The 72,089-nt window shown below is 27.5% G+C and overlaps 3 protein-coding genes and 1 long non-coding RNA gene across 7 annotated transcripts in view; 2 read left to right on the top strand and 2 right to left on the bottom strand.

The window, feature by feature from the left end:
* LOC100198112 (CAP-Gly domain-containing linker protein 1) overlaps positions 1 to 15,098 on the bottom strand; it is an 18,055-nt gene extending 2,957 nt beyond the window's left edge. The window contains exons 1-6 of one of the 4 annotated variants that reach the window (XM_065813891.1): positions 14,651 to 15,098; positions 11,238 to 12,444; positions 2,118 to 2,605; positions 1,808 to 1,937; positions 1,036 to 1,194; positions 698 to 753 (exon numbers count right to left, since the gene is read on the bottom strand). In XM_065813891.1, coding sequence (XP_065669963.1) covers positions 698 to 753; positions 1,036 to 1,194; positions 1,808 to 1,937; positions 2,118 to 2,605; positions 11,238 to 12,444; positions 14,651 to 14,713 — 2,103 coding nt within the window. In that variant the 5' untranslated portion in view covers positions 14,714 to 15,098. Of the gene's footprint in view, positions 1 to 697; positions 754 to 1,035; positions 1,195 to 1,807; positions 1,938 to 2,117; positions 2,606 to 11,237; positions 12,445 to 12,733; positions 12,932 to 13,686; positions 14,124 to 14,470 lie in introns of those variants that run through there. The other 3 variants (XM_065813894.1, XM_065813893.1, XM_065813892.1) reach the window with 3 other exon arrangements.
* A 2,619-nt stretch (positions 15,099 to 17,717) lies between these two features.
* Positions 17,718 to 51,160, bottom strand: LOC100201682 (dolichyl-phosphate beta-glucosyltransferase). The gene is made up of 10 exons (XM_065813887.1): positions 50,846 to 51,160; positions 41,386 to 41,563; positions 32,481 to 32,527; positions 32,328 to 32,396; positions 32,124 to 32,216; positions 27,581 to 27,754; positions 27,419 to 27,502; positions 27,224 to 27,291; positions 26,931 to 27,016; positions 17,718 to 17,880 (listed from the first exon to the last, which is right to left on the bottom strand). The coding sequence occupies exons 1-10, from the start codon at positions 50,924 to 50,926 to the stop codon at positions 17,753 to 17,755; spliced, it is 1,008 nt and encodes a 335-aa protein (XP_065669959.1). The 5' UTR covers positions 50,927 to 51,160; the 3' UTR covers positions 17,718 to 17,752.
* Positions 51,161 to 55,582: 4,422 nt separating this feature from the next.
* On the top strand, positions 55,583 to 60,100 carry LOC136088875 (uncharacterized). Its single transcript, XR_010642582.1, has 3 exons — positions 55,583 to 55,924; positions 59,586 to 59,632; positions 59,918 to 60,100. It is a non-coding gene; the product is annotated as an uncharacterized LOC136088875 (long non-coding RNA).
* A 3,879-nt stretch (positions 60,101 to 63,979) lies between these two features.
* On the top strand, positions 63,980 to 67,395 carry LOC100202980 (small ribosomal subunit protein eS12). Its single transcript, XM_065813886.1, has 5 exons — positions 63,980 to 64,092; positions 64,182 to 64,218; positions 66,586 to 66,835; positions 67,105 to 67,206; positions 67,286 to 67,395. The coding sequence occupies exons 2-5, from the start codon at positions 64,202 to 64,204 to the stop codon at positions 67,358 to 67,360; spliced, it is 444 nt and encodes a 147-aa protein (XP_065669958.1). The 5' UTR covers positions 63,980 to 64,092; positions 64,182 to 64,201; the 3' UTR covers positions 67,361 to 67,395.
* The last annotated feature ends 4,694 nt before the right edge of the window (positions 67,396 to 72,089 follow it).

Raw genomic sequence — 72,089 nt, 5'->3', positions numbered from 1 at the left:
AATTTCCTTAGGAGAAAAATTTAATCAATCTCACTGATAGACCATCAGAAAATGAGGTGGGTGAAATGCTGTCCTAATTGGTTATTGATAATTGGCAAAAAACATGAACATTACTACTAAAAAAAATCTTTTAATCTATTTTTACTAAATTTTTCACCTACTTCAATCAATAAGATGGAAATAGATGAAAAATTTGCAGATGAAAATCAGATAAACTTAAATTTTCAGATTTGTACAAGTAAAATAAATGCTACCACAGATCAAAAAAGTCTGGATTCCATTCCAACTCTGGCAAAGGAGGACACAAACAAATAGTAAAAAAAAACAGGTGTATGATATCTTAAAAGCAGGTGTATGATATCTTAAAAGCAGGTATACGATATCTGGTAAGAATAAAACACCTCAAACAACAATATTACTCTTATATTTTAGATAATAACTGCAGTTAAGTATGTCTTACTTATTCAAAAATTGATTGTTTAACTAAAAAACTATACTAATTAACTATTTAAAAATTTTAATAAGTAAATAACCAATAAAAATTCAGTATTGAAAAGTAGCAGTAATATAAAAGATATCAAATCAACTATATATCATATGAAAAAAATAAAAATATCTTATATTTTTATAACTTTTATAGTTTTCATTTAATATAATTTTTTTTATGTATGATTGATTTAAAATATAACAAGTTTACCTTTTCATCATTATTCTGTTGCAACTTTTCTATTTGCATGTGGAACTCATTGCTCACTAAAATAAATGAACTAAACATTTAAAATCTATAATAAACCAATCATGATAATCAAAATAATAGAACAGTTCCTATGCAAGTATTTTGTGTATATACATAGTAAATTGCAGTTTAAATATTTTTCTAAATACATAGAAATTTTGTACATAAAAAAAATCTACATTTACAATATACTATAATATACAGTATGCAATAAACAAAAGTAAGTAATATACAATATATAATAAACAAAAAAAAAAAAAAAATACAAACACTTACAAAGTAAATTACTGAACATATACCTGCTATAACTTTTTTATCTATTTTTTCTTGGTACACTGTTTTTAAATCAGATATTTTATCATTGTATTTATTGTGCAAATTAAGTATTTCAGTTTCATGATCAGCTTCTAATGTTAGAAAAGAATTTTGAAACTTTTCTGCTTTAACTTTTTCATTTGCTAAATAAAAAACATAAAATTATAAAAGTATACAAAATATTATAAAAAATTTAAAAAATCTTATGCTAAAGATAAACCTTAGTGTAAAATTATCAGAGTTGGTAATAAGATGTATTTTTCTGATCACATTTAACTGATCCTATATTGGGGCAGATAATGCTTTTTGAGCCTTGGTAGACTTACCTAAGAGAACAGAAACTATAATATAAAACCCCCAATTTAATAGCAAATAAAGTTATGAGTTGCTCATAGATCTTGGATAGTAATCTTCTTAGTGGCAATATCTCAATAAAGATACTAAGTCTTGGTATGTAAAACAGATTAACAGAATAACACATAAAGATATATATATATTTTACACTTTGCGCAGAGAAACAAGTTGAGCGTAATACTACCAAGGACATGGTGGGGATCAAACTTGAAACTTCTCACTTATGAAGCAAGCGCTCTACTACTACACCACTACTACTACTACACACACACACACACACACACACACACACACACACACACACACACACACACACACACATATTTATATTTATATATATATATATATATATATATATATATATATATATATACACACACATAAAAAAATTTAAAAATTTACCTAAAATATTTTTTAAATCATTAATTTTTTCATCTTGTTCTTTTTTATGGTTTTCGTATTCCTTGCTACTTTTTTGAAAAGAATGAATTTCGGCTACAGATTCATTTAAACTCTTTTTTATGTGCTCATTCTAGAAACAAAATGATAAATTATGAAAAAATGTATAGAAAGAGTTTACTTATATTATATAACTATCATATTATTATATAGTTATACCACGCTCTTTTCTATATCTTTTTTTTCAAATTACTCTCTTTTCTATAATTTTTTTTTTTTTGTAACACCCTTATTTACTCTGTAAATATCATACCTGATTAAGATAGTACTGCAACACAATACTCAGTCCAATAAAACTGAGATTTGCTTTATCAGTGAGCGATTTATAACTATCAATTTTATCACGTAATCCTGCAATAATATCATTTTTTGTTACAACTTGTGCACTGACATCGCTTTCATTGCCTTCTTGTTTTAAGTGTTGATATTTGTTTAAAGAAACTTCAAGTTGAATAATTCTTTCATTGCGCTCTTTTAATTGGTTCTGTAAGTTGTTGATCAATTCTTCAACATTTTTTTCTTTTTTATCTGGTGATTTTTTTTTAATAGCAATCTTAGATTTGGGTATTTTCTCTTTTTTATCACTGATTTTATCGCTTGTTTTTTCTTTTTTTTCACTAACTTTATCATTTTTAAAATCTGTAGATTGGCGAGCAGAACTATTGCATTTTAAAGGTGATTCTTTTTCTCCTTGTAGTTGAACGTTTCCATTACTAACAATGACTGCATTATCATTTTCTCCTAGAAAAAAATTAAGGGCTTATAAAAAATATGTTTAAAATGAAAAAACCAAACAAAATGTAAGGCGAAACCCCAACCAGATACTCTCCCTTTTTGTACTTTCATGCATTTCAGGATAGACAAATATCATAACAATATTCAGTAATTGCTGCACTTTACTTCATAAATTACCTAACTGCTTGATAAGTAAAGCTTCTACTTCTGCTTTTTAAAAACTTAAAACAACACAAGAATAATTCAATGTTAATTCAACACACACTTCATCTTTCAAACTCATAAAAATCAAAATTAATTAATATTATCTATTATTCATTGTAATTATAATTTAGATGAAAGAATAAAAAGTGAATACAGTAAATATTTAAATTATTTTCTTTTTTTTTTATAGACTGCATGTTTTTTAAGAAATTCTGATAGATTATGAAAATAACAATAGTATAAATATAAGTTATGTTTTGATGAAAAATGTTTAACAAAAATATAATTTTTATTGGAAAACTCATTTAAGGGAGATGTGATAAAATAACCAATCCTAGTCTGCTTATTTAGTGTGTGGTAAAAAATAAACTTGTACAAATAATATACAAATGAAATTTAAAGACAAATTTTATGAATTTTTGATTTGACGGTTTCAATTATTTTCAAATAACTTAAATGTTATGCATATGAAATGTAACAAAACCATAATTTTTACCAAGTTGCAAATATATGCCATGAAACCAGTAAATACAAATCTATGCCATGAAACCAGTAAAGCAAGCAGTGTGGTCTGCAATAAATGTTAATAGTAAAAAGGAGCATATAATGAATAAAAAATATAAAAACATTAAAATTCCAACTTTACAATCTACATCAAAGGTTACAAACTATGGAGATGATAGTGCTCCAAATGGTTTAGTGTATCAGGGTTGCATTATGATTGCATATCTTTGGTGGTATAGTTATCACCTAGCACACACCAACTAAATTGCATCCATGAAAGTATTTTTTTTAAAGATTTTTTAACTAATTTGTTAAATTTGTTGCATGTCATTATTTAAGGGGATTTTTTATTAAAGGCATGATTTAAATATACAGTTCCTTATCCTTCTTTTTGTGTCATATAATTCTGATATTTTGATATCCAAAAAGACTAGCTAAGCACATTTATTTATAGTTTTGTGACATGACAGAGGTTTAAGTTTCATTAAACCCTCATAAAAGAATTTTATTTATAAACACCTAAAAACAGAACTGAAATTATATATAAGAGAATTAATAGTAGAATTATAATTAAAATTATCATCTAATAAAAAGAAAAAATTGAATAAAAGGTGCAAGTAGGTTTTTAATTAATTTATAGATTCACATAAATTTATTTCTCTTAATTGTTTCTCATTAACAAATTTGCAATCAAAAAATAACGGATGGATGTCTCTTGATATCTTTTAAGTTGAATTCTGAAAAAAAAAGTTATGAGTAGCATTAATGTAAAAAAAAAATACACATTAATTGGATAGGAACTAATATAAACTAGGTAGCACTTATTTATTTTAGTCATAATTATTGTTATTTGTCACAAATATTGGATATAAACAAAACAGGTTAGTAAATATGATCTTTACGGCTTGCTTAATGCCCTTGCTTAATTTACTAAAATGCTTACAATCTTAAGTTCCAAACAACAATTTTTATTGAATATGGTAACAATCTATCAATAATTTTGGAAATTACAGTTTATGATGCATTTCATATTGTAGTGTGTTTCAAAATATTTTTATATCAATGATAGAAATCACTCTTTTCTCAGGGAATAAGAGTGAAAGCTCCATCTTGAAGAGATTAGTTTTAAATCAGAGGCCACTGCAGTTAAGGAAACTACTAATTTTTTTAATTTTAATCATATATACTTATTTTATTTGCAATGGTCAATGCATGGAAAGCAGGTTGTTATAGTCATGCGTATGCTATAAAATAGCGTGTTTAGCATAATGAGAAAATATTCTCAAGGCCGACTGTTGTGAGAAAATTTTCTGTGTATGCATGCAATATGCCAACAACATTAAAAAAAATTCATTTGTCCAACATTTAAATAGAATTTAAATTTAGATAAATTTCTTTTATCCATAATGTTCTAGGATAACAAGGTTTAGCATGTTCTTGTATGCCTAGTTCTACAAACCAAGTTGAGTTGAATTCTCTAAAAAACCTGCCAAATATATCTCAAACACAACTTTAATGCCTCAAAGAGAACTATACAATCTAAAACTGCTACCATTAAAATCTTGTGTGAGTAGGAACAAGGTGTGAAGAGAAACTTAAGAGAACTAGGTAAGTTTTGCGATTTGATTTTCTTTTTACTTTGTTCCTGTCTTTATCTCAGAATAAAGATGCAATTATGAATTAAGTCACAAAAACCTTAGAATATTCAAATATAGCACATGCCCAGTTTATTATTAGATAAGCAATTTGTAAATATGGCACAGTAAAATGGAAAGTAAAAAGCAAAAAACCTGTGTTAGCATAAAATGTTTAAATACAGAGAATAATTTTAACATTGATTGGGTGCAATATTATGAAATTATTGGTGATTATGAAGTGTTTAAATTGATATAGAGAAGCATGACTGTTGAATCAGAGTGGAGATACAGAAAGTCATCTTTATTTTTAAAATATTGTTTTTATATGTTTTTATATATTGCAAGGCAAAGTTTTAGATGTTGGGTGTAATAAATTGCAAATAAAGTGCTTGAGAGTAACTTGAAAAAAAAAATTTTTTTTGAACAATTTTTGACAAATTTTGCCTATGCTTTTGATAATGGTGGTGGTAATAGTGGTGATAAAGGTGGTGGGGGATAAAATCCTGAAAGATATTGAGAAAACATTGAAATACTCATTAGATTGGTGGAACATAAAAGAACAGAGAAACATTTTTAAGCAAACTCTGAAGAAAACATGATGAGTAAACATGAAACAAAATGATTTACTTTGTAAAAGTATTCACCGTGGTTAAGAAAAAAACTTTTTTTTTTAAATGTTTAAAAATTAGATAATTTTTGATTTATTAAATATGACATTTTTGCAGAAACATCACAATAATTATTTTAGAATCTATTTAAAAAAATATATGTGTAAAAATATATGTGTAAAAATATATATGTAAAGTGATTTTAAATGAGTTAAAAGAATAAAAATGTTTTTTCAACCCCCTATATATGATACTATATTTATATAAACAGTTTGACCATAGTTTATAGACTTAACTGGTTTGAAAACTGGTTTGAGTTTTACACAACAAAAAACTAAATCAAGATAAAACTGTGATCATGTGACATTGACTGCGCACAACAAAGTATATAGAAGAAATAAACTGTGTTTAGTTTTGTAATAATGAGTTTACAAAGCTTTTACAAGGTTTTAAAAAGATGCCGAACTTGAAAACTGTTCTGAATTTATGGTAAAAAATGAGTACTTCTAAAAAACAAATATCTTAATTATCCATTTTTAAAAGACCTCCACACCTGTGTAGGTCAGTTTACACTAGCAAAATAAAGCCCACACAAAATATAAACTTTATGGTAAAAAAATATGTTAAATATGTCAATGTTATTTATTTAGTTGTTCTTTAAAAACTTCTCACATATGTAATTTTAACAAGGACGGCAAAATTTAAATTTAAAAAAGTTTCTTTTTTTAATTAAAAAAAGGAAAAAAAAACAACTTGATTATTATCTAATAATAATATAATGTAAAAAATAAAAAACAAAATTAAACAGTACAACTGAATAAAGTTCACTTGATAGTAAAGAAGCAAATTGAAACTAAAACAGAAAAAAAAATTAAAAAAAAAATACACCAAGTGAAATGCTTACAAATGGCTCCGAGCAAAAAAAAAAAAAAAAGTACAGTGTAACTTTAAAAGACTATCATCTTAATTTTGCAAGTATCCAACTCATTTATTCAAGGTTTAATTACAGGAGTCTTTTTAAATGATTTTTCACTTTTACATTTGTTACTATAGTTTGATCATCAAAATTTTCATATTTAATGACACTTTTATTCACCAAGAAAAAGAGAAATTAATGACCTTATCATTATTTTTTATATAAGTTGTTAAATAATTACACAAATAATACGAAAAACTAATTTAAAAAAAATTTTGAATGAAATAAATTTTTTTTTTGAAATGCAAGCCTGTTTTTCTGCCTTTTTATGGTAAAAAAAACAAACAAACAAATATTTTGACTATGCCTGGAATAAAGAAAGAACAAAACAAAAGTTCAATGGAAATATAAAAAACTATCATTAAAACATACTAAACTTAGTCTTTCGAAAATGCCTGCCAAGTCAATTTCAGATGAGCTATTTGTAGCTCTTGCATTCATTAACATTATTACAATACAATAAAGATTAATTTTATTATATTTCTTTATATTAACATTGTATTTCATTATAGTAACATTTCTTTATATAAACATTAGTGAACTACCTGTTTAAATATGATCTGACATAAAGCACTTTTCTGGAGTATCAAGAAGTTTATAACACATGTTCCGTTATTCAATTGGCTTATTCAGATTAATTTTAAATAGCAAACTAAATAAATGAACTTTTAATTTTATTTACTCTAATACAGATCATGATCTGCAATATTAGAGTTTAACTAACATCAGATGAGCATGTTAGTTAAAATTTAAATGATATTAGTGTTTGCTTTTGTTCTACAAAAAATTAATATTATATTATCTACAAACATAGTTAAATATTAAATTATCTCCAAGCATAGTAAATGTATAAAGAATGAGTACAGAAGCCATGCCAATTTTTATTACTTTAGTTTTTTACTAAACTTTATCGCAAAAACTCCAAATATTATGAGGATTATATAACGTTGAAAATTTTGTGTGCAAGCTTGATTTATTATTCTATTTTTTTTGTCAATAGGCCACGCAATATATAGATTGATAAGTCTATAATTATGAATTGATGTTAGCATGATTATTCAAAAATAAGTGAAAACAAGGGGTAATATTATGGAAAGCAACGCAACTTAATTTGTCTTATTGTTTTTAAACAATTATAAAAAAAAACGTCAAAATAAGCCAGCTTAAAAAATTTTAACAATTTTAAAAGAAGACGTGACAAAGTAAACAAACTTAAACAATTTTTAAAATAGCTGCATGAGATTTTTAATTAAATAAACTTTGTCAAAACCATTTTTTGGCGAATAGTTCCTCTATTACTAAGATCTTTAATATATAACTTAAATTTTATTTTAGCATTTAGTAGGGCTTTGCTTTGAAGCAACATGCGGAAAATACGATCTACTTTCAATCACAAAATATATTCAAAAGTAAAATTTACGTTATATCGCTGCGGTAAAAAAAGAAGCCACTGTTAGCTATTTACGAAATAAGACACAAATATATTTATAAATAAGACACAAATATATTACGAAGTAAGACACAAATATATTAAACTTTATTACCGAATCAATTTAGAATATATTTATATATATATATATATATATATATATATATATATATATATATATATATATATATATATATATATATATATATATATATATATATATATATATATATATATATATATAGAGAGCATCTCTGGGTTTAAAACAACTGCAATTTCCTTAATGTTTATATATTTTTTTTCATTTTCATTTCAGTTATTTCTAATCAAAGAGCCCCGAACATTTTTCTGTAACTATTTTATAAAACTTCTTTACAGAATAAGACTTAGATGTAGCCCTGCCTTTAACAAAGTATTTTTAATACTATATATAATTTCAATGCATACGCAATTTAAATTAATAAAGAAAAATGTTAGTTCAGCTCGAGTGCTGATATACTTGAAACAAACGAAATAATAGTTTTCACTAAATCATTTGCAATTATGAAGTTTAAAATAAGCATTAATAGCAGAAAAAAATATAATTCTTCATTTTTACAACAACTTTTAATACATTTTTCCTCTTTTTTTTTAATAAAAATAACTTACTCTCATATTTTAGAAAATAAAATTTTATTAAAAGATTTTAAATATTTATTTTTTTTTAACTTCAAAAAAACACGATAAAAATATTACCGATAAAAACTCTATTCTTTATCTCAAATTCTTCTTCAAATGATTTAATTTTTTTAATATTTTGGTTCTTCCTCTCTTTTTTATCGTAAAATGTTTGATAACAACATAATTTCCCGAAAAGCTTGCGACTCATACTGTTTAACGAATAATGTTTTTAAATTAACAGCTGCTTATCTGTTTTAAACAAATTAATTTTAATTAAGGCAAAAATTTTAAATATTTTAAAGATAAAATAGAGATTAAAGCATTTTTTTTAGATTCCTAAGAAAAAAGTCATCGATTTGTTTTTTTGATTCTCATTTTTTAAACGCATATCTGCATAAAATGCCATTTGCCAGCCAATCAACCTGAATAACGGCCTTTTAAAAAATCAATCAATTCTGATTTCAGTCAAAACTGTTACCGGGATTACGTAAAGTTACCACATATATAAAACATTTTCATACATTTCTTTTTTTATACATACAGTTTGAGATTATTATATATATGTATATATCAGGGCCGTAGGAACAAAAATAATATTGGGAGTGCAGTACTACCCCAAAATAGTTTTAAGAACCTTTTTTTTTTTAAGTCATTTTTCAGTCTATTTCTTCAAAATTATTTATTTGAAAAATTATTAGGGGAAGGGGGGGGGGGGGGGCAAATGCCTGCTGCACCCCCCCCCCCCCCCCCGGTTGCTACGGGCCTATATATATATATATATATATATATATATATATATATATATATATATATATATATATATATATATATATATATATATATATATTATATATATTGAAACGAAAAAACTCAGAACATAGCAAATTTTTTGGAAAAAATAACTGAATGTCAATGTCTTATATAACAGTTGATGTTTAATGGTGTCTAATTTACCATCAATAAAACCAAAGTCGAAATCTTCTCGCCTTCACTTTTTTGCAGCAACTGTCGGCCAAAAATAATGAAGTTGCATTTTGTCACTACTATTGACAAATACAACAATGTCGCAAAATACATTTTTACAAAATAGACAAAATACAAAATACACGAAAAATAATAATAAAAATTTGTTTTGAATATGAAACTTCTGATTTATTTAAGAGTGCTATTAAAAAAAAAAAAAAAACGAAGACAAAAGCATTATTCTCTATAAATACTCAAAGTTTTCCAAAAATTAATAAGAGTCAATCTTTAAACTTTGTTATTTTAGAAACATTTTTGTTCTTTCTAACTGCGGGAGGCAAACATTCCAAATTTAATTGGCGGCAGCTACCGCTTGGAAGACAGAGCTTCTAAGACGGCCTCTAAATAATCTTGTTTTCAAAATATTTTCTAGCTACATTTATTAATGATTTCCATCTCCCGATTGACGGCGGCTTCAGAAACATTCTGTCTTTGGCGGCCGTCAATTGGGAGGTATTGGAAACTGCAGGCGACGCCAAAATATAAAATTTACATTAAAAAACAGCAACTATATGGGGAGAGATCACAGTATATTAAGTGTACGTTACTAAAGATATAGTCGCAATAAAGATATAAAAGCGGTTCGCTATTTTCAATAAATAAAAACTTAATGACATTTTGTTAAGTTTTTATTCACGTAATACTGAACAATTACTGAGTAAATTGCATAGCTTCACATGGATAAAAATTTCAGTAAAACTCCTAAAGTTTTATTCACGTAAAGCTGGCCAATTACTAAGTAAAAGCAATTGCTCATTTTTATTCACCCGGCCTTATATCTTCTAAATTTCAGAGCGATAAAATTGCTTATAAAATTTATGAAATGACGGACGAGCGAAGTTAAATAAAACATATAAAAATAGTTTTGTAGCTCTAATAACAACAAACTTTTTATGTTGTCGTAGAATAAAGTGTCGTAGATTAAAGTGTTGTAGAACAAAGTGTTGTAGAATAATGTGTCGTAGAATAAAGTGTTGTAGAATAAAGTGTTGTAGAATAAAGTGTTGTAGAATAAAGTGTTGTAGAATAAAGTGTTGTAGAATAAAGTGTTGTAGAATAATGTGTCGTAGAACAAAGTGTTGTAGAATAAAGTGTTGTAGAATAATGTGTCGTAGAATAAAGTGTTGTAGAATAAAGTGTTGTAGAATAAAGTGTTGTAGAATAAAGTGTTGTAGAATAAAAAAAATGGCTATATAAAAAAAATATTTACCAATAAAAAATCCATTTTTTATCCCGAATGCTATTCCAAACGATCTAACTTTTTTAATATTTCGGCTTTTTATTCGATCAAAAAAATGAACTCTACCACTCATTCTTTGTGAGTCCTTTTTTTTCCCCCAAATACCTGTAAGTACTAAGGTATGTACTTTCAAATACCCCTATGTACTGAGTTTCAAACACATGTAAAATTTAACAATTTGATAAATTTAAAATAAAAATTATGGCAGGTGCACTTCGTATTAAAAGTCATATGATTGCCATGATTTCGAAAGCATTCAGTCGTAAGAAGCGTCAATTTTTTCTTGAATAAATTTTAAACTAATTGTTTACTTTTAAGTTTTCAGTAACTAACGATTAAAAAATATAAAATGGTTACCTTCATTTTTTTGTAGTTTTCCTACTTTTGGTTTCTTCACTACGGGCTTTGAAAATGGTTTGTAAAAACATGATTTTGCTGAAAGAATACTTCCCTTTTCAGGTTTTTGGTTGCTTTTAACAGCTGTTGTAGGGTTTGGTTCTTTAGAAGATATTGACTTTTGGTCTTTGGGAAAAGAATTATCATTCGAATTTATTGATTTTTCACTATTAGAAAGATTTAGATCAATCGTAGATTTGGAATCCATTTCATCGTTTTTCGGAGTAGAAACCTTGATAGGTATTTTTGACGTAATTGAATCACACCTTTGTTTTACATAACTGTTTTTCTTATTTAAATGATTATCGTCGTTTACAACAGAAAACTTTCTTTCAATAAATCTCTCCAACTTTTCTTTATCAAAGCTGTTAACCCTTGGAATGTCAAATGAAAGGGTTGATTGACTTTTATTGTTTAGTAAAAATTCTTCTTGGTATTTTATCTTATCTTCATCAAGCTCGTCAAACGAACCAACAAAAACTGCTTTTTTAGGCGAAGGAGTATTGTAAGAGGAAACTACAACGTTTCCGTAGTTTTTTTTTAAAGTTTCGTTATTATTTTTGGGAGAAGATGTTTCTACTGGACTGTTCCGAACAGGAGACTCTATACCTGAGTCGTTGCTGTTACGTGACATTGGTTGAGAAACTTCTTTTAAAGCATCAGAATCCAAACTAGTATCAAAATGAGAATCTCGGTAAAACTCTTTTTCTTTATTGTCTAATGGTTGTCTCAATGAAAAATTTTTTAACTTGAACATTTCTTCGTCGTCATTTATATTATCTACACTATAAGATATTTCGTCTTGTAAATTGTTCGCGCAAACGTTCGGTGTACTTTCAGCGTACTTAGGTATAATTTTTACTTTATGCAAACGTATAAAAATTCCGTGGTTTTCAGCGCACTCAAAGTATTTATATCCGTTTACAGTCCCGTTATTTTTACCATTGCTTTCTTCAATTTCAAGGCCGCACCATACACCAGTGCTAAATTCTGTTTTTCCAATATACCGGACTGTTCCGCTGACGCGTTTTTTATCGTACAAAATTGTAATACTGTCGCCTATTAAAATATCTTCTGGTTGCAAATGCTTTCGTGGATTTCGTAAACGTTGTACAAATTTCGTTTTCGATAATGATAGCGTGCTTCCGTGATCTAACGTAGATGGTTTCTAAATAAACTAATCATTATTAGTGATAGATAATTAAGTTATATCAATTAGTTTTTGGTAATTGGTATAACGACATATAAACTTAAAAATTGGTTGCATTGATGTAAAAATTAGAAGAATTTATATTAAATGTGTCGCTCAAGCAACTCCCTTACACTCATATTCATGATATAACTTTAAAAGAAAAAAGTACTTAAAAAAAACAACAACAAACTTTTAGACACTAAACAGTATTGAACTTACTTCTTTGCTAAACTATATTTATACACTAAACAGTATTTGAACTTACTTCTTTGTTAAACGTTTTTCTAAAAGAAAATTTCTTCAAAGAAGAGAAAGGATTCGATGCCATATTAAAATTTTTAGTGATACTTTGAAATCTTATCCTTGAAGTTTAATTACTGCATTTTATAGCTACCTATTTTGTAATCCATTTATCAAAAGATGACTTTAATGGTATGGACAGTGAAATATATTTCGTTATTATGACGTTTTCATTATTACGAGAATAATAAATCAGTGGAATTTACTGTTAATGGAAAATACAGGTTTTATTATATCTGCTCGTGAAATAAGCAAACAAAAGAATTTTAGTTTTTACCTAAATTTGTTAAGAGAAACATGTTTTAAACGTGTGCACTTTTAACTTATTTTACTAATTGTTGCGGAACATATAAATTTTATTAATTTTTTATAGGAATACTCAGCAGAGCATATGTAAAACAAGTCAGTATGTTTTTTTTTTGAAATTGTTCTTCTCAGTCCTTAACTACCGTCAAAGGACTGTGAAAAGATTTGCACTTGTGCAGTTTTGGATTACAATAAAAAAGAAGGATAAGTTTTCTAAATTATTTTTGTTAAAATAATAATAATAGTAATAATAACAACAACAACAACAACAACAACAACAATAATAACAATAGCAACAATAAAAAAAAAATTATAATAAAATAATAACAATAATAATAATAATTATATATGCTATAACCATAAACTAATAAATCCACCGATAAAGTGTTTTTATTTGTTATATTATATTTTTGTCGCAGGTAGATAACTTATTGGATAAAAATTAAACCAGATATAGAAAATTGCATTCAAAATAATGAGCTCTATTTTTGTCATATTCTTAAGATGTGTTTGTTATTTTTTTAAATTGATATTTTGTAGACTTAAATACCAACAATGCTTTAAACTCTGAGAAAGATGTGTATAAAAAAATTAATTACTCGACTATAATACCTTCATGCTGTTTTTATTTTTAAGTAAATCTTTATCAACTTTATTTTTAAGTAAATCTTTGACAAGGAGCAATTCAGACCAGGTTGCATAGTTACATAAATAAAAGATTTGAAATAGATTTCACGCGTAGTATGCATTATATTTAATCAGTTTACTCGAGTATCTTACAACTTTGTTGGCCGATGGAAGTTCAACAACAGTTGCTCTGAACTGGTCGGAGACATTTTTTAGACGTTTCTATGCTATAAGCCAAAAATCCAATCGGGCATTAGTAATACTTCCGAAATTTATAAATTGTTTTCAAATTATATTTAGCCAAAACATAGCCACCTTATGACGTCAGCAGTTCGGAACTTGAAATATGTCGCTTACATGTCTGAAGATTCGATAAAGCTTATTTTTAATAGTATGCCATTTCGTATTATTTAGATAAAACTAATAAAAACATTTAACGATTTTAATAAATCATAATTATTTAAGTCTTAATTATTTTAGACTTGAGTAATAAAAACAATATGCCAAGTTTTCACGAGAGTGAATGCGTAAATAAATTTGCTTCGAAAAATAATTTGTGCAAAATTGAACGCAATTTTAGAATATTTTATATTACCTTATTAAAAATATTTTCAATTAGAAACAGAAAATATGTTCTAGTATTTTTTAACTTCACTTAGTCAAAGGATATTTAATTTCCTTTTAAAAATTATTTTAATACTAACCGCTACTAAAATATTCTGTAATAGTTTAAAATATATATTTGAATATTACATATAAACAAACTTACCTAAAGTGTTATTATCGACGAAACTTAACACAATATGTTAAAAAAACTTTAAACTAAAAACTTGTGTTTAAATATTAATTTAGCAACTGTATACAAGTTACGATATATATTGACAACAAATAATTAAATTAAAAAAATGAGTTAAGAGCATTAAAAGCTTTTCTTTAATTAAAAAATCACCTTTGCAGCAAAAACTGGTGTCTTTTCAAAATTGCCGGAAAAAAGTAAAGATTCAATTGTCATCTCGATTATTATTGATTTTAGCTATCCGCGTTAAAAAACATAATATCACATTTCAGAAGTAGTGCTAACAATAACATTCGGTATAAAACCCATTGAGCAAGTTTTTATGAATTCAACTGATATAATTATCTTAATTATGCCTTTAGCCATTGTTCTACTGACCAATAGAAACTTTTTTTCAGTTTTCTTTCGAATGATTAGAATTTTTAAGTAACTTTTTAAAAAAGTATTCAAAATAATTTGTATAAATTTTATTTTTATGTAAACAAAGTAAGTAATATTATTTGCTTTAAAAAGAAATAATTTTAGAAAGAAAAAAAGATCGCAGACAAATAAGTTATGTTAGTTTGAATAGATTACCACAATTTGAACCGCAAATAAAAAGAAATAGATAACTTTTTAATTATCTGTTATCTGTGTAACGCGCCGATTAATTTATAAAGCGCGTTTAAAAGTCCTTGCCTTCGTCGAGTTTCTTTTTCATTTTATTAATGAAATCAAACAAATCGTACTCAATTATATATATTACAAATATTCTTATCTCGAAGACATATTAAATATAATTTAACTATTAGCTAATTTATTTTTAAAATGTAATTGAGATAAAAACTTAGTTAAACTAAATAGATAGTATTATACTATTATTAAACAAACATTTTTCAAAATATATTTATCTTCCCTACCCATCACAGACAAAAAGGAAAAGAAAAAAAGTTTGCAAATGATTTAAAATTAAAATAAATAATATTTTTCTCAATTTGAATGATATACATTTTATATGCCACGTTTTAGCATGTCATTTATTTTAGTTTGTTTAGTTCAAAGCACTTTTCTCGATTTCAAAAGCATGCGTCGTTAGGAAGGCTTCCTTGTCTAACTCCTAGTCTGACGGTGTCCTTAAGTTCCGCAAACATACAAAATTATCCTTTCATTTGTAAGAATACTTGCCCAAACCTAACCTTGTCCCAATCTAAACTTTAGAAGGTCGTTAAAGCGAAAAGATTAAAAGTGAACTTTTTCTTTATTATTTTTCGTTACAATTTAGCCGAGTTTTTATCTTTGTTTTAGTAACATTGAATGAAATTAACTTTTTGTTAATCTAAATCAACAATTTTATACTATTAATTGTACTACTTCAACTATATTCGAATATATATTTAACCTATTTTTTATCTAAATTCATCTGAAAAATCAATTTATATAAATGGATTTATCGTTTAAAAATGGCGACCAAGGAAAGTTTAAAACTCCTCTATTTTTGAGGGGGTTTTCAATTTTACGAGGTCAGAACTTTTGAATCTTAAAATATTTTTTTACTTAAAGAGAATTCTACAGATTAGTTTTATTAGCATTCACAATCGTAGATTTTTTTAAAATGCTTATATTTCCCCCTCCTTTTACAAATATTGGACCTTGGGGTCCTAATTTTTAAGAAATATTGTTCTCATTATATTTCTATTTCAGTACGCTTAGACAGAAGCGATTCTACGAATAAAATGAGGGGGTGGTGGTGTATCATTACCTGGAAAAAAGAAAGTTCCTCAAAACTATAATTCACCCGACTGAAATGTGTCAAATACCAGACTAGCTGACTATATTCCTGAAAAAACCAACTATAATTTGAAAATCACCTTCTTTGGGGTGTCAACCCCCCCCCCCCACACACACACACACCTCACAAAGAAATTCACATGTATGCTTGATAAAAGCATGCACTTTGGTGACACTCCTAGACCAAGTTTGACAAAAGCTTTTTTGTACTCATTAAAAGTTGAGCCATGTTAAGGTAACAAGCTAGAACCAAGGCATGCAACTTTAACAGATTTTAAACATTTAAAGAAATTAACTATAGAAATGATATATTTATCTTTTACACATTAGTATTTTAGAAGTTTTGAACATTTTCCACCTTTAAATTGATCATCATACAGCTTAGGCCTTCGAAAATCTAAAATTTAGTTCCACTGGTTTTCCAAAAATGTGGCCTCCATAGATTGTAAATATTTTTCAAGATTATTATAAATTCTGTTTGTATTTCTACAAAGTATATGAAGTTCCATTGGAGTAAGAGTTTCAATAACTTTCAAGTCATCAGGTAGATCAACTAGTGGAAGATTAACCCAATTGATATAAGATGCAGCTGATAGCTAGGATTTTTTAAAATCTTTACAGGCAACTTTGGAAGTATTAGCTGATGAATGAATACTTCCCAGAGTTCTGAGGTCACCATGAGTTTAAAAATCTTGCATTTTTTCTTCGGTAATATTGCATCAAGAGCTGGGATGTGTTAATGCCTATTAAAAGCATAAAAGTATTTTAAGTAATTTAGCTTTAAATTAGTTCTCAAATAAGACTCAGCCATATTTTCTGCGAAGGCAATAATAAACAACTTGTTTACGCATCCGTTTTTATATTTTTCATTGCCTATTCTTTCCTCATAGCCAATCTTACAATAATATATTTATATAAATAGAAATAATTTATTTGTCAAATAAATTATTTCCACCACGGTGTGTAATGCACATTGAAATGTACTAAAGATGTATATGGAGACGGAATAGGGATTTTTTTGTGTTTGAGATAACTTCTTAGTGCTAAATCAAGACTTTAATATATTTACACTATTATGAAATGCATATATATATAAAAAAAAAATTATTTTTATTGGAGTCTGAAAACGAAAAACTACTAAAATTTGCCTACAGATCTTATTTAAAAGAGATACAAATAAATAATTTTCAAACAACTATTTAAACAAGTTTGAAATTAATCAAAAGATTTTAAATACAAACAAATTTCTTGTCAATGCAGAATTTATAACCATATAAATAGAACTAACTCCTTCCTTAAAAGGGGGAGGGGTAGTGTTGTATGAGTATACATATAGTAGAGTGTAGCCAACTTTGGGTCCGACCCGCGAATAAGAGGGGTATGAGAATAGTATTTTTCTTTCGATTTTCTTTGATACGCCACTTATACAATTCAATATATATATAAAAAAGTGTTAAATTTATTGAAAAATCTACTCATGTAACAAATCTAATGCATTATAACAAGGTTTGGCGGGCCTGTCCATATTTTCCATGCTCCTATGACGTAACGAACTCGTATGAGCAATAAATCTTTTCCCATCTGAAGCCAACTAAAAATGGGCACCATTTTCGAACCTAAAAATCACCAAAGTAATAAAATAAATATCTAATTAATAATAACGATTAAAAATTACTAATAAATTAAATTGATTTATTTTTGCTTATAAATTAACTAAACTGGTACATTAAAAAAAAAAAAAAAAATCACCCACAGCTAAATAATAAAAATTGATATTTTATAACACACTTACAAATAAAATATGATTTTGTTAGCATTTGTTAAAGTTTGATAAAAAAAAACAAACAAACAACCAAATCTGATACTGGATCCATCAGCTAATGTCTACTGCCTATCCTGCTATACTTAATATCAATACTTTATTATCAAATATATATTTTATTTTAAGTTAAAATAACTAATAGATATATTTTACAATTTATAAAAAAATTTAAAACTAATAAATAATTTAAATATAAATTTTATATAAAATTTAATTACTTATCACAACTATTTTATGTAAAATATTTTACTAATTATTTTATGAAAAAGATTAAAATTATATAAATCATGGCCTACTTAAAGTATACGGCCTAATATTCTGCATTTTTGCCAAAAAAATAGAAGGCCAGTTTTTTTGCGGTTTTGAATGAAAGTGTAGTAATTGTACAATATAAACGATTTAAAACAAGATATAGTGACAGCATTTTTATTTAATATCAAAGAAGAATTACAAACCATAAAAAGTTACAAAAAGTTTTATCAATATTAGCGAATACTTACGAATCATAAAAAGTTTAAATGATAAAGTTATTTGTAAATATGCTAAACTGGATGCCAACTAACTCATCTGTTATATGTGCAAAACATTTTCAGGAAAAAAGTACTTTAAAACAAGGAGAGCAGGCTAAAAGATTCTGCTTAATAAAACAATGAGAATTGGCTAAAAGATCCTGCCTAATAAAACAAGGATAACATGCTAAAAGATCCTGTTTAATAAAAGGTTATAAAAAATAACCACTCTACATCCAAGTGTCATAAACAAATAACTATTGCAAATAATTATGTATTTATGAGATCCTTGTAATTAGTCATCTAGTCATTTCTGTTTCAGAATGTTTAACATTGTAAATAATAAAAAAATATCGAGCACACAATTTTAAATACATTGCTCGTATGGTGTGTATGGTGTGTTGTATTTTACAAGTTATTGTTTAATACCTGAAGTTATTGAGATACTTAATACTACATATTGAGTTATTTAATACCACAAGTTATTGCTTACATACCACAAGTTATTGTTTACATACCATAAGTTATTGAGATTATTATTCAAGTTGCTGAGAGCTCATATGAAAATATTTAACAAGAGTTGTCTATTATCTTTACACAGTGTTTTTTTAGTCATCAAGTTTTTTTATAGTCATTAAAATGCCCTGCATATGCATGTTAGAACACTTTTCTACTTACGTTCAAAATCATGCGGAATATTTTTTTTGTTTGTTTGCTTGTTTTGGTTTTTGAAGAACTTTAAAAAAATAAAGAAATAAGGCATAAATTATATCACCATTAAAAATTCTTTTATAAGATTTTCCACTGCTTTCTTTATTGAAAATACATTTTGATAATATTGGCGCAATACAATATGCAAAATTATTACTCAAGAGTGACCCAAATAGTGCAAGATACTTAATAAAGCATGTACACGAAATAAATGTGAAAGAATAAGCACGTCATTTTTTTTCAGTTGTTGTATTAAATTCTTTTTAATTGTTTTTGTATTTTGTTTACAACGTGTCGTGGTTTCAAAAAAATTGTTAGTTTTTGGATTTAACTTGAAATTTTAAAAATGACAAAAGAAGAAGACGTAAAAGAAAAAATATTTGCAAAACCCTAATAGTAGTTTTTCAACGTTTTTCTCAAACAAAATCGATCAAACGCAAATCTGATGGTGGGAGAAAGAAAGGTTTTAAAGATATAAAACTAGTTAGAAAACCTTTCACTAAGGGAACACGCAAAAATATATGGATTTTTTCATAGTTTTGTTGCAAAAGTTAGAAACAAACATGGTTTTCATTCTTTCAAAGTGCAAAAAGAGCCCAACCATTCTGAAACTCATCAAAAAAGTGCATGACCCCGCAGCAGAAAGTTTTATGACAATTTTATTTCTTAAAATTTCTGTGTTATTGAAGACGATGAAACTTATATCAAGCATGCTCATCAACAAATTCCTGGTGCTGTTTATTATATTGCCAAATATAGAGGAAAAGCAGAAAAGAAATTTAAATACACAAAATATGACAAGTTTGCTAAAAAAGCTTTGATTTGGCAAGCTATTAGAAGTTGCGGCAAAAAATCAGCACCTTATATTTCTCAGTCCACACTTTCTGGTCAAATATATGTTAAAAAATGTTTACAAAAACGCCTTTTACCTCTCATTAAATCGCACAATAACAGACCTGTTTTCTGGCCTGATTTAGCTTCAATTCAATTATTGTCAACTAGCTTTGGAATGGTATAGAAAGAATAATGTGAAATTTGTGCCTAAAACAGAAAATCCTTTAAACTGCCCAGAATTGAGAGTTATTGAAAAGTACTGGGCTATTGTTAAAAGAAAAATGAAAAAAACAAAAAAGTTTTGCAAAAACATTAAAGATATTAAAATATCATTTAAAAATGCATCAAATAGTTTTGATTCTTATTCTGTGCGCAAGCTTATGGGTACCACTAAAGCAAAAGCTCAAAATTTTATTAGATTCCCAGAGGAATAATTAATTATTTTTAAATGTTTGATCTTCTTATATTATTGTATTAAAATTATTACTTGGTTCGAAATAAAAATTGAGGAGTATTTTTTTTTTAGTTGTTTTTCTACTTTCACATTTATTTTGTTTACACGCTTTATTTGAAGAAATGTATACACAGATATATACAGAATACTTGGGTGAAACAGGTCTTAACCTTTTGAAAATGGTATATGATATTGCAAGTTTAGTGTGCAATAATCATGCAAGTAATTTATAAAGATTTAATAGATTGCTATCCGAATATAAAAATGGCTTTAAAAAACTTTATTTTATGAAGTTGTAGATTTACTTTAAAATGTGATAAACTATCCAGACTTTTCCCCCATTTAAGTTCAAAGGGATGCTACAGTTAAAGCAGAAATTATTTTAACAGCAGATTTATATAAAACTTCAAACTTACAAATAAAGTGTTAAATAAAAGAAAATTGAAACAAAATGATAAAAACCTAAACTTTAATTAACTATAGAATTGTGGATAAAAATCTCATACAAATCTGTCAGCTCAGTTGCAGTAGTTAAATAGTTCTTTTAAATTAAAGATCTTTTGAGTTACAATTATAATTGTGTCAGTAAGTTTGGAAAGCATCAGTAGATGAGTGGCATTAACTTTTGGTTACTTAAAAGATATTTTGTGCTCCCAATGAGTTACGAAAATTAAAAGTTTATTTAAAGAACAGTGATATCAAATAAATTAACAATTAAAAATATTTTTTAAACAAATTTTTTACTCCAGTCATCCTCTTTGAAGATATCTCTGTCAGAAGTAGTAGAGAAGGCATCTTCCATATCCATATCGCAGGTTATATAGCAAAAAGTTTAAAAATGGTTTAGTAATTGTTAACAGATAAACAATATATTGACAATTTATGTTTGTAAACCTTTTTCGTTTTTATATTTTACTTTTAATGTTATGATCAATACTGATTTGTCATTCTAAACAACTGCTTAGTTAGTTTTGAATTTATTTTCATAAAAATTTGTTCTGAACATCTGATACTGAGAATAAATCTCTAACAAACCAGTAATATATTACAGTAATGTATTTTATATATAACTGATATATTTTTTAATATTAAAAAAAAGTAATTACTGATAAAAATTGTATGGATGTTATAGTTAGTTTATAGTGTTATATTTTTTTAGAATTAATATAAATATAAAGTTAACATAAGATGTTTTTATAAATGCGGAATAACAAAATATATTAACAATGCTACATTCTTTGGGCTAAGTCAATTTTTATTTAATAAAAATTTATTTCAACTAAAAAAAAAAAAAGTAATTTCTGTTAAAAAATAATTTTTTTCTTGCTGAACTTTAGTTGCAAGATTAAAAATGTTTCTAATTTGTTTGTTTGTTTTGATTTTATAGCGTTTTTATTTTTTTAATGGCCTTCTATTTTTTGCCAAAAATGTGGAATATTAGGCTGTATACTTTAATTAGGCCATGTATAAATATATAGTTAAAATATAAATTTAATACAATTATAAAGTAAAAGTAATATAAAAAAATTATTCATAAGTTTGTGTACGCATTAAACAAGTTTATCTGTTTCCAAAATTTTATTTTTTGGTTACTTTTTGCTTTGATTCAGTTTATTTCAAGTAATATTAATGTTAACTCAAATACTTTCTTGCATATTATTAATCAGAGTTAAACTTTTAAACAAAAGTGTTTATACTTTTTAAATTAGCAAGTTTAAGCTATTTTGGTCTACATTTTTTTGTTAATTTGATGATTGATTTCAAATTGAAATTTAATTTGATTGCGCTAATATATTATAACTTATTGTCATCTTTATTACTCTATCATATTTGGTTTGTTCTCATTATTTATAAAAAATAAATTTAGGTGTGAAATTTTAAAATTATAAAAAAATTAGGTGTGAAATTTTATAAAAATTTCTGTAATTCAAGTTCAACATTTTTACTAATACTTGGTTTACTAATGACTTGCCCATTTTTATGTATTTTTTTAGTCGGAATTTTGGGATATCTAATACTGCCTATTTATAAGCAATAACATTTTTATAAAAACGTTTTTATTTTTTTTATTTTTATTAATTCACCTCCCCAAGGCCCAGAAGGCCACTACAGACAAGGAGGCTACTTAATTATGGTTATAACCCTCTCTAAACTCTATAACTCCAAAACATGACAAACACTGCAGAGAGAAACGGGTTGTTGCGCAGAGAAACAAGTTTTGACTCATTTATAAAGAATATTGGTTTTATAAAAATGGTTAAACTGATTTTTAGCTAATAATACTTTATTAAGATACGACATCAAGTTTAATTAAGATACGACATCAACTTTAAAATCAAATGATTTAGTTCGACAGCACTGAAACATAAATAATGCAATAATAATAGTATAGCATTTTCAATGCAATTAAAAAGTAAATGTAATAACTATATGAACAAATTTTTTATTTAAAAAAGTTCATTTTATAAATAATTTTTTGTGACATTGAATTATGCATTAAATTTTTAAAAAGACGTTTTAAATCTTAACTACCTTCTGCAGTATGCTAAAAGGTTTATAATATAGTTGTATTGTAGCAGATATTGTGCTGTACAACATTCAGTTATGTTATAAACTATATGTTATGGTAATATGCTTTTATACATGTTATAAGCAAAATCCAGCAGACATTGTTAGGTATTCTGAAAATATAAGAAAACATAAAGGTGAATGCAAAGAAAAATCATTTGAAAATGATTAATTATCCTAAAACAAAATATAGAATGTGCATGTTTATTTAATTTTGTCGATTATAATTACTATTTAGCTGTACTACACATCCCAGAATCCTTTGCATAACCAATTATACTATTTTATTGCAAATTTTGTGTCCGACAAGGCACCATTGATTTATAAAAATCAATGGTGCCTTGTCGGACACCATTGATTTTTATGATATATATCTTATAAAAAAAACCTAAAATTATATAAATATATAATTAACCAGAGTTGTTAACAAGGCCAAAAGTAGCAAGGCCAAGGCCAAGGTCACACATTACAAGGCCCAGGCCATAACACCAAGGCCAAAAGTTAAAAGGACAAAGACAAGGTCAAGAGTTTTAAGGTCAAGGCAAAGATTAAGAGTTTTAAGGCCAAGGCCTATGCAAAGATTTTCAAAACCTAAGACTTAAATTTTTGCCTTACGTTAAAGCTAATTATTAACAAAACTGTAAGTAGCAAGTGCTGTGACAATAAAACCATGTTTTGTAAAAATAGACCAAGGTTATGGGTAGAATTCAACCAAATCAATAAGAGAACATGTTTATTTTTTTTAAGGCTAAAGCCAAAACAATCAAGGCTAAGGCCAAAATTTTCAAGGTCAAGACCAAAGCCAACAGTTTCAAGGCCAAGGCCAAGGCCTGAATTTTTGGTCTTAAGACAAGGTCAAGGACTAACAACTCTGTAATTATCACATAAATTTTATAAAATTAATTGTAATTTAAAATTAATATTATAAAATTATTAAGTATACTAGTTAATAAAAAATCTTATATTAAAAAACCAAAATCTATATTAAAACAATCTTTGATTAGAAATTAGCAACAAGCTATCGACAACTCCTTACCATAAAGATAACAATTTGGTTACGAGGAACGTTAGCTCCGTAGGCTATAGCAACTCTTAGCTACAAGTTAGCAAAATGATGATGAAAAAAGATAACTCAACTACCGCACAGTGGGCCAGAATTCACTTTTACTGGACAAAATTCATACCTAATAGGGATGTTCAAAAAAATAAAATTTTCAAAATGCGAATAAACAAGAAGGCAAATTTGGGGCAAATATAAAAAAAATGCAATTCCAAAAAAAAATTCCAAAAATAATGACGTTTACCCTGTGCTCAAGTGGCAAAATACCCCGAAAAATGCCCAAATCACTCCTCAATTATTTGGTTTAGAGTGCAAGGTAAATCTCAATATTTTGTGAAAATTTTTTTCCAATGTGATTATAATGGTAAAATATTTTGTTTAGATTGTTGTATATCCTGATTTTTTCATAAGTTTAAAAAATTATTTATTAGAAATATATTAGATTATGATTTATTAGAAATATTTAAAACATTCTTGGCAGCAATAAAAATTGATTCATTTCTTAATTTTTTCCTAGCAACAAAAAATAATTCATTGGGTGAATGAGATTCAAGTAAGGCAGATACACGCTTTTTTTTAGTTTTATTAGAACTATCATCAACTGTAACTGGTTTTTGACCATGTCTTGACCTTGCAATTGGTTCATTGTCTTTTTTTCTGACAATTAAATATTCATTAAGCCAATTCACAAACTTCATTTCAAAATTTTTGACAGTATAGTTTGCAGATTTCCTCCTTTTTTTTATACAAGTAAAAAAATCATTGAACAGCGTGCCTAAAATCAGCGTCTTTAAGTTCAGCAACTTTTGGCTAAATAAATTTTAATATTAAATTAATCTTCAGTAATATTTTGTTTAGAAATACTAAGATTGTTTTTTTAGATAAAATTATAAGAATTATTTAGATAAAGTTTAATAAAACTTTATCTAAATAATTCTTATAACAAATATTTTGTATTTAAAAGTTTAATATTGTAATATATATGCCGCGTGGACTATTAATTCTTGTTAGTAATTAAGTTACTATAAGTGTTAGTAATTAAAATTAAAAGTAATTAAATTACTGTTAGTAATCGTAATTAAATTACTAATAATTAGTGCTAATAATTAATTTAGTTGCTAGTAATTAAATTACTAACAACTACAGAAAATATGTTGTTGCTATGCTAGGCAAAGTAAGGTATCCATAGCAACCACAAAAAAATTAACCTCATAAAAGTTGTGAATCTTATTTTAATACATATGCCCAATATTTTGTACTTAGCGCAAATAAAATGTTAAAAGAACTGTTAATGTAAAAATAGGTTGTTGCTATGCAAATAGCAACAACCTATTTTTAGTTAAAACATATATAAAATCTGAACGAGGATTTAAGGGGACAAAAAATCAATGAAAACTCGATTGAAGCGCTGTATAGCTTAAATAAATATAAAACACCACATGGCAAATTGTGGCAATTATTAGTTATAGTGTGGCAAAAAATAAATTTCTTAAAGATTTTTTATTTTAATCTGTGATTTTCAAAGTATAACTGAAATAACACGCTATGACAAAATTATTTCACACAATGGTTTTTCTTATCTCTAAATACTCTAAAATAACATGTACTAATTTTTTGTTTTAAAAAGATGTAGATGTAATTGAAAACGCAACATTAATGTCACCAAAATTACTTATAGTTTTTCTTTTTTTTTTTAATTTCAATATTCAAATGCTCAGAGTCCTGGTTGAACATAAACATATTACAAATATAGTTTAGAATCGTTTGACACTTTGTGAGCAAGTTATAATAAAAATTTAGTAAAATATCATCATGAATAGTATTAAAATGTTGCATTAAACATTACCAGTTTAAACTGTCTGCTAAAATGAAACATAATCAAAATTACTACTAATAAATATAGATATGTTTTATGTCAAGAAATTAATCATTATGAGCACGCCTTATTAAATAAATTATATAAATGACTTTTACTAATTAAACTAAAATAATTTGAAGCAGGTTATTTAATTAAAATGTAATCATAATTTAAAATTATAAAAAACATAAACCTATAATAAAATTAAAAAAACATCCAAATTCCAATCTTATAGGAAAAAGCATTTGATAAACAACTATATTGATAACAAAAATTTGACAAAAAGAAAACAAATTGATAAACAACAAATGGTTAATAATATTTCTAAAACCTCTATGGATTTTAAAATGAAAGATATTTCATGAGTTAAAACACAAATAAACTCAATTCTAACAAATGCACCTTTTCTCTAGCCTGAACTTGCTACAACTTAAATATACAATTACAAACAATTAATTATATTTAAATTATAATTATTTTTAACTTATTAAAACCAACAAATTTAAAAGATGTTGTTTGCAGTAATTATATATATTTATTTTTATTCTTTTTTTATAAAGAAAATTCTAAAAACAACTAGTTTTGGCACAGAGCACCATCATGGAAATAATACCTAAGATTTTTCCTCCTCGATAGTTAAGACCTAAGTGTTATTCTTGTAATGTCATTTGATAAATTGAAATTTGGTATTTTGAATTTTGCATCAGTGCATCAGGGATGTGAAGTCTACATTCCTGATGCACTGATGCAAAATTTGACCTCATACATTCAAAGTTTTATAACCAATTAATGTTTACCAATCATTTGAATGGCTTTAACATTGTAAATATTGGATATTTTAACAAAATACCTTCTATTTCTTGCCAATTTACTGCTTTTTCGGCTATGGGAATTCCTAAGTATTGAGCAGCATACAACAATTCAACATCAAAAGCCCTAAAAATTTCAAATTAATCAAAATGATAAATGGAATTGTTAAAAACTTAAAAATTCTATAGAACTAATTTTAAATCAAGTATTTTAAATTAATTTAAAAAAAAACCATATTTTCAACTAATTTTAAATAAAAAAGTCTGAGAATAATAAGCAAACAGTTGTAAGAAAACAAGAAACTTATTTTAGATTAAAGTAAGAAAAACAAACCATCTTTCAACATGTAATGTGGAAAAAAGTGTGAGCGCTGCTTTCCTTGTCAACAACTTAAATCCACACTAAAAAAAATCCACACTAAAAAAATCTACACTAAAAATGAAAAAAACTAACTTACAAATACACATGAAACTCAGTTAAAAAAATCTAAAAATGCAAAAAATTTAATGCGTGAAACAGTAAGCATACCTGAGTGTCTTTGATACCTTTTACACATAAAACATATACAAGAAAATGAAAGCCATACATAAGAATGTTTCGGAACAGAGATCTCTATAGTAGAATATATTAAAAAATTACTATCAAAGTAAAAAGAATAAATCAATATTTAAGACGTTGCTTAAAGCTTACTTCTGCTATAGCTTCTTCCTGCAAGTGAGCACGAGATCCAATTGATATAGCCATATTATTTTTTCCTCCATGCAGTTCATCTAATCCAGCTTCAACAATGTCTAAGTCTGAAAACTTTGTTGCACCATCGGCATCAGCAAACAAGATCTTTGATCCTCTACTGCTAAAAACTCCCTAAAAACAAATAAGATACAAATAAAGAAAATAAAACTCTTTCTTGCAGATCAGAGTTGACTATTTAGTTTATTTTTTAACTTTGAAACATTATAGAACGTTATGTTTGCATCAAATGTAACTCTAACTAAGTTGATGTTAATTATTTATCCATGAGACATTAAATACCGCATGCAGCCAGCAGGTGGGCTGAAAAACAACAATTTTTGAATATTGTCTTTAAATACCTCTAAATGTATTATAGAATACAGTTAGAGGTATTGTAAGACAATTTTCGAAAATTGTTAATAATAAATAATAATTAATCGAAAATAAAAAATAACACTGGAAGTAAAAAAATTTTAAACAAAAAATATTTTTAGAGTTGCCTCCAAGACCCTTAAACATATACAGAGTCCTCGACATTTTGAAACAAAAGTACTTCAAAAGTAGGTCAACCTAGTATTCAGTACTCAAAGCAAAAATATATAAAAGTCTTGAAAATAATAATTGCTTCACATAAAATCTTTTGTTTTTGATTTCATTGCATAAAAATATGGTTTTTTATATAAGAGATAAAAAAAGGTGCATTTTCACAATTTTATTTCAATATATATTTTTTATAAACATACATTACTTTTGAGATTTTTATATAACTTTTGGGTTAAGGGTTGACTTCTTTTGAAGAACATTTTTTCAAAACATCAGGAGCCCTATAAATGTTTAAGAGTCTTATAGTTAACAAGCTATAATGTATGGAATGTAATATAGTTAGCTATAGCAGTATTTACAATATATGTAATTAGCTATATGATATAATTAACTAAATTGATATTTTTGAATTGTCACATTTTTAATAATTTTTGTTTGTATACACTTGATAAGTTTTGTGTGTTCAAGAGGTTCATTATTGTGAAAGGAAGTTTTGATTTTTTTTAAAAGTACATTGGAAAATCGTGTTGAAATTTTCTTTTCTTAAATCATGTTTCCATTAGACAGGTTATTGAAACCAAATAATTAGTTACAAATTAATAATTTAAGTTTGTTACAATTTTAATGTAAGTTATTAAAATAATATTCAATATTAGCTATATTTAAAATAATTTTAATATAAATAATATAAATTAGTTATATTAAAATAATATAACTAACTTAATTATTAGCCTGTATTGCACATTATAAGTATTAAATCTATCCCACATGCTAACATTAAACTTTAGGCATTTATATTAAGATGGCTCTAAAAAAAATCTTTTTTAAAAAATATTATTTATTCAATTCACTTCAACCCCCTTACTAAGGACCGGCGAAGTCGACTTTTTAAGACTTGAATTTAAATGAAAGACGAATTTACATCATATGTGTATACCGAACTAAAAGACCAATTTAAGCCGAATATTTAGCCTGAATTTAACTAAAAGCCGATTCGGACTTCTAAACCGAATTTAACTGAAAGCCGAATTTGGATTTTAAAAACACATTTAACTAAAAGAGAAACTTTTTTAAGAACTCATAAGTTTTATAAAAAATTTTTCTTGTTTTTCTTGTTTTTTGGTTTAGGTGTTCCAAGAAGAACTAACGGTTTTGCCACAAAATACATCAGAAAAGTATTAAACTAGGAAGTTCAAACCTCTTTCCTTACCGATTGTGCCAAATATGCCTAGAGCTTGCTTCAAGTCCTAGGTCTCTTGCTTCTAAAGCAAGCGTTCTAATCACTGCGCCACGGTTGCTGTATAATCATTTTTTATAAACTAAAATTATTATTTTTTAGCTTGTAATTAACCATAATTCAAAACATGAAAAAAGAACAAGTGAAGCCAAGTAAATTTTAATTTATTTTAAAAATATACGCTTACAAAAAACAATTTGCATCAAAATAAATTCAGTAATAATGATAATTTAAGTTATGAAATCTTTACAACTCTTAATGTTTTTGAACAAACATGAACAAAAAAACATTTACAACATTTATCGAAAAATTTTGATTGTCAATTTTATAGAGGAAAAAGATTGTGTGATGAATAGACTTTGTGCTTAAAAAAGACTTGTATATACATAAAACATATAATATATTTCATAATTCTTCTTCTTTATAAATTGAAAAAAACTTTATAGTTTTCAAATTTAACTGAAAGTTAAATGAAATTTTGAAATGGTTACCAAATTTAACTGAAAGCCAAATTTCTATTTCAACATCAGCACCGAAGTCGAAGCCGAAGTCAACTTCACCTTTCAGTAAAATTCATAATCGAAATTTTAACAAATATTCGCTGGTCCTTACCCCTTAGCCCCCACCCCCTTTCTCTCTCAAAAGAAAAAAAGAATTTTTCTGAGATGTTAAAAAAATATGACTATTATTTATGAAATTTTTATTTAATTTTATATTACTTCATTTGAGACAAGATTGACATAATAATATAAGAATCAGATGTTTAAGAATCTTAATCTACCCCTAAAAACAAGTTTTAGAAAATTTGTGAAACTTGGTGTTAAGAGAGATACTTCTTGAAGTTGCTGTTTCAAAAGACAGCCTTATATAAACACACAATTATGAATATTGTTTTAATATGCGCCAAAGAAAAACTCCCAAGTTTAGAATAAAATATTCATTATTTTTACCTGGATTCTTGGAGCATCATAAATATCTCCAAAAATATTTAGAAACTTCAAAACAGGGAAAAAGTAAAGGACTAAGGAAAACTAAATAATAGATAAAACAACGTTCAAAAATAATCAAAAATAATAAATTCTGAAAAAGAGTAAAAGAGAAAGAGTCATAGAATATATTATTTTTGAACCCAAAGTCTTTTTGTAAAACTGTAACCCAATTTCAAGAATTCTAAAACCCAGTTTTTTTCTTGCTATAAAGTTTAAAAGTTTCTAAATATACTTAGAACTCAAGGACTACAGAGATAAGGTATAAGCATATTTGGAACTTGGAGACCACAGAGTTCAGGTGTGAATGTGAATAAAAAAATCTATTTGGCTATTTCTAATTGGTGCTTTTTTTTATTGGGTTGGGGAAAAATTTTGTTCGGTTTTTTTAAAAGAGCTTTTTTAAACAAAAAACAATAACTATAACAATAAATTAATCAATTATGTATTTGCCGTTACTGTTTACAACCTCCTCCCACCTCTTGACCAATTTGTTGATGCCGCTCTGCCAAAAATCACCCAGTCTGGTGTCGAAGAAGTTGTTGAGCCAGTTTTTGAGGTACTCTTCGCTGTCAAAGTTAACACCCCTCATTTGATTCAACAAGGAGCAGAAAAGGTGATAATCTTTTGGCGCAAGGTCTGGAGAGTATGGTGGATGTTGAAGAACCTCCCATTCGAGCTCTTAGAGTGTGGTTTTGACAACTTGTGCAACATGGGGTCTGGCATTGTCATGGAGCAAGATGACTTGGTCTTGTCATCAGGTCTTTTCAGGCATAGCCTCATTTACGTGGCGTAGTTGGGCAATGTAGAGCTTCTTGTTGACCATTGCGTTCCTTTCAAGCATTTCCCAGTGTATCATGCTTTCCCAGTCCCACCAAACGCAGATCATGGTCTTTTTCTCATCTCCTGTGATGAAACGCAGATCATGGTCTTTTTCTCATCTCCTGTGAGGCACCATTTCTCATCTCCTGTGAAGATTCTGTACAAAAAGCGCTGTTTATGGCTGCGTGTTACTTGATGGCGCGCAAGATGTTGAGCAGCGATTTGAAGATGATTTTCTTTGTTGACTTGGTAAAGCTTGTGAGGCACCCAGGCTCCGAGCTTTTCGGTAAATCTCATTGAGTGAAAATGATTGAGAACCACAGTTCATTTTTTCGGCCAATTCACAACTTGTTTGGCAACCATCTTCCTTTAAAAGTGCGTTGAGATACTCCTCATCGAATTCTGTGGGTTGTCCACTGCAAGGTATGTCTTCGAGGTCAAAGTTGCTATTTTTGAACTTCGCAAACCATTTCTGTACTGCGTGCTCACCTGTGACACCTTCTCCATACACATTGCATATGTCAGGAACAGCTTCAACTGCTTTTTGAATGCTGTTTTTGTCAACTGTGTATTCCATTTCTAAGGGTGGAAAAAAGGACAAACTAAAAATATTCGAAAAAACAAATAACACAGTTCTGTAGAGCAGAAAAGGCACTACCTAATGAATACAAACACTTTGTTTAACAGCAAACAAACTTATTCCCCAAACCAATATTTATTTATGTTAATTCACCTAGCCCAGGCCAAAAGGCCACTAAAGTCGAGGAGGCTATTTTAATTGTGGTTACAGCCCTCTCTCAACTCTATAAATCCAAAACATGAACCTTGATGAACAAGGCCGCTGCGTGGAGAAACAAGGTGATAAGGCTTATGCCTTAATGTTATAAAAGAAACTTTTGCATTTTATACTTACTAATCTTACTGCACCTCCTTTTCCCCTGTTCTTTTTTAAAGTCAATACACGAATCTTCTCAGATCCATATTTATTCACATATTGAAGTGCAACCTATAAATATTAATTATTACTAATTTTTTTTCTTTTTCGAAAGTCAATCAAAGTGCTGTAAAAAAAATTGAATTTAACAAGAAGTTTCAAAAAAATAAATAACCAATTTACTTGTGTTGTATTGTCTTTACTGCCATCATCAACAATGATAATTTCAAACGAAAACAAACTATCAGTATTCTATATTAAAAAATTTAAAATATGTTTTAACTATTTAAAACTAAATAATCACAATAAATCAATCAAATAATTCAAATACATTACCTGCCTTTTAGATAAATATTCTAAAGCTGCATCCAACATAATCGGCACTAAATAAATTGTCACATATATCTTAAGGTTTTATCATAAAAACAAATGGTAGCTTATTATAATGCACTTAGATTAATAAACTTCCAATAAAAAATAAAGCAGGTATAGTAAATTAGTCAATAAACCCCTTCCACATAAATTGTGCAAATATGAAAAGAAATGTTTGTTTATAAAAATAGTTGTTTGTTTTTTTAATTAGTGTTGTTTAGAAATGAATCAGACACTTTAAAATTTTATTTAATGCATATCTGTATACTAAATGATCGATGTATATCTGTAAATCGATGTATTTAGATTGTATGTATGGTGGTTGTATATCTTCGCTAGTATATTTATATTGAATAATATAAATGTACTAGCAAAAATGAGCCTGTAAAACAACTCATTGGAGCTAGGTATATTAAGTATGTTAAATCCATCTACCAATATGTTACAATTTTCTAGTAAAAAGAAAATAAACAACATATCCATAAAATAAGCAAAGTAATCTGCAATACCTTCAACTAAAATTTTAAATCTCTCTCTATATATATATACAAAAATATACATATAGATATGTGCATATACATTTATATATACTATTATCATGACTGTTCCAAAATTATAATATTATTAAAATACTTGGATCTTAAAGCTGGACCATAAAATGAACCAAAATTGATGGTATACACATTACAATATAATTACATTGAAGAAAAGTTCTAACAGATGTTTCTGTCAGTAAAGGAGTATTTTTCGTGTTTATTTAGACCCATTGGATTACAGTTTATGCTATATGTTGTCAGTTTCCTGTTAGATTAGCACACTTCCAACAAGGTTGCAAGCAACCACTATTAAAGTTGGAAGTTATTGGAAGGGAAAGTTTATAAAGCAAGATAATAATTAAACAGAGAACTTAAAAGATTGCTAATTATATGAATCAGGAAAACAAGATAAAGGGAGCGAATTCCAAAGAACTGATGTTTGAGGGAAAAAACTAGACAAAAATTTTTTGGAGCACTTAAGAATGGTCACAGTAAAAGGATGAGACATAATTGAATGACGAATAACATGAATGAATTTTAGTAGATGGCAGCAGAGACACTAGCTCTTTAAAGCAGCACCCATTATAGTATTTATAGAAAAGAGAAAGAGAAGCAACATTACAACGATGTGACAATGGTTGAAAGTTGGCTGCAAGAGCAGGTCCAACTATGCGTTTTTACACCTTGTCTATGGTAACAGTATTTCATTCAAGGACAGATTTGAGATTTATAGAATCTGGAGTAAGAAAGTGGCAAGTAGGATAAATAGACGCAACATTAGCAGATGGTAATTTTGCAATCGAGCTGATATATGGTTTCCAAGAAAGATCAGAAGTAAGAGTTAATCCTAGAAGACAAAGGGTAGATGATTCATCAAGTACACTGTTCATAAATATAGGAAAATCTAGGATGTTACGATAACGATTAGCTGAAAAAAATTGAGTTTTATCTGAGTTAAAGTTTACAATCCATTGAGAACCCCATGCTGTAGCAGAAGTGAGATCCTTTCAAGTTTTAATGGGCCTTTTAAGCAATCAGGGCATTGGGTTCTTCTCAAAACAAGATTTATTGGTAGTATCTTTCACGAACAATGCCACTATAGATGCGAGAATTTCTGGGAAATTTATAAGGTGAATAAAAAAAGTATAGGGCCAAGAATAAAACCTTGAGGAACCTCGAAAAACTATTTTAAATTTTTTAAGTCTTTTTTGCGTATGTATTATATATATGTATAGTTTTTATATATAACATATATAGTAAGAAAACATTAGTTTTTTAACAATGTAATTGTTAAAAAACTAATGTTTTCTAAAAACTAAAAGTTCTAAAAAACAAATACTTTTTCCAAGTCTCTAGTGTCCAGAAGCTCTAAACATGTTTGTTGACTTATTATCTGCTATAATAGAAAAAATTCATGAGATTTAATGACTTGAAACTTATTGTTTTTAAGCCCGGAGTCCTGGAGTCCCAGATTCCTTGCCGTCATTATACCTAAGGACTCCGGGCTCGAAAAACGATTGTTCCTCTAACCTAAAAGTCCTAATTTTTGTTCCTATTAGTAGTCCAAGTTAACTTAACTTATTTATATTTTTAGAGCTCCTTGATCCAAAAAACTAGAATAAAGTAATCTTTTTGTGATTTTCAAATCCGGAGTCCTTTTTGGGACTCCGCATCCCTGATATATATTATATATAAAAACTATACATATACAGCCCTCAGAATTAGGAAAAATAAGGTACTACCAAAAAGTGTTTTAGGTCCGCATCAGGTTTGCATAAAATTTCAGAAACAGTGCTCAACATATTGACGAACGAATGTTTTATTTTAATTATTTTAATAAGGATTTAAATAAAACGCTTGCTTTTTCATTGGTTTTTCATAAAATTTTATTTAGAAGTTAAATGTAAAATGTTTTTGTTTTCATTTTTATTTTAATTAGAATTTGAATAAAATATTTGTTTAACCGTTTTTATTTTATTTATTTTGTTTAGAACTTAAATAAACATTTTTTATTTCTTTTTTATTTTATTTGTTTTGTTTACTATTTAGGTAAAAGGTTCATATTTAAAATTTAATTAAAACATTTTCAGAGCTTAATTTAAGAAATTTGCCATTTTCAATTTATTTATTTTATAAGGAATTTAAATAAAACCTCTTTTCTGTTGGTTTTTTGCAATATTTTATTTAAAAGTTAATTAAAACATTTGTTTTTATTTTTTTTATTTTATTTAGAATTTAAATAAAGCGTTTGTTTTGTGGTTTTTAATTTAATTGAAATAAAATTAAGTTTTAAAATTAAAATTTAAAATACCTTACAGTGTCTGAGGTTGGTAAAAAATTGCTGACCTCAGGCACTGTCAGGTTAATTCCTTAAGGCTGCATATATATTATAAATTTTGTATACATATACATTAGGGGCGTTCAGAAAAAAGTTTTAGAATTTGAAAAACCAAACCATCTAGATTTGAAGCAAATATGTTTAAACTTACTCACAAAAAATTTCAGCACCATTGAACCACTCTTTCCTTGCCCTCAAAGCACATGTTTGGAAAAAAAGGGACCCAAAAATGACCAAAAACGGATTACTTTAAGTGTCTTGAGGGCAAGGCTAGCATAAATATTTATAATACATTTTTTTTTTCAGGGTTTAGATAAATATCTGTATTTTTGATTAAAAAAGTATGGTTTTTTTCTTTCTTCTTCAAAAACAGTATAACTTACATTTTAAATCGGCTAAAAAACATTTATTACGTGGTGCGGCGTTGCTTTTATAACCTATTTAACAATTAAATTAAATCTTTGTTATTTAGATTCATTATATAGTTTGCAAATGTATATACTTAAAATAAGATTAGAATTACTCATTTTATGTATGTTTAATACCAAAAAAATATGTTCTTAACTTATAACTACAATATTTGTAATTTTATTAGTAGCAATATGAAACACAAATTAAGATATAATGTGTTAAGTATTTACTATATTTTATATAGTTTTATTTCACTTGTTAAACGATATAATATATCGTTTAACAAGTGAAATAAAACTATATAAAATATAGCAAATACTTAAATAATATATTAAGTATTTTTCAGGCTTTTATAATATTTACAAATGTATTCTTGGTTATTTAGATCAATGATAATGATAAATACTAAACATGCGATAAATATGTATAAAGGAAACAAAACGTGCGAGTTTGCAAACAAATTCAAGTTAAGATCTAATAAAAAAAGAAATTGTTTATTATTAAAGCAGCTAAACCAGAAGTTACAGGTGATTTCTAATTTGTAAGAAACTTGAGCAATTTAATGTATATTATATATATAAGATATAAAGTGATCTAAATTATCTCATTAAAATATAATGAACAAAAGCAAATATGCATTTAGATATTCAACTTCCAACAGGCATGGATATTCTACAACATCTAGCATACCTGTAATCTATACTGCCTAAAACTACCAAAAAAATCAGTTTGGTTATGTGCTTGCTTCATAAAAATTTTAAAAGTTGTGAAAATTTGGATTGTAACTGTGTTTTAGCAAAGGTTAAGAAACCCTGGATAAAAGCAGGGTTTGAAGTTGTTAGTGACACTCAACTATTCAAAAATCTTATTATTAAACTCAACAAGCAGTATTCTAATAAAAAAATAAAATAAAAAAAAGAGGCTCTTCTAAAGATTTAACAATTTAGAAAAACTTCAAGAATTACTTAAAAAAAGTTTTTTGGGTAGGCAAGCCAGATTTGAAGAACATTATTAGGACCCACAAAAAAAGGTCTGACAAGGAAAAGCTTGAAGACTTGATGTTTTTGGAAGATCAGGAAGGAGAAAGAAAGTTTATTCTAAGGACAGAGGATAAGAAATTTAGTAGAAAGGTAAAACTTTACAATTAAAAGTATTAAGTGGTATTTTTCTTATAAAACATTTCGTTATAATTTATATTATTTTATGCTTGTAGACAGCAGAGATTATTAGAATGATAAATAGAAGAAGGATGTGCGATCAGCAAAATCTAATTATGAAATTGAACTCAATTTTGATTTGAGTTCTGATTCATTTTATGATTCTGATTTTAAGCCTAATAAATATTATCATAAAAAACCATCTCAATCTAACAGTAACTGCAGAAATTCCAATTGATGTGTATGCCGGGAGCGTTGCCCTAATGGCTACATTAAGCGATGTTTCGCCAAATGTTTTGCAAAAAGTGACAAGTGCCATTTTAACTGAAGCTGGTGTTGAACTTACAGATATACATTGCAGTAAATCAACAGCCTTTAGAAAAATAAAATTAGCAAATGAAAATATGTCAACCTTAGAAAAAAAGGATGTAAAAAATGCAATAGAAGCTTTTCCTTATCCATGTGTTATACATTTTGATGGATAAACTCTTTATGAAATTAATGCAGCAAAAAAGTTCAAGGTTGACAGGCAGGCAATTCTTGATAACATTGAGGGTGAGACGCAACTAGGTGTTCCTCCTTAAACTTCCTCTCCTGGTGAGGATCAATAAACAAGTATTTTGAACCTTCTAAAGGAATATAAACTTGAATCAAAAGTAGGAGGTCTTTGTTTTGATACAACTGCAAACAATACTGGGATCAAAAATAGTTCAATCATAAAGATTTCCAACGATTTAAATAAATGTCTTTTAAAATTTGCATGCAGGCATCACATAACAGAATTAAGAATGATACACTTTTGGAAACATACAACAAATGAGTTGACTACAGGACCAGAAAACTTATTGTTTCAAAAATTTAAGTGCCTTCTTGAACATCCTAATTTTAGTTATGCCCCAAGTGATCTGTGCAAGTTTAACTGGAAGGAGGTGATGTAGTGCAAGTGAAAAGGCTGCTGAAGGAGAAGATAATGTGATGACAGAAGAGAGCTGGCTGAATTAGTTGTGACTTATCTATCACCTTCTGTTTATAAAATTAGGAAAACTGGAGCTATCCATGAAGCCCTTTTTCTTGGTAAAGCAATTTACTATCTGAAAATGATACTTTTGTTTTCTCAACTTGACTTCGTTCAAAAAGCAACAATCTCAAAAAATAAATCAAGCTTATCACGGAGTGATATTTTTTAATATACATACATATATATGTATATATATATATATATATATATATATATATATATATATATATATATATATATATATATATATATATATATATATATATATATATATATATATATTATACATATAATTCTTACATACACCATTCATGAACTTAACTTAACTTACAGACATTTACACTTACAGATGATTGTATATAATATTATATTGAAAGAATTTTTACAAAGTTTAAAATTTAATAAAGTCACATATTTACATATCTATATATATTTTTCTAACATTTTCTTATTAAAAAAAAAAGGTCAATAATTTTTCCTCGCTTTTTTCTTTCATTAATGGATGCTGTCAGTTCCATGTTAAAATGCACATAGGGTACAACTATCATTAACACTAAGAATCATATTATTGTTGTGTATATAGATTGATAAATTTATGGATAAATGTTGTGGGCATAAATTACTGACTTCAAGGTCTTACTAATTTTTCCCTATGCTTTTATTAACTTCTCGTCTCTCTCTGTTTGTCTGTGAACATCAAATCTTGCAACCAATTTTTGAGTCACTTCTTGATAATAGATTTTCTTCAAATTTTGCATACATACTCTTGCTTGATGACAATACAATATTCAATAATTAGTTTTGCAATAAGTCAATTAATTTAGTTAATTTTAATTAAGTTAATTTTTTATATGGAAAGAAAAATGGTAATTTTTAAAACAATTATATTATTTGTTTTCTACTTTTAGGTGTGTTTAGCATTTGGATAAAGCGTTGACTTCGTAAACAGAATGTCTGAGGTTCGAGACCGGCCTTTTCCTAAATTTTTTTTGTTTTTTTACACACGCATAGAGCCGAATGTTCATAAAATAGTAATATCAGAAAAAATTGATTGCAAAATTTGTGTTTTAATAACCTATAAAAGCGTTGGGTTTTAAAAATTCTTTTTTAACTTTATTTGTTAAATTAAAAACTCAGAAAGTTCAAACAAAGACAAGCATAAGATTTTTCAGCATGTTTGTGTCATCATTTTTTAGATTTTTTTAAATTGAATCAAAAAATTAAACCAAAACAAATAAATTATTAAATCATAAAGCTAAAAACCAAAAGTTAAAAATGAAAATCATAAAACTAAAAACCGAAAGTTAATAATGAAAGTTTAATTGCTACTGTAAAATTAACCTTGAAATTGAATCAAATATTTCTTTTTTTTGCTTAGTGTAAACTTAGACCATGTAATTAATGAAAAGATAACAACCAACAATCTTTTAAAAGTTCTTTATTCTGAGTTCTTTATTTTTCATAGAGTTGATAGAGTACAAAAACAATTTTAATCAATTTATCTCAAATATAATCTCAAATTAAGATCATCAAAACATGATGATTTTAAGATATGAGAAAAAACTCATATATGTATACTGGACCTCTGGGCATTGGAACGGATAATATATGTTGTAAATTTTCTCTGTTTAAATTGTTGTTGTAAAATTAGTTATTGTAACTTTGCAGTTGTGCAGTACTATGCGGTAGTGGTGTAGTGGTAAAGCGCTCGCTTCATATACGAGAGGTTCCGAGTTCTATCTCCCCCACAACCCTGGTAGTACTGCGCTCTACTTGTTTCCGTGCAGCGGCCTTGTTCCTCAAGGTTCGTGTTTCGGAGTTATAGAGTTGAGAGAGGGTTATAACCACTATAAAGTAGCCTCCTCATCTGTAGTTGCCTTCTCGGCCTTGAGAAGGTGAATAAAAAAAAAAAAAAGTTGCAAGCCATTTGCAACTGCAAAGTTACAAGTGCAAATGTCTAATAGACTGTAATATTTGATTAAAGTTTAGAAATCCAACTTTAAAAAATTTATTGCTTTGACTTAACTAGCTTACAGCTACTTATGTCCATTACTTTTAAATTATTATTTTATAGGCATTTTATTAACTTTTTAGAAATTCATTTCAAGCTTAAATCAGAAAAATTAAATTGTTTAAAATTAACAAGACCAGAGGAACAACAAGGTTCTAACGTTGTGGATCCTCTGGCTTGGTGTCAAGAGTTTAAGAGCAGAAAACAGCAAAGTTATTAGTGCACTTCAAATTGAATCATTGAAAGTGCACTAATAATTTTGTGCTTTGAATGACTTAAGTTGAGAGCATAATAAAGAGAAACCATAAAAAGTGATTATGGATTTCTCCTAACACTATTGTATACATATGTATACACAAGCCTTCACTTAAAAGGCTTGCGGTCACACGCTTTATTTGACCAGGCATATAATACTTTGTTTTGACAACTTAGCCATAGCTCTTTGCAAGTTTTGATAATTAGCGCTTTTAAAAAAGATGCTAAAAAGACAAAGCAAACTTAAATTAAAATAAATAAACAGAGATAGGAAAAAAAAAAAAAAAGATAATAAAATTAAAAAAATAATAATTAAACTAAATTAACAAAAATTAAACTAAAAAAATAACAATTTTAAAGAATAACAAAAAAATAGTAGAAAAACCAGAAGAAATTAAAAAATTTATTATTTGATGTAAATTTAATTGTGAGCCAAAGTTAAAAAAAAATTTGCCACAGCTCTGTCAATTAAGTCTGACCCCCCCCCCCCCTAGAAATCAATATATTTAACACAGCACAACATTTAAAAACATAAGTAAGTTAGGCTGTTTAGAAGTGCCATGAAATTTAATAAAATTTTGAGGTGAAAATTTAAAGTTTTATTATAAAGTTAATAGGATACAGGGTACGACAAATAAAAAAACATGCGCATGCTTGTTAAAAAACAGCCAAAAAAAGAAACATCAATTTTGCTTATGCAAACCTTAGCGTTTGATTAAGATTTTTCAAAACGAACGCAATACTTCAGCAACTTTGTTTCCAAATAATTTTAAACATTATGATTGCTTTCTTTTATTAAAGAAAGTGATCATAATGTTTAGGCATGGTTTCTTAGTAATTAGCAATAACATTAAAATTTTAAAGCAAATGCATTCATTATAAATAAAATTTTTCATGCTTGGATTTTTTTTTAAATGTTCTTATTTTCCTTAAAGTGAAGTAATGTTTGTCTACATATTAAAAGCACATTTAAAAGTTTTATTGTGCATTTATCATTAGTTTGTGCGCACTTTGCAAATTCATAAAAAAAAAGTTTTAAAAAAATAAAAATTGAATAAATTTACCAATCATCTTTGATATATTTAATAACTTATTAACTCCCTGATTTAGTGGAATAAATATTACTAAATTAATTATTCATACATCTACTTTCTTCATTGTAAGCAGGAATAATAACTGAAATTGAGACTGTTCCAAGTTGCTGATTAAAAGGAAATTCTTCTAAATCTTTTTTTTTTGGATCAACGAATGTTTGCTCAGATTCAAAAACATTAACAATAGGAATTGCATCATTTGTGGTGACGTAAAGCAAAAAAACAAACTAAAAAAAAAAATTGTTTAAAAACATATCTAAAATAATCAAATAAATAAACATATATATATATATATATATATATATAAATATATATATATATATATATATATATATATATATATATATATATATATATATATATATATATATATATATATATAAATATATATATATATATATTAGAGTGCTCCAAATTTTTTTTCCTTAAAATTATTTTGCTCCCCGGGTGTTTTCCCATTCCTTTCAGTATTCAAAGTGGAAAAAATCATACTTAAAGATTTTAAAATAACTCTAAGCCTTGCCACCATGACAAAAATGTTTGTCACATTGTTTAACATTGAAAAAGTCACATAAATTGTTCGAAGTGAACTAGAGTTATTAAAAGTTGAATTTAAGCAATCAAAATTTAGGTGTAAACAATGATCTAGCCTAGCTACCATGATATAATAATGTTAGGCCTAAAAAAAGTACTGATCCAGCCAAAATATTCAGAAAAACAATTATGTAAGTTTTTTCATAGATTTTTCAGTGTTTTTTTTCTGAAATTTGGTACATTGCGCCGGTGTTGTTCCGCCGGTGTTGTTCCACCACTTGTAACATATACTGTTTTTGTGCTTCGTCTCTTGTTAAAGTATTTGCAAAGTCTGTGATGAGCTTCATTGCCCTCTTGGCTAAATTATTGACAACTTTTGCATGACATAAACATTGCCGCTTCTTGAAAAATATTATCGGTTTCCCACTGCTTTGGATGCAAGTGCAACCAGGCTGTTTCAACTCCAAGTAAATTGAACAAGAGCCAGGATTTCTTGCCAATCAGATGTACCAATTTTGTTGAGGATACTAGCTGTGGGAAGACAAGAACACCTTTATCTAGTGGTTTGTCTTTTTTTGCTTTGATAAGTTGTCTGGCAATTTGTTTTTTTTCCAAAACTGACACCAAATTTGAAAAAAGTGAAAATGTGAACGTTTCTTCTGCCAGATACCACATATGCCTGTTCAATGCTGAAATTGTCGCTCCAGCTACCTCGGGGTCAATTTTCTTGAACATATGTAGATCATGCCATAACTGAAGATCATTTGATGGTGCATCGGCTGCAGAAGGGGTGGCTAACCACGCTTTCGCATAAAATAGGGCATTGAATGTGCAAATACAACGCAACTTTTCCATTTTTCAGGATCATAATTCAGCTGATCACCAAAAGCATACATTTTAGCACTGTATATAACAGTTGTCATCCAGCGTGCATGATGGTGTGCACCAGGCTTGAGCCAGTGCACTCCATGAGTAGGTGTTTCTCCTAGAAGTATGAGCATAAGTTCTGCACATTCTCTGTAGTCATCACGAGGCATGCTGTTACCTTCTGAGGCCAAGATTTGTTGCAAGAAATTAACAACATTTTCCTTCTGTTGCTTTAGACGTCGATCAGTAATATTTAAAATTTTTAAATTTAGTTGTTGTTTTATTGTATCCCAAGATTTTTTAAATTCCATGAATTCAGGGGTGTCTGGACTGGATGTTGGACCAAAAATCTGTTGCTATGCGGAACACAAAATTCTCTCCATCACATGATGATGACAAGCAAAATATAATACTTTCTTGTTTAGCATCAATTCCAACTGTACACATGCACTATTTTTCCATATTGAATTTGATGCAGTAGTATCGAAAACAAGACCAACAATGAACTGTTCTATTTTCCACTTGACTACAAGAGAATAGCTACTATTAGCCATTGTAGCACCAGTTCCATCCAAGATAACTGGAACCCCAAGAAGTTTACCTTCTTTATAGTTTGGCATCCCAGCCACAACAACACCTAGCCGTTCAGCATCCTCAGGAACAATTTTCCCATCCCAATGTAATGTTACGTACTTCGGGGAAACAAATGTAGTTTCAATGTCATTGGGATTCTCTATTCGAAGCTTTTTAGCAGCCGCCCTACTGCTTGTTTTCAATAAGTCACACACTTCAAATCAGCTGCACCCTCGGCAGCTATACTCGCCATGAATGGCCTTCATGACGAGTATAGCCGCCATGAAGGCCATTCTTTTACCAGCTGATAAATTCAAGCGTTCCGCCATTGTTGAAATTTTGTCACTTTTGAAAGGATTTCTTGGAAGATCCAGTGTAATTTTGTCTTCTCTGTCAGATTTGGTTTTCTATGTTACAGTATCAGCTTCCTGACATTCACAATCTTCATCTTCACATTTGTCTGAACTACATGTAACACTAATATCCTCTTCTGATTCCATGTCTGACTCGGGGGAGTCAACACTTGTCGTTTCAGGATTGGTGCTCATTGTTGCTGCCAAATTATTTTGACTTCTCAGTTCTTCAGCCATTTTTCTTGCCAATTCAATTCTTGCTCTCTGTATTTTTTGAGAAACTTTTCGTTTGTACTTATTGTCTTCTGATCCCAAAATAACTCTTTCTTGAGATTTAACTGCTGTAAGAAATTCTTTTTTTTGCTCATTATTACGAAGCCGGTCTGTTTCTATTTTGTTTTGAGCATCTTGGTAAACAATTTAAAAGTATTTTTTCATATCTTCAATAAACAGTTTTTCCTTTGCTTCATTTGATTGACATCCTTTTTTCTTCTGGAGTGTTCTATAATTATTATAGAGATCCAATATTTTAGCTTTAACTTTGTCTTTGCGTTGTATTGCAATTCCAGCTTTATACCATTGATTTTGAATTTCCACTACAACTTTTTCTGTACAGTATGTTACAAATGTTTGGTTTGTTTCATCGGCCCGTCCTTCAAAAAGAAACGCAGCACATCTCCCTTTGAAGGAATTCTTGTTGGTAGTAATTCAGTTAATGGTTTTCCTAATAACCAGATGTCAATATCTTTCCTGAGGACAGGTCTATTCATGATCGTTTTTAACAGTCCCTTAAAAACTAATGATTCCGTATTATAGTGTAATATATACACTATACAGCGCTACAAAATTTCACATAATATGTTTTAATCAAATCTGTTTGTCATATAATTTTGTTGAAAAATTTTAAAATAATCAAAATGTTTTTCAAACAAACAATACAGTCTGCTTCTGTCTGATGAGTAATTTTTGTTTAACTTCTTTCATTAAATTTTTTTCCTAAAAAAAAATTTAGAAAAAGTTTATTTAGATTAAAAATATTTAGATTAGTTTAGAAAAAAGACTAACATAACTTTTAATAAGAAAATTCAGGGAGCTGGTGGCAAGGCTTAAACATGACTTGATATTTTGTATTTTATCACAAAATAGATGAACAAATGGGAAAATTGCCCGGGAGCAACATTCTGAGAGAAATTTTTTTTCACCATGCTTCTCTAGAGCGCCCTAATATATATATACATATATATATATATATATATATATATATATATATATATATATATATATATATATATATATATATATATATATACATATATATATATATATATATATATATATATATATATATATATATATATATATATATATATATATATATATCAGGCCTTGTTAAGAAGCGCTACGCAGCTCGCATTTTGCTTGCGAAAAGGCGATTTGCCTACGCGTTCAGCAGTTTTGCGCTACGCAAAAACTTATATCTTTTAGAATATTTAAATTGTCTTTTGATTGTCGTTAACGTGACGTAACGTAACGTTTATTCAGAAGAAATAAAGTCGTAAGTAAAAGCATTTAACCGCAATTGTAAACTAATATATTTTTTGTTAAAGAAACAGTTTGTTTCATAATTTTTTTTTTTTTGTTAAAAATTAGTTAAAAAAAATAAAGTGTTTTAAGTTTTATCTTAAGGAATTAAATATATAAATTCCTTTTCAATATAAAAATTATTTTTAGTCATAATAGTTTAAAAAATGCACAATTTATTTTGATGTAAATATTTTATTAATAAGATATTTTGTTTATTGTTAATTCAATAACATAAAGTTTTAAAGACGTTCGTTTAATTTATGAAAATAAATTATGATCACGAATATGTTATCGGTAACTGATAAATAACAAAAAAAACTTTATTGTTTAAAAACATTATTAAAAAGAGTTCACAAATTAAATAAGAAAAAATGTATTAACAGTTAATAAAATAACCAAAAACCAGATATAAAATCATAAGAAAATAAACAAATATTTTACGTTTCATGAAAAAATTATTTTTTTCAAAATAAAATTTAGTTCATATTTGAAAAAAATAATAAAAATGATTTTTTTAATAAGAACTTAGATTTTATTTGTAACTTTTGTTATAGTGAGAAAAAAACAAACTGTTTGTATGATTTTTAACGCGTTAATAAAATAACTTTAATTACAATGCGGTACTTGAAAAGACGCTAGTGACGCAATAACTTCTAACGATGCAAAATATATTTGTTGAGTTGAGTTACTTAGAAATGCGTTACGCGTTTTCGCTACGCAGCAAAATCTCGTAACAAGGCCTGATATATATATATATATATATATATATATATATATATATTATATATATATATATATATATATATATATATATATATATATATATATTTATATATATATATATATATCAACCCTTGGAATTAGGGTCGGCATTTGGAAATGCCAACCTAACTGCTGACCTTAAAGTGTTTGAGATCATCAAAAAATTGCCAACCTCATTTCTATGCTTTATGGTAAGACCTTTGTAACAGATTTTTTTTGCTGACCTGAGGCCGACCCCCAAAAGACCAAGGTCGGCAATAATGTACCGGACATTTTTTTTTAATGTCTGCTGACACCCCCTAAATGTGTTTTATATAATAAAATTATACTAGATTTAAAAATTTTTGAATAAAGAATATTTTAGGGGAGCCACAGACCCTTAAACATTAAACAGGTCCCTAACATTAAAAAAAAGTTTTTCAAAAGTATGCCATGTTGGGTCTTAAATGAAGCGAAATTATATAAAAATTTCAAAAATATTATTCATTTTATAATTAAATTTTTATTTTAGATTTTATTGAACAGGGTCTTGTGGTACCCCTAAAAATATTCTTTATTCAAAAATTTTTTTAATCTAGTATTATTTTATTACATAAAACACATTTAGGGGTTATCAGCAGACATATACAAAAAAAATTGTTTTTAGCACAACCCTAATACATATATATATATATATATATATATATATATATATATATATATATATATATATATATATATATATATATATCAGGCCTTGTTACGAGTTACTTAGAACGACTATATATATCAGGCCTTGTTACGAGTTACTTAGAAATGCGCGTAGCGCATTTCTAAGTAACTCAACTCAGCAAATATATTTTGCATCGTTAGAAGTTATATTGCGTCACTAGTGTCTTTTCAAGTACCGCATTGTAATTAAAGTTATTTTATTAACGCGTTAAAAATCATACAAACAGTTTGTTTTTTTCTCACTATAACAAAAGTTACAAATAAAATCTAAGTTCTTATTAAAAAAATCATTTTTATTATTTTTTTCAAATATGAACTAAATTTTATTTTGAAAAAAATAATTTTTTCATGAAACGTAAAATATTTGTTTATTTTCTTATGATTTTATATTTGGTTTTTGGTTATTTTATTAACTGTTAATACATTTGTTCTTATTTAATTTGTGAACTCTTTTTAATAATGTTTTTAAACAATAAAGTTTTTTTTTGTTATTTATCAGTTACCGATAACATATTCGTGATCATAATTTATTTTCGTAAATTAAATGAACGTCATTAAAACTTTACGTTATTGAATTAACAATAAACATAATATCTTATTAATAAAATATTTACATCAAAATAAATCGTGCATTTTTTAAACTATTATGACTAAAAATAATTTTTATATTTAAAAGGAATTTATATATTTAATTCCTTAAGATAAAACTTAAAACACTTTTTTTTTTAACTAATTTTTAATAGCAAAAAAAAAATTATGAAACAAACTGTTTCTTTAACAAAAAAATCTATTATTTTACAATTGCGGTTAAATGCTTTTACTTACGACTTTATTTCTTCTGAATAAACGTCACGTTAACGGTAATCAAAAGATAATTTAAATATTCTAAAAGATATAAGTTTTTGCGTAGCGCAAAACTGCTGAATGCGTAGGCAAATCGCCTTTTCGCAAGCAAAATGCGAGCTGCGTAGCGCTTCTTAACAAGGCCTGATATATATATATATATACACCTATAGTATCACTTATGGGGGCATTAGCATTATCGGGGACATTTTTGTGTACCTGTTAATTTTTTGTCCTCGTAAGCATCATTTTTTTATTTTAAAAAATGTCCCCGTAAGTAACTTTTATAGAGAGCAAAAAGTACATACATTGACTATCAAATAACCTGACTCGCAAGGAACTTCTGCTCCATCAACTGAGGGTTTGGTTAGGGAAAGCATCAAGGTCAGGGTTAGGGTTACGACAAGGTTTAAATATGGTTGTATTACTGTAACGAGTCGTTTTTGTAAAAATATGAAAATAAAAATGAAATTTAACAAAAAGAAATATAAAAAATGTATTTTTGTAACAAAATAATAAATTTAAGTATGTATAAATAAAAATAAAATAAAAATTAAAAAATATATATAAATATGATAAAAATAGGAACAAAAAAAACATGTCCCCGTAAACGCCGACTAGGAGTATAGTCTAGTGTCTGTGCTTGCAATTTTCAACAGATTTCGACAAGTTATATAATAATTACTTCTCTGTTTAGCTAGCGCTTTCACACTTGCCCGCACACCCGCAAAAACTTTGGCAAGCGCATAAAAAAGTGCTTGCCAAAAATATAAAAGCATTTTGTTTTAAGTTGCAACAAAACTTTTTTTTTCATTTTTTCAACTTTTATAAAAATTGGCTTTTTTTTGCCATTTTTTTTTTCAAATTCTTATATCTAGTAATTATTCAAAGCATTCTTTTTGGTATATTTATTTTAATTTAAACATTAAATTAAAATAAAATTAATTTAACAAAACTATCCAGAAAGTTTCAAAATGTCTTGTGATGCAGTTATTTGTATTTTGATGCATGCCAGGATGCCAATACAGCGAGTTGACTCATGTGTCTAAAAACCGTCAAAGCTGCATCAGAACTATCTGGCTCTGAAGGTACACATAACAAGACAATGACAAAGCATTAGGATGAAAGCAGATATGTTTAAAGGTAACCTTTAAAAAGTGAACAATATTGTAACAAATAGCGCGATGACATAAAAACATAGAGATTTTTCCTGCAGCATGAGTAAACTAGATGTAAAGACAGCAAAAGAAAAAAGACAAAGAGAGTAAAAAGATCATTATCTTGAACATCAATCAAAATAAAAAAAAGAAAATGCTCCATGGAATTAAAAAGAACTTTCTTTGGCAGGACTACTTTTATTGAATTGGGGCAATTGTCTGGTAATAAAAAATTACTGGACAATGTTATCCATCTGGTAATAAAATATTACCAGAAGGATCAAAGTGTGTATTGCATAGTTGTTATTATTAATGGGTGTGGCCGGGAAAAATTATGTATTCCAAAAAAGGATAGAAAAACAGGACAAGCTTAAGTGAAGAACAGGAAAACAGAATTAAAATGATCTAGATTGCATGCATGTTCAAATGTTTTTATATCTCTGTTTGGTCCAACTAAAGGTCTAACAACTGCACTATTCAAACGATTTTCAAAACATAGACCATCAACGAACTACAAAACTTACTGTACAGCAACTGATAAACTGTTTCAGGATCCAAAATTAAACATGCAACAAGAAATGCTTGTGCTATTGATTATTCAGGTCTAGGTGGGAAGCATTGATTATTCAGGCCTCGGCTCTCGCCCACACTCCCCTAAAATGATTTACGGGAGCAACTTACAACTTTTGCAAAGAATTTTTTCTCAAATCTCAAAAGTTTAAATATCATTGTAACTAAAATGAAAAATGCAAAGTCAAAAAAATCTAATTCATTGGATAATAAACAGTCACGGTTTTTGCAACAAAAAAAAAAACTTACATTTTTTCACAGCGCAATAAATGACGCTTGTTATGTGTATAATATTGTTACATTATTATTACAAATGTATGCCTGTAATCAAATTTTGCATTTAATAAGCAATTTTTACATAAATAAACAGATAGCTTGTGCAAAAACCCAAAGCTCTTGTAAAAAGCAGTTTAGTAGAGCAGTTCGCATTGCTCACCATGTTTATTTTAAGAGAGCTTTTCTCTGCTCTCGCGCTCATTTACTCCCGCCGAGGCCTGATTATTCGATGTGCAACAATTTATCTAAAAACTGTTAAACTTTAAAATTAAATTCTTTATTAGATTAAAGTTGCTATGTACATTTTTTAGTTAAAACATAAACTTAATTTCTTACTTTTAATTATATTAATATTATAAGTTAAGGTTAAAATCGATAACCAACATTCAACATCAACTATTTTATTTAAGAAAACTGACAAATGGGTTGACCTCTAAATATTATCTATTTTTATTAGAACTTTGCACAATTATTATAATCATAACAAAGAACAAAAACAACCTTGTGGAAAATTAAAATCTTTTACTTTGATTTTTTAGACAACCCTAATGTGTGTGTGTGTGTGTGTGTGTGTGTGTGTGTGTGTGTGTGTGTGTCAATCAATAAAAAAACACATTAAAAGAACAAGAAAAGTAACTGATTGAAAAAAAAAACTGAAAACTTAAAATGTATATTAATTTAAATTCAAAGCACAGTAAATCTGCATTTAGGCGGCCTAAAATAATTTTATTTTCTTGCTTGTTGCACTCTCATCAGTGGAGACTTTAAACAAAAAGGAATATTTATTAGCTTCAGTACATAGATCAACTTTCTTATAGCCTGCTGCTGCAAGGGAGTGCTGCTACATCAACTAAGGATTTTGCATGGGGTAGCAATCTTTTTTCTTTCATTATTCCAATAAATATTCATTATGTTTAAAAATTTTCTGCTGACAAGAGCGCAACAAGCAAAAAAATAAAATTATTTCAGGCCACATAACTATAGGATCACTCAAAGCACTTCAACTTTATTTATACCTCTATAAGCTTATAATAACCTTAAACAAAATCAAATTCTCTATTATAGTTATTCACACAAACAGGAGGATAACAAAAAAAAGTTGTAAAGTAGCACCATTTTTAATGCTTAAGTTGTTTTGTTTTTTTCAAAACATTCAAAACTTTTCTGCACAATACTTAAATTGATTTATTTTACTTGTAGTCTTTGCAGGTTTTAATCTAAATGAAATAGTTATGTAAATATAACGCTTTTTTTTTAATTATTACCTTTAATAACTTACCAACAAAATGACTATAACAAAAATTGTTGCAAAATAACATGTTAAGCAGGAAAGCGGTAAATTAATAATTGATACAATCATCTCACATAATAATATTTTGTTCTGCTTAAGATATAAAATTAAACCCTTATCATTTTTTAAAGCCTACACTCATTTAATCGTACCCGAAAAAAATTATTTGTGTGCTAAAAACATATTTCTTTGTAATTATTTTATTTTTGTCTCGCTATACTTGTTGACATCTTCAAGTTTTGAGATACTGAGTCCCAGCTTTTCCATTCCATTTTGGGTAAAAGCGGAAAACTTTTTCAAATCATTTAAATCACCAGCGGCGTAACAATAGGCTGGGAGCTGCAAGGAAAACAGAAAAAAGGACCATATTTTCAAAATAATACAGTAATACTGTATTTTTTGGAAAGTTAGCGTTATTTATTTCAAAGGGAGCAAATCATGAGCAAAGACTAAAGGAAATGGTTTTTGAAATGAAATTAAAAAAATCCATTGAATAGAGGGGAATTTCTCCTCTATTCAATGTACATAAAGTCATAAATAAACATCACATAATTAATTGATGCATTATTGGCATTATTAAAATTGGGGAGGCATTATGATTATTGACAATTTCATTGTTTATTAGAATCCAATTTTCAACTATATGTTTCTGAAAAAATGATGCTTTGATAAAAAGATTTAACCTAATAACACCTACAGTAGTTAGATTTTTTTCTTAAGACTCTTAAAAACATAGCTTTAATTTTTATTTTTGTTATTATTATTGTTATTATTGTTATAATTGTTATTATTAATATTGCTATTATTGTTGTTATTATTATTATCATTATTATTACTCTTTGTTCTGATAAACCGTCGTCTCATTTATTACTTTTGTTTATTCTATATGAATCGTTAACAGCAGAAAGGCAACAGGTCTGCAAATTACGATTTTACAGGAAAGACAATAAATTGTTTTGACCATTTATTTTCAAACAAATAATATGGTTTAATTAAGGGGTTTTCAAGTTTTTTTAGTTATTCAATGATTAGTACGGATCTAAAAATATATATATATATTTTTTAATGTGTATACATAAATAATATAATAATTTTTTTTATAAGTGTAGAACATTTTTTTAAACGTGAACATGATTTTTCTTGTAGTTAATGAAATTTAAAAATGAAAAAGACCTGCTAAAATTTTGAAATTGTGCATTAATTATAAAACACTATTGAAATAATGCTATTTTGTGATTTTATTATCATAATATGATGCACAGTGTTACTTAGGAACTTCATTTATGAAGTTATTTGATCTTCTTGAACAATGCAGATTGGAACTTCATTTATGAAGTTATTTGATCTCCTTGAACAATTTGCAGATTTTCTATAATGTTGACCTAAAACAAGGTCAACATTACAGAAAATCTGCAAATTTATTTAGTATGACTAGGCAAAGTATTAGTTTGCTAATTAATTTTACAACAAGACGATATTAGTAACTTGTCACAAACACAGAAACCTTACAAGAAGGGCTTACAGATATTGGAAAAAACTCGGAAACAGGAACCATCATCAATAATGATGTCAAGGAGCAACCAGTGCGCAGAACCAGTGCAGGAGCTGTATGAAAAAAGAGAGTTTGAAAAAAAAAAGACAAATTAAAAATAGACGAATTGCTTTCTACTTATTTTAAGGAATAGACAGTGATGTTCTGATGTATATTAATCATAAATATAGACAATAAAAACATATGTTATGTTATAGAAGCTGTATTAGTTAGTTACTAGACATGTCGTAGTTATTAAACAATATGCATTGTTAAGTCAATTTGATATTTTGATTTGGGGGTGAACGTTTTTCAAAAGATATTGAAAGTATTTGTTTCTTTGGTTATGAGTAATTATTCATCCTATGCTTTTTTATTAAGTTGAGGCGAGTGTGACATTCGTCTACATATTTTATGAAGGATTTTTATTCAAATGTATGAATAGTAGCTATACTTTTCTTTCTATATTTTGTAGAAACGCTTCCGCCATTACAACCATTAAAGACATTCCTATAGAACCTTAATTAGACATTACTTGGATTTTGCTTTAATATAAAAAAATAGCAAATACTTAATAAAAGTTCAATTAATTGGTGTATGTCTACAAGAGAAAGTATAGTTCGAGTCTTTGAGTCGTCGATGTCATAATTCAATATATCAATAGTAACTGAAATAGCTTTCTCAATGGATATCGACGGATACAAATTAATTATATCAAATGAAACTTGAACTTTATTGGAATCTATTTTCCATTGTCTGGCTACATTAACAAAACAATTCGAATTAATTAAGTCTATTTAAGTGTGTTTTTGTTTTTATTTCGGTTGAATAATATTAACAAGGTAATCGGATGTTCGACATGGTGGGGTGTTGATTGTTGATACAACAGGACGTACTGGATTTTTTTGGGGGGTTTTGTGCTTTAATCATTCCATATATTCTAGGGGGCACACAATCTGATGGATATATTTTAAAACATGTACTTGTGTCTAATTAGAAAAAGAGGGTAACTCTTTTCTAATATACACAATTGTTTTTGAAATTTGGTAGTGAGTGTGGGTGTTGAGTTATGATCAATATTTCTGCTATTTTGTTCTTCTAATTTAAGATCATCATTTTAGTATTGTAATGCAAAACCTGCGCCTTTATCGAAGTTAAATTATGTTTTAATCTTAATTTTAACGAATTTGTCAAAATTTTAGAATAGCTTTGTCTTAGATATTCTGCCTGTGTTCATGGGCGCCCGAAGAAAATTTTCTAAAGGGGGGAGGGGGGGGCAAAATATTTTCAGTAATATATATATATATATATATTTTTCTTCTTGCAGTTTAAGACGTTAGATTTAAGAAACATATACAATATATATATATATATATATATATATATATATATATATATATATATATATATATATTTATATATATATATATATATATATATATATATATATATATATATATATATATATATATATATATATATATATATATATATATATATATATATATATATATATATATATATATATATATATATATACATTTATTGTGCCATTGAAAAAATTGCTCCGTACGTACTATTCCAGCAATAATTATTAATGGCGTAGTACTCACAAAAAAACTTACTACATCTATTTAAAATCAAATTCATTTTTTAACAAGAACTGACGACTTCTGGTATCAATACCAAACATACCAACAATTTTATCTATAAAGTCTTTTTTTATTGCAGTTTATTTTGTCTCGCTTAATATATAACCTGTGTGCGCATAACATGCACAATAGGGTAATAACTATTATCATTATTTTTCGTTACGTAACTAAAACCCTTTACATTAGAGGAACAATTGTAGGTAGATGACAGTAGCAACATCAAGTTTTAAAAAAATTGAAAAAAGTTTTCCCACCTTTTTCATTTTTTGTGTGCACACATTGCACAGTTTGAAACTATTGGTTTCAATTTCACAATGACTTTTTATATGACGTTCTATATTGCTTTTAAGCACATTCCAGTCAGCTGTTTCCATTTGTTTATAAGCAAGTCATTTACAGATGGTTGTTAGTTTAGTAGTTTGTTAATAGATGTTGTTTGTTATCTTTGTTTTGATCCCAGTTATAATATACGTGTGAAGTGTGAACTCGTTTGAATATTTTTGTTTTCAGTGCAAGATTGTCAATAAAATACCTTATAGAAATTCCAGCAACAGTGTAAAGTCAAACAGGTATATTTGGATGAAGAATCTACCCCTCTTTTCTAAACAGAAAAGGGATCCAAGTATTCTATCTGTTGAAAAGCTAACCAATCTCACACGATGTCGACAAACCGTCAAATTCTTGGAAACTTCACTTTTCTGTTTAACAGCAAAAAACGGTGACTGGATCGAATCAAAATTATGATTACGGATATAGAATTGCTTTGGAGAGAAGTTTGTTTATGGAGAATGCTCTTCTCAATCCCAACCCACACAAACACATCTTTCACGTCATCTTTTCCTGAATGCAAACCGAAATACCAAAGATCAAGCACTACAACAGCGGGTTTACTAGTATTGAAAAACAACATTTCTACACATAAAGCACATGACGTTCTTCCAAACATTGCTGAACATGGTCATGATGCGCCGGTTCCAAGTTAGACGGGTGTCTGGAAACGAGTAATCTCTGAAGGACAAAAAATGAAAACCAAAATGGTTCAAAAACTTCAAAGCAAAGATTCCTATTGATAAATACGATGCTTGGGAAAATATTCGCATGCTAATCTGCGACACGAACGCATTAAATACTGGTCGCTTGCACGGGATTGTAAAGCTCATACAGGATGATGTCTTGAGCAAGGGCTTTCAGAAACCACAATATATTGGCTGTCAGCACCATGTGCTCGACCTCCTTCTGACACATGTCATGGATTTTCTTATTTAAGAGCCAACGACCAAACCAGAACTCAATTATTCCTTCATTAACAAATTAACAGAAAACTGTGTCTCTCTTTAGGCTGATTACCACCTCGTTGCGACAGATGATGTTAACACAGGCGAGAACCCTGGATGGCGAGATGATCTTTAGTTCTTATATGAACTATGCAAATGCTTTGTTCCATTTGCAACACTACAATGAAGCGTCCTTCAATTAACTGTTTACCTCACTTATGAAGATAAAATGCAAGAAACCAGTTAAGTGTTTGGAGACGCATTCCCAGTGAAAAATAAAACCGCGTCCCACATGGGTTCCGCGTGGGTTCCGTGTGGGATTGATGGGATTTATGTGGGACGGATTTTCCCATGTGGTATCCGTATGGAAATTTGTCACCTTAAACCCATGTGGGTAATCCCACATGGGTTACATGTGGGAACCATATGGTATTTACACACATGGGAAATCCCACGTGGGTTTCCTGTGGGATTTGCATGGGAATTAATTTGAAAGCTGGAAACTAAAAAAAAAACTAAAAAAAAATTTTTTTTAATCGACATTGCATTGCGTTACGTTTATATTATGTGAAAATATTTTATATTAATAAAGAGAATGGCAAGCAAGTATGTAAGTACTACGAATAATTTTTATCTTTCCTTATAGAAATAAGATTAAGATTTGTGCAAATAGACGTATTATTAGGATAATATAATAGTTATTAAATAACTATTATATTATCCTAATAATACGTCTATAACTGTTATTTGAATATAGATCTTGAGTAAATTATTTGCAAACAATTAACTGATGCAAGTTGAAATGTTGTCAAAAACCAATCTTGCATGCATGGGACACTGCAGTGTCCCACAAAGAAATGCAGGTTTGAAAGTCAAAGAATTCCCAATTTTCTTTATTAAAAAAAGAAAAAAATAGGATGGGTTTCTGTAACTTTTTTTATGCTCCAAAACTTTTAACATTAGATGTAATAAGGTCCTTAAGACTTAAGGGACTTACGAACTACATTGAGGAACAAAAACAGGATATTTACAGAAACTTTTCAATTTTTAATCTGGAGTACCACAGTGTTATTGATAATAAAGCCTCTGGGTCCAGTTTTCAAAGTAATATGATCTAAGTAATGTTTAAATAAAATAATATGCTTTAAAATGCATATAGTTATACATATAACTCCTGATAGTTAACTATATGTATAACTAGTTATACATATAATTTGTTATAAAAACTTATTTTTTAAGGTTATGCTTGAATAAATTAGTACCAATTAATTCAAATTCAAGATTTAGTTAAAGTTCAAGTTAATGTTCTTATTTATTCATTGTTTTTGTTAATTTTATATTTATTTGTTCAAATTTATCAGTTAGTACTATATTTTACTACAGTAAGAATGTTTATCATTGTTGAACGTGATTTTATGTTGTTATTGATGTTAAATTTATTACGTTTCAATAACTCAGATTTAATCTTAACTGAATTATTGTAAGCTTTGTAGGGGTTTGTTGTATATCAAATGGTGTTGTAAATAAAGTAAAAATAATATATATATATATATATATATATATATATATATATATATATATATATATATATATATATATATATATATATATATATATATATATATATATATATATATATATATATATATATATATATATATATATATATATATATATATATATATATATATATATATATATAAATATAACATTAAAACAATAAAATTGATACAAAATTTCACTTTAAAATGAATACCATTAACATTGTGATGATAATAGCATTAGGAAACATTATTTATGTATTATTATTATACTATAAATAAGTAGTTTTTTAATTCATTTTATAAAATGGAGACTGACAACTGATAATTAATGGAAATAAATACAAATTAAAAAAATCATGTATTATTACTAAATACTATATTAATGCTAGTCTACAAAGTTAAAATCAATTTAGAGCATTGTTATTAGTTCTTTTGTGATTCGCACTTCCACTTCTGTCTCTCAAATTTATAAAATAGGTGGTCAAAGCTTGCTCAATAGGTAGGTTCTCAGCATAACAATGCTTTTTTCTTACACTTTCTAAAGAGAAATATGGCAAATTGATTACTTATTTTACTTAAATCGTAGGGTCATCTATGCATAATGATGTCAGATGATGACCCGGTTTGTTGAACAACTTCACCCTTTATCAAACTCAGTCAATTTTTTGCTATCTCCCATTGAAAATGATGTCAGTTTTTGTTATCGTATTATGATGGTATATCTGAATTGTTAATATAATATAAAAAATGCATATACCATCAATTTTTTACTGGTTCAATTATACATTTATTCTCAACAGTACTAAAAAAAAAAAAAACATAAATTGTTCTTTCAGATAAGCAATTTTTGAATTTAAATTGTTTTTCCTATGATCCTCTACAGTTTTAAGCAACAAAAGCAAGAAGTTTTTAGATCACATTGTTGGTGTAAATACCTCTAAAACCTGCTCATAGCTAGCATAAATTGTTTTACTTTTTTTTAAAATAAAATATTTTACTTTTTTTTTTAATTCAATTTTTTAATTGACATTATTTTGGTCTCAACATCCCCTCCCAATTGTCAATTATTGTTAAACTCACACTGCCCCTCTATCTACTGGCATCATTTATGGATGATCCCATAGCCTAAATACTATATATATATATATTTTTTTTTTTTTTTTTTTTTTTACTCTATTTACAACACCATTTGAGATACAACAAACCCTTACAAAGCTTACAATAATTCAGTTAAAATTCAATCTGAGTTATTGAAACGTAATAAATTTAACATCAATAGAAAAGTAAAGCTGTCATCATTTAAAATGTAAAGGGTGTTGTCAAAATATGTTGAAAGTAAAATTAAGTTACTAATAAAATCATGTTCAACAATGATAAATATTCTTACTGTAGTAAGAATTAGTACTAGTTAACAAATTTGAACAAATAAATATAAAATAGTGAAAAAACAATGAACAAATAACTTGAACTTGAACTAAATCTTGAATTTGAATTAATTGGTTCTAATTTGTTCAAGCATAACCTTAAAAAATAAGTTTATATAATAAATTTTATGTATAACTAGTTATACATATAGTTAACTATCAGGAGTTATATGTATAACTGCATGCATTTTAAAGCATTTTATTTAATTTATATATTACTTTAGATCATATTACTTTGAATACTGGACCCAGAGACTTTATTCCCAATTACACTGTGGTACTCCAGATTAAAAATTTAAAAGTTTCTGTAAATATCCTGTTTTTGTTCCTCAATGTACTTCGTTAGTCCCTTAAGTTTTATGAACCTTATTATATATAAAGTTAAAAGTTTTGGAGCCTAAAAAAAGTTACAGAAACCTCCTTATCTCCCCGCTATTTTTTTTTTTTTTTTTAATAAAGAAAATTTGACTTTCAAACCTGCATTTCTTTGTGGGACACTGCAGTGTCCCATGCATGCATGCTTGGTTTTTGACAACATTAGAACTTGCATCAGTCAATTGTTTGCAGATAATATACTCAAGAACTATATTCAAATATCATATGAACATGTTAGAGAATGTTCATATGATATTTGAACATCACAAATTTAATAATATTGTTGTGATATGTTATATAAATAATTCCATAATAGATTATGATATGAAAATAAAATAGGATATGAAGGCAATGATCAAAGAATAAATTTACTTATAGAAATTTAGATGTTTGTTTATTAGTTTCAGAATATTATATTATGTGTGACCGCGGCCTTCTATAATAACAGGCCTTGACATCGCGCAACAAAGTTGTTAAACTGAAGGCCAATTCCTAATACTGTGTTTACATTTTCATCTTTTAACATTAGACGAAAGTTTGTGTTCGCGCTTTTTTAATAAATCTTTAAAATGTGATGTGGTTTATAAATTAGATATCTTTAAAATGTGATGTGGTTTATAAATTTAAAATGTGATGTGGTTTATAAATTAGATAGCCCAACATCAAGACGATAACGTTTTTATCGTCTTGATGTTGATGTAAGGTTCAAGGCGTTAACTTTGTAAGGTAATAATATTGTCAAACTAACGATAAGTTTTTTTAATAATTAAAATGCCTTAAAAATGCCTTTAAAATGCTGTGTACGGCATTTTGCGCGATGTCAAGGCCTGTTATTATAGAAGTCTACATCATTGAAAAAGTAGGTTTTTACATTTTTGTTTTTGTTTTTTTGTTTAACTACTTATCCTTATTGATCACTTTTTTTCAGGATTCTCCTCATGGGTTCAAGCTCATTACGCATAAACGTTAGTCATTGTAAGTAATAAATTAGGAAATAATTATTTGTGAAATATTGTAGTCATTAATGACTTCAAACTGGCTAATAATTAAAATTGCTCGACTTATAAGGTTCCTTATTAAAATTGTTCTCTCTCTCTCTCTTTCTCTCTCTCTCTCTCTCTCTCTCTCTCTCTCTCTTATATATATATATATATATATATATATATATATATATATATATATATATATATATATATATATATATATATATATATATATATATATATATATATATATTTGTATTTATATTTTTTTTTTTAGAAAATGTTTGAAGAAAGTTAGAAGATACTAAAAACCTTGGTATTATACAAGCCGAAGCGATTTAATTAATTCAATTGACAAAAAACGGCGTGTAAATCGCAAAAGAAAAAATAATATTTTTAATATTCGTTTTGGATGTATTGATTAATAGCATTTATTTTTAAATAAATTCATTTTGCAACACGTTTTTTAATTTTATAAAATTTCGTCATAATAGTTTAAGGTAAATCCCACATAGGTTATAGGTGGAAAACATCACATGTAAAAGATCAAAAATGCTACACGTTTTGAATACCAAATGGGATAAAGTAGCAAATACCAGATTAAGTTAAGCCTCTCTGAAAGCTTCGATGATTAATTTTAAATTACTATTTAAGTAATTTTTAAATTAAAAGAATTTTAAAAATTATCATAGAAGCATTCGGACTTTCATTTGTCTAGTATTGACTACTTTTATACCATTTGGATTAAAATATGTGGCATTTAAGATCTATAACATGTCGTATTTTCCACCTATATCCCATGTAGGATTTGCCACATAAAACCCATGTGGGATTTACCATATGAAACCCACATGGGACAAAGTAATAATACCCATATGGGTTACATATGGTAAAAACCCACGCGTATCCCATATGGGATTTACCATATGGAATCCATGTGGGATTTACCATATGAAACCCACATGGGACAAAATAATAATCCCCACATGGGTTACATGTGGAAAAAATCCACGCGTATCCCATGTGCGCTTTTTCACTGGGTTGGTCAGTCGAAGAGTCATTAACTGACATTCCCAGATCTAACCAAATTGCTGAACGTGCTGTAAAACTGATGGAGAAACTTCATGCAAAATCAAGATAAATTGAATTTTTGAACCTGAAGTTCATAGCAAAAACTATTTTTTAAACATTTCTTGTACATTTTGGACAAATTGCTAACTGTTCTGTATCTTATTTGTTAATAAAAGTTGCTTATTTATAACTATTACTCTTTTGAATAAAGCAAAAAACGCATGTCATTTAAAAAAAATAAATTATTTTTTCACTTTTTTTTTCCGAAGAGGGAGGGGGGGGGGGGAGGAATTTAAAAAAAAAAAATCAAAAATGCAATTTATATTCTTCAATTACTCATAAACTTTCCTCGATTGCAAGTGGTTTTATAAAAAAAAAATTTTTTATCTCACTAATGCACAATCCTGACTATCGGTCATTTGATATCCTTGACCTTTTTTTTTACTCAACGTAATGTTCTAAACAATCTCTTCACCGTGCATATTGTTGCAGGTAAAGTTAACACTAATAAGGCATACCTGATACTTGGATAAAATTTTGAAAAAGGTAATAAGTTGATAAAATCTTGGTTACTGTTATGTTCTCGAGCGTTCTAAAATCAAACCAACTGAGGGCCTCAGTTTCAAAATTATCGATGCTGTATAGGTTATTAGTCGTAGAAATATTGTCTTTAAAATGTTAAATTCAGTTTGCATAATCTTGACGGATGCAGAAATACTAAGTTAAATTGCATTCTGTGTGGTTCACAAAATTGACTCTCCAACGAGCCAGTTAGAGAATTTAATTAAGGAATGTAAATCGTTTGTCTGAATAACAACATTATCAGTTCAATATTATCTTCTGCGCGAGCTGTACTTCTTTCACAAAAACATTCCTGAAATAGTAACTGGACTTACTTCTTGGAAGTTTTAATAAACTGAGTAGTTTTTGAATTAGCAGTTGGGATTCTGGATGATCAACTTAATCAGCTTGAAGAGCCTGACTAACTTGTTTAAGTATGGCTGAGTAATTCGAAATAATATATGCTGGACTTTGATAAACAATAAAGCTGATGTGCACTTGTCATTAAATTTTTGTTAAAGTTACTGCAAAAAACTTAACACTTTTATACGTGCTGGTCCATTTTGTCTCCCATAGAAGGGAAGTATTTGTGACAGAAAATCTCTGTTTTGGGCTTTTACGAAAAAATACAATAACTGCTTTAATAGTTCCAATAGTATTTTGTATCACTGCAACATTTCTGATACATCTTTTAGATCAATATCTAAGAGATTAAGTTTATGTGAAGCGTAGTGAACAAAAGCGGCTTTAAGGTCGAATTTTTGCCTGAATACCATTTTCTTTTCCAGCCAGTGTGGATCACCCATCATAACCTTGACCGAGCAAATTATTAAGGAAAAGGCCAAATGTTTTGCAATTTTGAATGATATAAACAGATATCATAGCAACGTATTTTTCAGCTGTAAAAATCTGTAAAAATAAAAATTCCTCACGATATATAGCCTTTTCTTTAGACGTATTAACAAACCGCGCTCTCAGTAATAACTGTTCAGTTCCTAAAATATCTGCTGTTTCATCGACTATGACCAAGAATTCAACAGTATTATTTGCACCTTTTAAAATTTCTTCTTACAGACCATGTTCAGACAAGCTAATTAAATAATTCTGCGTTCGATGTGATGACTAACGGGCATTTTTAGCTGCCTTTTCATTTTTAGCTGCTGTATCAAAAGCTGATGTATCAAAGTCTTTAGCTGCAGTATCAACCGTATACAACAGTTTTTTTTTAAACACGTCTCCTGTCTTAATTTTGTACTCATAACGTTGGAGAATAATTCTTTTGTTTTTATATTTTTCACGTAATACCAAGACATTTGTTCCACAAAATTGTAAAAATAATAGAATACAGCTTCTTTCAGTTGTTTTTAATAGTTCGTTTTACTGAACTATCTATCTGACAAAAAATATTTTAATTTAGATCTCTTATTGTTGATCCAAAGTGTTCAGCATCTCGCTAAGCCCCACAATGCCATGCTGAGCTAATATCATTTTTGGCACTATCAGTAAAATTTTTATACTATGTGAAAAGATTAGTAATGAAGATAATTTAAATTCTTTTAAACAGGTTGTCGGAATTAGGGACAAAATAACCCAAACACGTTTTTATCAAGGTAAATGTGATAACCATTGAGTATACGAGGTATTTAAAAATGTCACTTTTTAATTCGTTTGGCGGATGAGGCTGGTAAAGATCAGTTAGGAAACAATACGTAAGATCAATAGGAAATTTTGTAGAACATTTTATAAAGAGTTCAATTTCATAATTTAACCTGATATCTCCAATTTAAGTTTGTCTGCTTCTTGTTCGAGAGATCTTTATCGCGTTATCTTTATGTTAAATAAAACCAGTAAAAGAATAAATATTTTAGTTAGAGAAAAGTTTAAAAAAAGCAAAAAGATGTTAGCAAACAAAAAATTTCTTTTATTGTTGATCTTTTTATATCTTATCAACAATTTTTGCGCATAATTTGTTGTCAAAATTAATTTTATCAAATTTCAATTATTTTAGTTGAAACATTTTTCACAATATTTTTACTTTGACTGTCTTGAAACAGTTTTGAACCCTTGAGCAATTTATTTTTCACCTTAGTAGTACTGAAATATTAGGATTTTTTTCCGAAACCGCACAAACAAGTAGTTTATGCGGTTTCGCAAAAAAATTTTTATGAAACCGTAACGAAACATTACCAAAAAATAAGTTTGTAAAATACAAGAGAGGGAGGAGGGGAGGGAAGGAGCAAATGGTCTTTCTTTCCCCCTCTCTCTTGTGGGCACCCATGCCTGTGTTGGTTTATCCAATTTTTCAACTCTAAAAGCGCGCGTTTCAATATTAGTTATAAAATCAAAATGTTAAATTGATTTATAATCAGAACAAATCTGCAAAGTTTCAACTTCTTTTGAAAACTGGAGCTTGAGAAAGTTGGTTTTTAATTTTCTATTTTTGCCACCTATTTTTGGGCTAATTTCTGCCTTTACGACGAGTATGAGTATTTTTAAATTGTTTTTCATTGAAAAAAACATAACTACACAATACGACTTAATGAGAATTGTTTTTTCTTACAACCTACATTCTAGATTTTTTTCAGTGGTACCCCTTAAGAGAAAAATCTTTATTTAAATCATAACAGATAATATGTAGAGTAATAATATTAAATATAGTAAATATGGCTTGGTAAAAACCAAACTAATGTAAAATTAGTATACTTAAATTCGGATACCGTATAATTGAGACAACATGAGGCCATTCAACATAAACAATTCATCAAGTGTCTTTCTCGCGAGTATAACTTACCGCTGTGTCTGCTACAACCGGGACTCATTGTAATCTTTTTTTATCATCATAATCATTTGTTATTAAGTTTTTGCAATTTATTAAACAGATTATTTGAAATATTTATATTATTATTTAGAAGGAATTCCAGCAGCAAAAATGTCTGATATGGAAGGGTATGTTAACTCATGATTATCGTGATTTTTTTTAGACAAAAATTTTTGCGAAAGACAATGTTACAGATTTTTCCTAATAATCAATATATTATAAAAAAGTTATATTTTTTCGGTAGTTAGTCATTAAATTAACTTTTAAAACTTTTTTTTTTCAAGCCTAATGTATTTTGAAATTTTTCCTATAGTTCTATAATTTAGAAACAAAATCTGACTATTATTAGTTTACTATATACTAATTTAATATATACTGTAACAGCATATATGTATGTAAAAATTTTGAACTATTTCTATATTTGGTTTTTATATAACATTGAAAAGATGCTAAAATTAGTAATCTAATAATGAAAATATTGTTCAAAAATAATTTTACTAAAAGTTATAGGCATAAACAAAATTTTATTATAAGCATTGCTTAATAAAACTGCGACCAGTTTTATTAGGCAATTTCGTAGCATATATTCTGCTACAAAAATATAGATGTCTGCTGCATAATCTCAGTGAAATTTAGCATAAACATAAAAAATGTTTTTTAAGCGAGCCTAGTAGATTTAATCAATGCACAATTATAATTTTGAGTCGCATCTTAACATTAAGTTTTTTGTCCAAATTAATTTCACATTTCTTTGTTTCAGTGTTTAACAAATTCAACCGTGAAGAGGCATATAATTGAGTACTTTTACCAATGATGGGTGTTCAAATCAAACTGCATTTAATGCAACTGATTTTTTTGCATAATTGACTAAATATGTTCACAATCAGGAGAATTGTGCGCAAATTTTAGCAAACTATGTCTTTAGGAAATGTTAAAACATCTGTGCATGCTTGCCCAGTTTTCTGTGGAAATTATTGATTTTGCTCATGTGGCAGAAGACCTGTCAATCTCGACTTGTTATGGCCAACAATTAAACACCTCACAAATATCACTGTATGTTTTAAATAAAAAATTAAATTAATATGCCATCAAGGTTCAATTGTCTTGCGCTGAAGACTACTAGCCATTTTATTCGTTGTCAATACTCAAATAGTTAGTTAAACAGACAAAAGGGAATGGTGACTTCACTAAGAAAATCATCTTCAGTGACACTTCTACCTTGATGGATTTGTTAACAAACAGAATTGCTGCATTTAGGCAAATGCAGATGATGTTGAAAGTCGATACATTTACAAAGAGTAAATGTTACATGTGGTTTATGAACGGATGGTGTCATCAGGCTGTACTTCTTAAAGAAAGAGGTCGGCCAAGCAGTTACTGTGAATGGTTTTTGCTATTGCAAGATGATAACAGGCTTCTTGTGACCAGAAATTAAGGATATGGACCTGGATGAAATTTGGTTTAAACTAGATATTGCTGCACAGACATCAAAACAATTATTTTTTTTTTTTTTTCATGAGAAATTCAATGGCTGTGTCACTGTGACAATGTTAATTGGCTGCTCTGATCATGTGATTTGGTACTGTTAGTCATCTTTTTTTGGGAATATCTAAAAGAAAAAGGTGTGTCACTAAGCTATAAACAATTCAAGAGCTAAAGGATAAGAAAGTTCAGTACATTAACAGCATTGAACCTAAATCATATCTCAGTTATTAAAATTATTAACCACAAGGTAGAAGTATGCCACCAAAGCTGTGGTGAGCATTGGGTTGATATTTTGTTTTACTAATTGTTTCAAATCCTTTTATCATAATAAAAAATATTAAGATAATTAAAAACTTTTGTTCTAAAAAGTTGTTTTATTTACAATAAACATTGCGCATTTAGGTTGGACTGCCCTTCACAAAAAAGAATAATACAAAAATGAAGTTAAACTACTTTTTAAAAATATCTATGTTCATGTTAAGTTTTAACAAACAACATGACAAAATACATCTTATAATGTGTATGCCAAGCATGCTATGATAAATTGGTTTAATATTTTGATTGCAAAATCAATGTTGTAAATCAACTGATATGCACATACCTAATATTGGTGTGATTTAACTTCTCAGTGAACTTGTACTGTTTAAGTAAAACTACTTTTTAAAAGTGCAGTCAATCAATTTTAATGTCTTTTACTGAATTTGTTTGTTTTAATTATTGTTACAGTAATTTAAAAAGACAATCGTGGGTTTATGAATGAAATTCAATGTTTAAGCTTGTTTTTTTAGTTACATTAGTTTAAAAATCTTAAAGTATTCAAAAGTTTGATAATTTTAGAAGAAATCCAAAAATTTAGCAATTTTTAATTTTAAACAGGTTGAGAAACAATTTTAAAACAAGTTATAAATACTAGTTATTTAAAAAAAATTCTTTTTGGAAAGAGATTTTTTTAAATTAGTAAGAGATGATTTTAAATTTCCATATTAGCTTTATTAAAGTTATTTCTTTAGAGATGATGGACCTGTGAAACCCACAGTTGTCTCTGAAGCTGGTGGTCGTATGGACATCAATTCTGCATTGCAAGAGGTTCTCAAATTGTCAATGATTCACGATGGCTTATGTCGAGGTCTCCGTGAATCTGTCAAGGCTCTTGATAAAAGACAAGCTGCACTATGTGTTCTTGCTAAAAACTGTGACGAACCAATGTATACTAAATTAATCGAGGCTTTGTGTGCTGAACATAGCATTAATCTTCTCAAGGTATCAGCTTACAATACAAAATCTTCCACATACAAGAGTATTTTATTTTGAAGATTATTCTAAATATATTACAAGCAAAACAATTTAATTTAACAATTATTCTGCCTTACATTATCAATAAATGTTAGATTTAATTTTGTATAAATAATATAAATGAATTTATAAAATATGCTTTGTGTTGCTATATGATTAATAGATAAGAGGGATTTTTCAAAAAGTTTAAGATATAAATGTATTAGTTTTTTTTTTTTTTTTTTTTTTTAATAAAGGTAGATGACAACAAAAAACTCGGTGAATGGGCTGGATTATGCAAGATAGATAAAGAAGGAAATGCACGAAAAGTTGTTGGGTGCAGTTGTGTTGTTGTAAAAGTATGTTTATATAACATCAAATATTTCCTATTCTTTTTTTCTATGTATTCAAAATTCATTTGATAACTTTGTGTTTTAGGATTGGGGAAAAGAAACGCAAGCTCACGATGTACTTAATGACTACTTCAAGGCAGCATCACCTCTGAAACATTAAAGGGTTTCATTTTCATGATAAAAATTAACAAACAAGTTGTTTGTATTATTTTCTAGCGTTTGTAAATAAGAGCTCTAAAACTTAGTCCAATGGTGTTGAATATAACCAATAGATCAGTTGGTAGTAAGTTCTCCCGAATTCAGTGGTAGTTCTCGGAGAGGCTAATTCGATAATCAAGTCTGAAATATGAGCACACAGCGACGCATCGGCATCGGTCTTGGTAAACATCTGTCGAAGCAGATAGTTTTAAAAAATTAGTTTTTTTATTTCTATATTGCATGCAAAAATATAATTATCCCTCAAACAGAAATTTATGAATAAGCCTAACTTAGTATATAGAGACATCTGCAACCACTAAACCTTTAAATATTTCTTAAACTTTTTCAGAATCTCCTCTGCGTTTATCTTATTAATTTAGGAAAGCTAATATATGATTTAAAGATTCAAACTAAACGAATATAGTGTAAAATATAGAAATGTAAAAAAATTAATGCTAAATGTTTCTCTTTAAGGCGGTTCATCACCAAAAAGAAGTGAATAAAAAAATTAATGAAAAAATATCTAATAGTAAATCTTATTTTATATCAGTTTTTTGAAAAATCTACCTTTTTTTGTATATAATTTTAAATAGTTAACCCTTATTTGGTTACACATACAAATTAGTCATTAGCAACGCCTTAGTTACCGAGTTTTAACTATTTAGTTCATTAATAAGATTATTTTATGAGAAATCTTTAAATTGTTATTATTTGAACCTGTTATGTAAAATATAACTATTTTTAAACTACACAATGGGTTTACAGCAACGAAATTGTTGATGCACTCAGTATTTAAGTCAGTATTTAACTAGTCTGGAAACGCGGGCCGTTTTCTATAGATCTCGTAGAATAACTTGAACTTCATGTGGTGACCGTACTGAGAGTGCATCAAATGTTTTTAAAATGACTTTTTGTAGCGCAGACTTTAAAAATTTGAATGAATTCGATGCTGTTTTAGCTGCTATTGAGTTGTCATTAGTTGGAGACAGACCTCAATTTTAGTTCAAAATGTAGACTGCCAAATTTAATGTATCCTAACCATAGTAAAGAAAGAATATTTATGTGTTTGTTAACAAGAAACGATGTATATCATAAGGTGTCTCGTTACCTCAACGTCAAACACAAGGACAAGTTTACTGATAAACATTAAAGAATAAAAGAAAGGAAAGATTTTTCTTCATCTTATTAGGTTTTAAAATTATTTAATCTAGATAGCAGAAAAACTTGCTTCAGATAAATGGTACTCTGCTATATGCTGAATTTAAAATCAAGTATAAATATTTCAAGTATTTCATTTGAAGAAGTCATTACAGCTTAGTTCCTAGTAAAAATGTAACTGATTCATTTCATGGAAATGCTGAAATTTTGTACCACTGATTCTACAAAATATTTTCTGGAGAAATTTCTTTTCAAAACTACTTTTCATTCATGTTTTCCAAAATTGTATTTTTCTTTCATGTTTTGAAGTAGCAAATCTTGCCTTTGTTTATCTGACTGGTATCTCTTTCATCAATGCTATTATAACGTTAAAGCGTGTATCCCACTACATTACTAAACAAAACGTTCTACTATAACCTAGTAGGAATGTTTTTAGTACCTCTAATTTTACAATTGGTTTTAGTTCTAACATGTCTAAGTTGTATCTTGAGCAGTGTTTATCTTATTTGCTTGCTGCTAAATATGCATAATCATCTAACATTTCATATACAAGTTTGTAGATTTTACATTGCAAAAGATAACCTAAAAGCTTTCAAGGTTTAAAAATGCCAAATTAAATTGAAATATAAAGAACATCATTTAAAAACACCCTCTATTTTGGAACAAGAACATTAAAGAAAACGTGAAATGACTTGAACCTACTAAAACGGCAGTTTTCATAGCCACATATTTTTTAAAAATATTATTGGTATATAATAAGCTCCTAGAGTAGTAAAATAAATACTTCATGTATATTTGATTGTTTTATGATGTAGTAATTTTATAATAATACAAGATTGAATAATAAAAATAATATAGTTTTCTTTTTAATTTTAAAATAATAATGACAACACTACTATTTTACATATATTTTACAAATATAAAAGGTATTTAAAAAAAACTAAATAAAAAATTTAGTTTTTTTATTTTGTTATTATTGAAGCCAAAGTTATTAACAGATTGGTTATCCTTGCAAGCACAAAGTGGTTGTTAGTGTCCAAAATAGTTTTCAAATAAGCTATTCCATAATGTAATAAAATTTTTAATACAGCAAAAACTTATTACTTAGGCAGCAAGTTTAATACTTTTTAATAAACATTTTGTCAACGTTATATGCTCAAAAGTTTAGGTAAAATACAAAAGCCACATTATATGTCTTCATAGAATATATAAGCAATATGGTTCCACAGTATAAACTTACCATCCTTACATATATCTTTTTTTTTCCTGTATGTTTTAAGTTGGATAAATCATATTTAAATAAGACAGTAACAAGTTGTCTTATTTATTATGTGGTGGATTAGGTAAAAAGAAATCATTTAAAATGCCTTTTCAACAACTTGTGATTTGCAGAAACATCATCGCAAGTTACAAGCAACAATTTTTAAGAAATTTAGTTTACAAATTTTGATTGCTTTCTAAAGCAAAAGAAATGCTTGTCATGCAGTGGCACCATTTGTAAAAGTCAGCTAGATAAGTCAAGTATATCATCATACACTGCAGCTGACTTTGAAACTAGATAATTAACATGAAATATCTTATTTTAGTTGAAGATAACCTCAGATTTTGAGATATTATTTTTCTGCATTCAACAAAATAGATAATATATTATAGCTTAAACTTAAAATCAAGATTTGTAATAAAATTCTTTAACTTAATTTAATACACAGTGATTTTTAAATAGAATTCTGTAATCTTCTTTTAATACATTGTAGTTTTTTTTAATTAGATATTGTTTGATTTATGTATGTTAACGATGCAATATTTGGTAGCAGACTTTTACATCATCTTTATTGCATCAAGTATATATTTTTTAATTTGCTATTATATAAATTGCAATACAGCATAATAAAAACAAAAATTTATATACGAGCTTTTAAATTTTAATTTAAGAAGATATTCTAGCTATTTTTTAAAGCATGTATTAAAATCCTAATTTTTTTTTTTACTGAATAAGTATTTTACTGTAAAAATGTTTTTACAGTAATAAGTGCTTTTAAACCGTCTGAAAAGATAAAATTGTACCTGATTTTTTTTTTGTTTCCAGAAAAGATACCAACATAATGTAAGGAGTGATATATAAATTATCAACTAATTCAGCTATGTAAACTTTATATAGAATATAGAGTTTATTAAGCTCTATTAGCTAACATTTAAATCAATATACTCTGAATATATGATACTAAGCATTTATACGCATATACATCCATCAAGTTATACAGCCGATGAAATGTTTGCATCTATAACATATTTTCATATAGCATATAACTTAAATGCTTATATGATATAAGCTATATGCTTTGAATATGCATATTCATACCACTACAACCTCTGTCACGTAACTACATTTATCAACAGTTGATGTTTTTATTTTATGCTATATTCATCATTTTTATTCGCAATACGAAATATATATGCAATCCAAAAACATAACTTGAAACTAAATAACCAAAACAAACACAATTTGCTCCAGCCATTTCGATATTTATCTCAGAATATATGCAACTTAACTCTAGCGAAATATAATGTTTACAATTTGATGCACTCTAAAGTAGACTGAGCACTAGTATAGAGAGGAACTTAAGTGTTATAAGAAAACGGCCTGCGTTTCCAGACTAGTTAAATACTATGACTATGGTTAAAGTGAAGTTGCAATGTTTTAACTTTAAATTGTTTTTCGTATTTTAAAGTCTTTATTTTCAAATTGCAAAGTACATATTTTAAAGTCCTGATTTTCAAATTGTAAAGTAGTAATGGGAAATAGTAAAAATCTATAACGAAGAAAGAAACGTTGTAATGTATTTTTTTAAAAGAAAGGAGTTAAATCACTTTCTGAAAAGGATAACAATCCTCAATCCAATAGCCTGCGAGGAGCTAAAGCTAAATCCAGATTGCAGAATTTTTCCTATGATAATTATAACATCATTATGAACTTTAAACTTTTAAAGTTATTTCACATAATATATTTAAAGTTATTTATGACTATTTACGTTGTCCTTGAATGTAGCTCAAATGATGTTACTTTGGTTGACCAGGTTTTATTTAAAAAAGGATATGTGCATAAGTCACGCTTGGCATGTCAAGCATGCAAATATAATAAAGAAACTAATACATCCAATGAATATGTTGATATCAATAAAGTTAAAGGTCAAACAAAATTTGACGCTATGGAATGGCTATACGTAGCAATAAAAATTCAATCTACAGTACGAAGAAGTCGATTTTGCAATATTATAGCATTGCATTGGGTTTGACGATGATAAGTATTGTCCAACAGGTAGTATAAGTTGGTGCAAATACAAGAAATTAGAACCTAGTGTGCTATATAGACCAAATATAAATTTCCCCATGTAGATTCATTTAATACTTCGCCTTGTCTTTGTAAAATTGTCTTCTGATGTATTGTTAAAAAAATGTTTACACGGTAAACTTAAAATTCAAATGAAGCGCTCAATAATTTTTTAACAATTTGGAACAAATGTCCGAAACATTTT

This window comes from Hydra vulgaris, chromosome 12 (assembly GCF_038396675.1).
Source record: "Hydra vulgaris chromosome 12, alternate assembly HydraT2T_AEP".
Taxonomy (NCBI): domain Eukaryota; kingdom Metazoa; phylum Cnidaria; class Hydrozoa; order Anthoathecata; family Hydridae; genus Hydra; species Hydra vulgaris.
This window is presented reverse-complemented; position numbering and strand designations above follow the sequence as displayed.

What these genes read in the sequence shown, in the direction of transcription:
- LOC100202980 (XM_065813886.1), top strand. An exon ending in ATAGCATTAATCTTCTCAAG is followed by an intron (nt 66,836 to 67,104) that starts GTATCAGCTTAC and finishes TTTTTAATAAAG; the next exon opens with GTAGATGACAACAAAAAACT. An exon ending in GCAGTTGTGTTGTTGTAAAA is followed by an intron (nt 67,207 to 67,285) that starts GTATGTTTATAT and finishes TTTGTGTTTTAG; the next exon opens with GATTGGGGAAAAGAAACGCA.
- LOC100201682 (XM_065813887.1), bottom strand. Translation starts at nt 50,926, where the DNA reads ATGATTGTATCAATTATTAATTTACCGCTTTCCTGCTTAACATGTTAT. An exon ending in TTGTTATAGTCATTTTGTTG is followed by an intron (nt 41,564 to 50,845) that starts GTAAGTTATTAA and finishes TTTTTTTTTTAG; the next exon opens with TTTGTTTTTTTGCTTTACGT. An exon ending in AGGAAGAAGCTATAGCAGAA is followed by an intron (nt 27,503 to 27,580) that starts GTAAGCTTTAAG and finishes ATTCTACTATAG; the next exon opens with AGATCTCTGTTCCGAAACAT.